At 36.6% G+C, this 72,089-nt stretch overlaps 1 long non-coding RNA gene and 1 pseudogene across 2 annotated transcripts; both read right to left on the minus strand.

Moving 5' to 3' along the window:
* Positions 1-10,980: 10,980 nt before the first annotated feature.
* On the minus strand, positions 10,981-16,405 carry LOC125163548 (uncharacterized; annotated as a pseudogene).
* A 9,067-nt stretch (positions 16,406-25,472) lies between these two features.
* Positions 25,473-45,972, minus strand: LOC125169897 (uncharacterized). 2 transcript variants are annotated; one of them, XR_007153832.1, is made up of 4 exons: positions 45,902-45,972; positions 39,069-39,127; positions 28,753-28,837; positions 25,473-26,229 (listed from the first exon to the last, which is right to left on the minus strand). It is a non-coding gene; the product is annotated as an uncharacterized LOC125169897 (long non-coding RNA). The 2 variants fall into 2 exon arrangements; XR_007153835.1 differs by lacking the exon at positions 25,473-26,229 and adding an exon at positions 26,409-26,483.
* Positions 45,973-72,089: the final 26,117 nt, after the last annotated feature.

Raw genomic sequence — 72,089 nt, forward strand, 5'->3', positions numbered from 1 at the left:
AGAAAGATGGAACAAATTTAGTAAAAGGATTAATAGGATTTTTGTTGGCCAACAAAATGGATGGTACATTCGTTCAGTCTTCCAGTTGTTCAATAAATGTATATAAAATACATCTCTTTATATCTATATATTTTTATATAGATATAGTCTGTGCCATGTCATAGACTGGGTTATTTAGCACTAATTGAGACATAATGTCTGTGGTCACATAGCTTACAGTTTTATGAAAGAGACATGAAAGACTTCCATAAGCAAGACAAAGGGCCGAAAACGTGAGATAACTCCATCTTAATATCCTTGGGAGTCTAAGTTACCTGTTAGAACCTAGAAAACCTTCAATGTCCTGGGATGATTTGTTTGTTTGGGGGGAGCATGCAATTGCTGAGTAAAAGAACCTTCATAGAAAAAGGAGATAAATAGAAAAAGTTGATAAACAAATCTTAGTTCAAGGTGAGGGTAAATAAAAGACTTGAGAAAAATGTAAACACTATATTCACATTTAAATACAGAAAGCAAAAGTCATATTTCTAAGCTAAGTTCTCTTAAGTGAAAATCTTCTTAAGTGAAGTAGAAATCAGAAAGTAGACACTAGGGCTGAGATTCTCAGTAATCCAGAATATTTGTAACATTCCATTTAAAAATAAATGTGTCATTCCCTCACTACTGCTTCATGGTGATCAGAATTTATACTAGCAGGACTTAGTAGCGGGTTAGCAATAGGTTTTCTTTAGAGCCAGCAAGAAAAATTAAGCCACTCTTGAGAAAAGGATCCTCAAAGAATATAGAAAGTAATGGTTGCTTTAAAAGGGAGTAAAAGGCAGCTTTGGCAAGGAAATAAGAAAGTATGTGTTCCCACCTTGGGGCTGAGAAGTCGCCCTTGGGTCTACTGGTATATAAATCCACAAGATTAGGAAATGCAAAGACAAATAGCTCCCTGAAGGCTATAAGGTTATAGAGAGTTGAAGGCTACAGCCAAGCTAAGAACTATTGATGAATGATTAGCAAGCCTCTTGCAAAAGATACACTAATTGACAGATAAGGAGAGAAATGGTTAATTTTTTTTTTTTTTGACACAATGGCATCTGATGAGCCAGTGAGCACAAAAACAAGATAAAGGTCAATAAAATTGCCGTGCAATCCACCAATCATACAAATGTCAGATTTGGAAGACCAATGTTGTAACTTTAAATTAAGTGCCAAAGAAAACTCTGAAATCAGCATACTTGAGTGTGATCTGTAAACTGACATAAATGTAATGCATGGATCTTAAATTATTTCAAGAGTCAATATATTTTGAAGATGTGTTATGCATATTATAAGTCATAAAAATAATCTTGAAACCCTGAAAGGTTTTATTTTAAAAAAAGCTAATCAAGTGAAAATTTTAGAAATCCCACAGAAGACCATATACTAAAATTAACTAACATAACATTTATATGCTATATAATAGCATATATTTTAATTTGATAACACCCTTTAGGATTAAATTCAATGAGTTGAGTTTCAATGAAGGAGGTTGAGTTTTAGGGGGACTTGAAAGATTATGGCTAGAACTGTATTTGGAGATAGACACATGCATAGACCTTATTCTGCAGTACTACATCAACATGACTTTTAGCTAAAAACAAGATACTCCACAAAAAGAAAATACTGCTTCCTCTTAAATAGTCAAAAAATAAATCACACACACAAAAAACAGCCCAAATCAACTGCCAAGATCTTATACTTAGAAAATGCAAAAACCACTTTCCTTTTGTTAGAAAAAAAAGTCACTCTAACACATGTTCCCTTTAGAAGAGTCTCTTTGTTATGTGATTCTTACTGTCAACCTGTTGAAAAAATGAAATAGTGTATTTTCTGTTCTCCGATTGCATCATTCATTGGTTTGGGATTTTTTCAAGATGTGGAAGATAGTAGGGCATCATTTAAGTAATCACCTTTCTCAGACATGTTTATTGATGTCCTTTGATTTGTATTAATAGCATCCAAATTGGAACTTTATTCATCATGAAAAAGCATCAACACAAACCTTTGCTACAGACCTGGTGTCTGATGTCCCTGAGTGGACCCAAATGCCTCCAACCTTTTTACTCAGCACACTGTATCTGCTCATTCCCTAAAGCAAAGGGGTTTTCTTGACGTCTAATTTATACCCCGCAGCCAACATGTATGGGGTCTTTACACCTGTGTTTGCCTTTTCAAGCTCTCTCACTTGAGAGCACAAAATTTTCCAAAGAGCTTCAAGAACTGGTTGGGTATTATTTCTACCAAAGCACATTTTCTAAAACTTTTCAACAGGTGACTATCTTTGCTATATTTAAGACTTGTATACTTTTATATATCTTTCACCAAGTGATACCTTTGGATGCTCTGATCTGGAAGACCATTCCCAAAAGAAGCCAGTCAATCCCACAACTAGGTTGATTTATCTCAGATTCAGCCTTAGTCTTCCTCAGATTATTCTATTTCCATACTGTTTTGCCTCACAGGCAAGGACACACAGGACACAATAATATGTGTCTAGGATTCAAAAACACTTGGGCCACGTTTCCATATTGAGTCTTTGTCTTGTAGTATTGTATAATTTGTCTGTTTACAAATATGTTATGTCTCTACCATGGGCTTCTCTAGGGTAGAGATATCTTTATCCCTTAGTATCCACATGATGTAAGAGACAATGCAGTGAGTATTTAATAAACTATTAAAAAGATGAATGTCTGAAGTTGCACAGTAATGAAAATAACTTGGAATAAATAAAATTAACTCTTTGTTATAAAAGTATTTAGGTAACCAGACCTATTATATCTTCGAGTAATTACTGGTTTTTGAGGGGAAATATATGTATCAAAGAGTTGTCCTTTTTCTTTCAGAGAATAGTTTTTTCTTTTTATTAAATCATTAATACATGTTTGTTTCATTTCATAACTCAGAGGAAAAAACTATCAGAATTTCATTTCTATATATTCATTCAGTCATTCTCTTTGCATGTTATATACATGTATATATATTCTGCATATTCTAATTTGTAACCTGATTTTTAACATAAAAATAAAATCTATGTTTTTCCCTGTGTCAGTATTTCCACAATGTAATTTATAACCTTTGCTTTCAAGTATTCTATATTTTATTTCACCAATAATTAACTAATCCCATATTCATGTATTTTTAGATTTCCTAATCCTTCCACTTTTGTGAATAGTGCATTGATGAATGCCGCATAACACAAGCTTTGTCCAGAGCCTTATTCTCTTATGATAAATAGCTCTAAATGTATTGGTGGGTAAATGATAGGCATTTAAAAAAACCTTAATACATATTACTAAATATATAAATATGCTATCAATTTTAAAATCTGTAACAGTAGTTTTTATATCTTGCTTTCTGTCTTTCCCTCATCTACTTGTGCTGAGATATGTACAATTTAAATTGATCGATTCTCAGATTATTGCCCACTATGATCAGTCATCAATTATAATTTGCTTTGTTTTAATTTTTCTTCTTTCCCCTCTATCCAGACTCCCCTGTCATATCTCCCTCCCTTACACAGATATGGTTTTGAATGTGTTTGATGTATGTCCTTAGATATACGCACCTCTAAAATATATCATGTTCCTTTGTCTTTGTATGTATTTTTGATTTACAGAAATGAGGTCTTGCTATGAAGCTCATTATTTTTTTAATCCAGTACTCTCAACAGTATGTTCTATGAGATCTACTGGTACGTCTGAGAGTACCTTTAAATTCATGCTTTTAACACTGCATCCTTTACATTTGATTCTCTAGTTCCCTTAATGATAGGAGGCTGGGCTGTCTCCAACCCCTTTGACCGGAAAGAGTGATGCAATAACTGTGCAAATACACTTTTTACAGACCAGTACAAATATGTTTTTAGGACAGATACCCATAATAGGGTAGTCATAGGTTTTAGTTAACTTGAATAGGTATAGTCATAGGTATAGTTAACTTGAATAATTACACAGTTCTTTCTAGATAGATGATTGTCTAAGTATGCCTCACTCATTTATTTTATTTTATTTTTTTATTTTAGTGCACAAGTTGGGGAAAGGGGCAAAGAGAGCAAAAGAAAGAATCTTAAGCAGGCTCCACAGTCAACACAGAGCCCAACATGGTTCTATCCTATGACCCTGGGATCAAGAGTGAGCTAAAATCAGGAGTGAGATGCTTAACCTACTGAGCCACCCAGGCGCCCCACTATGCTTCACTCCTCACTGCAAGATAGTCATCGTTCTTTTTCCCCCATCCTTATCAAAACTTGTTATCTGACCTTCCCTTCCTTGCCAAGTCTGTGTCCATAAAGTGGTATCCTATTGCCTTCTTATTTGCATTACTTTAATTATTAGTGGGGATGAGCACTTCTTTATAAATGTGTTAGTAATCTGATCTTCAGTGTCTGCTGACTCTTACAGCCTGACGACAGAGCATCTTGCATGGCAGCCTGGTCCTGTTACACAGCCTTGTCTTGTGCTGGGTCCCAATCAAAACGAGCAGACTTTCAGGCCACTTGCTAACTGGCTCAGAATATAACACCCAAATGAGGAATATGTTTCCTCCAATATTCAAAGAGGCCTACTAGCCACTGCCTCTTTTTTTTCTTATAGAAGGGGAACAGATGCAGCAACTTATGCTTCACCTTAGAAGAGATCTCACAATGCCCCACACCTCAGGCCTCCAGGAAATTTTACGAAGGTGAGAGTCCCCTGAATTTTTGTGGAATTTATTTCTCACCTTTTAACATGCAAATGTTGTAAGAATAAGTCTAGAGTAGTTGCTGCTTCTTGCTCATTATGCCTAATCAGCATAATATCATCAATACAACAGACTGGTATAATATCTTGGGAACGGGAAAAACAATCAGACTCCCTACAGACTAAATTATTACACAGGCCTGGAGATACCCTTGAGGGAGGACAATGGCAGTATATTGCTGGCCTTGCTACCGAAGAGCAAACTGCTTCTTGTGCTCTTCAGCACCATACATCAAGGAAAACACATTCACCAGATCAATGGCTTCATACCAGGTACCAGGGGATGTGTTAATTTGCTGAAGCAATGAAGTCACATCTGGAATAGCAGCTGCAATTGGAGTCACCATTTGGTTAATTTTATAAAACTCCACTGTCATTCTACAGGATCCACCTGTTTTCTGCACAGGACAAATAAAGTAATTGGAATAGGGATATAGTGGGTATCAGCACCTCTTCATCTTTCAAGTCCTCAATGGTGGCATTAACTTCTGAAACACTTCCATAAATGTGATATAGCTTTGGTTTACTATTTATCCCCAAAAAGAAGCAGTTCTAGTGGTTCCCACATGGCGCTACCACAGCAGTCCTCACTTTGTAGGTAAAGGAGCCAATGTGTGGATTCTGGCAGTTGTTAAGTAAGTTCATTCCAATTATACATTCTGGAACTTGAGAAATAACCATAGGATGGGCTTGAGGATCCAGTGGACCCAGCGTAAGAGGAAACTGAGTTAAAATTCCATTCATCACTTGATCTCCATAAACTTTACTCTGAATAATCAACCACAATGACATGGATCTTCTGGAATTAGTATCACTTCAGAGCCCATGTCCAGTAATTCTCAGAAAAATCTGGATATCCTTTTCCCCAGTTTGTAGTAAACCTACTAGAAGGCCATATTCCCCTTTCAAGAAGGCTGGGAGAAAGATGAAGGGTATCCATTTTGAGCAGGGTAGCTGGATTCTTTCTCAAAGGAAGCTGGCCTTCTCTTCATTTAAGTAGTTCTGGGTCTATAAACTGGTTCACATCTGGGTATTGTTTAAGGGAACATCGTTCTCTGTTTCAGTGATTCAGGTTACTCAGTTTAGACCTTTTCCATTACATTTTGTTAAGCAAGAATTTTATAGACTCCTTATCTCTCAATTATTCTGGTTACTGCTTTGACTTCACTGTCCATTCTGGTAACCAGACCCACCTTGTCTCTGGTGATTGAGTTCTGCCCCTGGTCCCCTGCCACCCTGGCATCAGTTATCCCCATTTTATATGAGGATCACTGTTCACTAGCAGTCAGATCCCACTGTAATTTCTGGCCTACAGAAAAGAGATAGCAAAAAGCTCTTCAAAGGTGCTGGGGCTCACTTCACAAATTATTTCTCAAAGTAACATGAAAGACATCAAGGTGTCAGTAGGGCCACACTCCTTCTGGTGGCTCTAGAGGATCATCCATTCCTTCCTCTTATAGCTTTCCTTGGCTCATGGCCACATCTCTCTTCAATCCATGTTTATATCACTTTCTCTTCTATGCATCTGTGTAAAATATCTCCCTCTGCCTCTCTCTCACTTGTAAGCTCCTATGCCAGTCAGTTTCACCATTTTGCTTAAAGCATGGCATTGTCGTTTTGCCTTAGTATTTGATAAGAAATGTTATCCATCTGTATTGTCTTTTCTTCTCATGAATAATATCTCATTTTCTGTTATAGTCTTAATTGACTGTTGATGGTATAGAAAAACACAGATGGCTTCGTAAGTTAGTCTTGCATATAGACTATTTGCTAAATTTTCTCATAGTTCTATAAATGTCTCTTGATCTAGTTGAATTTTATATGTAGATAATCATATCATCTGCAAATAACAGCACTTTGACTTTTTATACCAATCCTTATAACTATTATATCTTATTAAAAAGATAATTTTGCTGACTATAAGTTTTAATCCTGTGTTTATTAGTAATGGCAATAGTAAGAATTCTTACCTTGTTTCAGATGTCATGGGAAATATTTCTAGCAGGTTTCCATTAAGAATCACATTAGAAAAGGGGCTCCTGGGTGGCTTAGTCAGTTAAACATCTGACCTCGGCTCAGGTCATGGTCTCACAGTCCGTGAGTTTGAGCCCTACACCCTGCTCTGTGCTGACAGCTCAGAGCCTAGAGCCTGCTTCAGATTCTGTGTCTCCCTGTCTCTCTGTCCCTCTCCACCTCATGCTCTCTCTCTCTCGCTCTCAAAAATAAATAAACATAAACAAATTTTTTTTAAATCATGTAGACAAACACATAGAAGCAGAGAGTATGATGGTAGTTAGTAAGGGCTAGACAGAGGGGAAAATGAAATGTAGATCAAAAGATACAATGTTTCAGTTTTACAAGATAAATAAATTCTGGAGATCTGTACAAAATAGGGCCTATGGTTAATAATACTATAGTACACATACTTAAAAATTTGTCAAAGAAGTAGATCTTATGTTAAATGCTCTTCCCACAAAAGGAAAAGAAAAAAATCACGTTTGTTATTAATTTTTAATTTACACACTAGTTCAAGTTAAGAAAGTTTCCCTGTTCCTTTTTTTTTGGTTTCAAGCATATTAATCACATTATTATATTTGTATATAGATTTTCTTTTTATTATGTGATTGGCATATTTCTTTGTGAGAGGTGAATTTAAAACTATAATGGTTCTTTTTCCCCTCTCCAACTTTTTAGTTGTGTATTTATAAAATTGGGGGCTATATATTAACAATTTAAAGTTGTTGTAACTTCTTTTTTTTAATTTGTTTTAACATTTATTTATTTGTGAGAGACAGAGAGAGAGCAAGAGTGCGGGAGGGGCAGAGACAGAGAGGGAAACACAGAATCTGAAGCAGGCTCCAGGCTCTGAGCTGTCAGCACAGAGCCCGATGCTGGGCTCAAACTCACGAACTGAATCATGAGATCATGACCTGAGCTGAAGTCGGTCGCTCAACCAACTGAGCCACCCAGGTGCCCCATAAAGTTGTAATTTCTGAATCCATTTTCTATTTACATGTATTTAAAGTATTACTACTTGTGATACTTTTAACTTAAATAATATATCATTTGATATTAAAATTCCTATATTGAGTTATTTGGGGGCTTATATTTACCTGTTGTGTCTATAACAATTTAGTTTCAGAATTTTGTATCCTTTTTGGTTCAGTGAATTGTTTACAGACAACATATTGCTAGATTTTCTTCCCCTATGTAATATCTCTTCTGATTGATGGGGTCATTCCATGTAGTGGGCTGAATGATGGCCCACAAAAAGAGATTTTTTAGATTCATACCTAGGACTTGTGAATATTATTGTACATGGCAAAGATGTGATTAAGTTAAGGCTATTAAAAAGAGGTGCTTATCCTGGATTATCCAAGCAGGCCATGAATGAAATTTATAAATTATTAAATTGTTTTGTGTCTGTTTACTCATATCCTTAATAGGAAAATTAGTGCCTAACTAGTCTTCCTCACAGCCTCTTGGTTGTGACAGTTAAGTGGTTAACTGGCCCCAAGCCAGTTGTCTGCACCCCAACATGGCTCCACTTCCTCACCTAACCTTAGCTTAGGATCTTGAAAAACATAGGCTTACATATTAGATATAGAAATACTGATTACAGAAAGAAAAATCTTTAAATCTAAGGTTAATTTATATGACAATTCAGTCATGAAATACAAGAAAAAACTGGGGTAAATATGGAATGCATATATAAATACAACAATATGGTAAAATAGATACAGTAAAAGTAGTCAAAGTATAAAACACAGTATAAACATAGTAATCTAAGCAAACTAATATGAAATAAATGTACATGATAAATTATCCATTACAATTACTTGTGGTATTTCATAGAAGAAAAAGATTTGTTATAAACGCAAAAAGTAGCCATAAACCTCATTAACCAACATAGAATATGGCAACTTTATCAAAAATTATTAATAATATACTCTACATGTAACCACCACCAATTTCAGAAATGCCTTGGAGTAATTGTAGATAACAATTGTAAGTGTATTATTGAATTTTTTTTAAATAAAATTATGATATGGCACTTGGATGAAGAGTAAAAATTAAAACCTACATGGTTGAGAAGTGATAGAAAATTTTTTATTCTTGTTGGCTTTATTTCTTCTCAGTTATACAGAACAGTATAATTAAATAATAAAAACTATTAAAAGTACATTTTATGGTGCCATAAAATTTATGCATTTCTTGGAATTTGAAATAATTAAACATATGTAGAGTACATGTTTTATCCCTAAGTAGATGAAAGCTTCATGAAAATATAAGAGCTAAATTAATTGAAAACTGTTAAATTTAAATTAAAAATGTTTAATATGTCATAAAGGGATGGGAACATATGCCCACATTTATACAAGTCTGTGGAGTTCAAATCATAGTGAGATCTTAAAATGGCACACTTAAACATAATTTGGTAAGTATTCATAGATTTTTTTTATGTATATAGAAGTTTCAAATTTATAAACATAGGTAAAACTAGCCAGAAAAATTATTACTAGGAATGCATTTGCAGAAAGTACTACTACAAATAAATAAATATACATATAAAGGTTTTATGTTCTTGGCAAATTTCGGTCTAAGCAATATGTAGCTAAAGCCATGTACATATTACTAAACATCCACCATATTCACTACTTTTTGAAACTTGCTAACACTTCTTCATTAAAATGGCTGTGTACTGTTATATTTTTTTTGCTTATTAATATAGTCAATATTTAAAATAACCCTGTAAAGTATCATCCACATTTTACAAATGAGGAAACGGTAAGAAAGAATTTAAATAACAAATCCAAATTCACACAAGTAGAAACGGTTTTAGCCGAGATTCAAACCTTGGTAATTTGGTAATTTGGTCCTAGAATGAACACTTTTCATCATTTTGTGACATGGCTTTTGCAGGTTTTTAACAATTAGAGTCAGGTCTCCAGGAAAATGTTGATAGAGACAACGTTTGCAGTCCACACACTCAGCATTTCTATCAAACCCCTCTGCTCCCATAACTCTAAATTGCTCTGAGGTTGCTGCCTTTTGTAATTACTCCCAGGGTAATAATTACTAAGAGAAGTATCACAGATTGCTACATTTGTATTTTAATAATCATGCTAGAGATGTACCAATGGATTCAAAGAAATAGATCTGAAATTGTTAAATTTGAAATAACAGGCAAGTCAATAGTGATGATGGAGTCAGGGGCTGGGCAGGTACATGACCGTAAGCAGGAGATCTTATTAATTTCCCATGAAATGCACCATAGTACTATTTAATTTTTTTACCTATTTATATTATTAGGCTAGCCTTAAATGTATAATGTTCTTGCATATTTTATGAATCCGGGTTCTTCAGAGAAACAAATCTAATAGTCTAGTCCAAGGATAGGAGAAGGCTGATGTCCCAGTTCAATCAGGCAGGAAGACAAGGAGGGGGGTAAATCCTTCATCCACTTTTTGTCCTCTTCAGGCCATCATTGGATTAGATGATGCCCACTATTTGGGGGAGGATAATTTACTGAGTCTACCAATCATAATCATCATAATCATCACCAATCATAATAGAAATACCCTCACAGACACATCCAGAAATAATGTTTAATTTGGACACACTGTGGCCTAGTCACATAGACAAATAAAATTAACTATCATAAGTCCACCCCTTGTCGACCTGGAACTCATATGAATCCCCTTAAACCATACTTTTTTCCAAATAAATAAAATAACAAGGTTATAATTCTGCCTACCACATTCCAACTATCCAGTGTTAACCAACAGTGAAATAACCCCTTCCCTAGAAGAGGAGGTAAATCCTTGAGTGATGTTTACTGAATTTGATATTCCTTAAGTTAAATAATGCAATGTAAAATTAACAGCAACTAATTGCAATGATAGAAAGTTAAGGGGCACCTGGGTGGCTCAGTCGGTTGGGCATCTGACTTCAGCTCAGGTCACGATCTCACAGTCATGAGTTCCAGCTCCATGTCAGGCTCTGTGCTGGCAGCTCAGAGCCTGGAGCCTGCTGCAGATTCTGTGTCTCCCTCTCTCTCTGCCCCTCCCCTGCTCATGCTCTCTCTGTCTCAAAAAATAAAAACATTAAAAAATTTTTTTTAAAAAGTCAATACATCTCATGTATCCCATGTCACATAATAAAAAACTAAGAGAGAAGGAAAACACTTATCTAATCTTTAGTGGTCACGTGCTCAGAGCTGGTGTTGATAACTACCTTCTTCTACTACACACTCTGTATTCCCTTTGACTTCAACAAGCACCTCAGCAAGTCTTGGTTCTTCACCGGGTATGGTGACCCAAACTTTCATTCCTGAAGAGTCTGAGCCATTTAGAAGTATTGCCTTGGATTGAGTTGCTATAACTTTCCAATGAGCTTAATTGCAGGACGTGGTAATACTAAGAGATGCCCTAAGGAATCTCTTGTATTCCAAATATTCTCTTCCCTACCTCCACTGGGGAGTAGTAGTACAATTTTCCTTGGTAGTCAGAATCAGTCACCCCAGTGAGCACTGCAACTTCCTTCTTTGCCTGTTGATTCAGAGGCGTGAGAAACTCAAACTGGCTGTGTGGCAGTCTTAACTTTTAGTTGAACAGAATCATTGTGTCTCCTAGTAGAAGAATTCCTCCCTCTGGGACTAAGGATTTGGGGCCAGCAGAACATAAATTCATAGGGAAAGCAATGTTGCTCCTTCAGGATGGAGTGAAACATAGACCAACGAATTCCATGAGCTCTGTGGCAGCACATACTGTGTGGTGAAGGGACTTCTCATGGTAATGTGGTGGCCCATGCTTAAGCATTCAGTCTCTACTAAGGCCAGTAGAAGGCAAAGGCTGTTCCTCAAAAGGAGAATAGTTTTTTGCTGAGGATGACAGGGCTTTGTTTCAAAATTCTAAAGTCCTATGCTGCAGTGCACTTAAAACAGTTTGCCAAAAGCTTCAAAAACATGACTATCTTCAACTGACTTTTTTTTTCAATATGTGAAATTTATTGTCAAATTGGTTTCCATACAACACCCAGTGCTCATCCCAAAAGGTGCCCTCCTCAATACCCATCACCCACCCTCCCCTCCCTCCCACCCCCCCATCAACCCTCAGTTTGTTCTCAGTTTTTAAGAGTCTCTTATGCTTTGGCTCTCTCCCACTCTAACCTCTTTTTTTTTCCTTCCCCTCCCCCATGGGTTTCTGTTAGGTTTCTCAGGATCCACATAAGAGTAAAACCATATGGTCTCTGTCTTTCTCTGTATGGCTTATTTCACTTAGCATCACACTCTCCATTTCCATCCACATTGCTACAAAGGGCCATAGTTCGTTCTTTCTCATTGCCATGTAGTACTCCATTGTGTACATAAACCACAATTTCTTTATCCATTCATCAGTTGATGGACATTTAGGCTCTTTTAAAGCACCATGAGTGTGTTGGATCTTATGGGCTAAGCTACAGAAAATCTTGTTTTGTTTTAGTGCCTTCTCTTTGTGGGCCCCCTTCAAAACTAGCAGATGTTCAGGTCCTTAGTAAATGGGCCAGGGTAACACACCCAAATGAGGAATATGTTGCCTCCAAAATGTAGAGATCCTTTTTGGTTGTAGGAGGGACCAGGTCCAACAACTAATCCTTCATTTTAGAAGATATATCTCAATATGACCCATACCAGAGGGCTCCTGAGGTGAAAGTTCTCTGAACTTTTGTTGGATTTACTTCTCACCCTTTGGTATGCAAATATATCACTACTAAGTCTAGCATAGTTACTACTTCTCTCTCACTAAGCCCAGTGAGCAAGGTAATGGACCAGGGTGACATCCTGTGGAAGAGCAAGGTGATGAGAATCCTTGCCAACTAAAGTATGACAAAGGGCTAGTGATTTGATCTAACCCCAAGGTAAGACAGTGAAGGTATATTGCTGGCTTTGCCAGCTAAAAACAAACTGTTTCTGGCAGACCTTATAGACAGCGTGGAGAAAAAGGCACTTTTCAGATCAATAACTGCATAGTATGTACCAGGGGATGTGGTAATTTGCTTAAGCAATTAAACCACATCTGTATAGAAGCTGCAATTTGAGTCTCCACCTGGTTTAGTTTACAATAATCCAATGCCAATCTCCAAAATCCATCTGTCTTCTACACAAGCCAGTTAGGAGAGTTGAAGGAGGAAATGGTGGGAATCACCACACATGCATCTTTCAACTCCTTGATGGTGGCAGTATTCTCAGCAATGGCCCCAAGACTATCATATTACTTTTGTGGAGGCTGAGAATTCCTATAATCTGCTGTCTGCAAACTGGAGGTCCAAGAAAGCCAATAGTGTAATTCTAGAACAAAGGCCCGAGGACTATGGCAACCAAGGCTATTAATCCAAGTCCAGGAGCAGAAGATTAATGTCCCAGGCAGGGAGGAAGGAATCATGCCCACCCACGCTGGGGAAGCATTACTGAGTTCACCTGTTTGAATGTTAATCTCATCCAGAAACACCCTCACGGACACAGTCAGAAATAATCTTTTAATCTGTGCACCTGTGACCCAGTCACACCCACACACAAAAATAACTATCACAATATTTCCATGGCTATATAAATGCATAATTTAATTAGTTTCCCCAGAATTTGGGGGGAAAATATATTTAACATGTCTAAAGTGACTATACACCCTTGAGGTTGAACTATACTGGGACGTTACTTGAAATGGCCAAGTGTCATTTTGCAATTGCCTATAAAATTATATTTCTTAAGATTCTTGTTTAAATTCAGCATTTGAATATGCTACCCTCACCCTTGAAATAAGCTGTACTCTGACTAACGGAGACACAGTAGCTGTCACACAGACAGACTTCTTAAATGAGGCTCATGTACCCTCAAGTTTGAACAGTTCCAGTGTGTACAACCAAAGGCTTGTGACCTTTGCTATTGGGAAGAAAAAAAAAAAAGATGTCTGTTGACTCTTGGGCTCATTATTTCACACATACAACCAGTTGGATTAAAGTTTCCTAGAATGGCAATACCAGTTTCAAACACAAAGTTATTTTTTTTCGGTTGCAAAAAGGTGCTATTTCTCTTTCTCTGAGAGCCATTTTTTTACTTCTGTATAATAAACTTGAGAACTACAATGTATCTGCAGAAATAGGAATAGATGATTCAGCTTATCAAATAATATTTTTCTATAACTTCCAGATCAGGCAGTAATGAGGGAAATCAGTACCCCTGTAAAAATAATTTTATTTCACTTACTCTAACATAAAAAATATCTCTATAAAAATACTGCGACTCTCTTTTCAAATGTACATATATATATGTGTGTGTGTGTGTGTGTGTGTGTATTACGTTTTTCTGGTAACTCATTATTTTTAAAATATATATTTTAAAATGTATATTTTCTGTTTCTCTTTGTTTATAAAATGCATATTTTATTGATTCCCAAATGAATATTACAATTTTTTTTCATGTAGGAATCATAGAGCCTACTTCCCCTGTGGATCTCAAAACATTTTCTGAAATATTTGAGGGGAGATGTTTCATCCTAGACTATACTCATGTAGAAGAGAGAACCTGTAAATCACATTTAAGAACTGATGATAAAAAGTCATACAATTGATCGTAGAGATACCCTTAATTTCCTTCTGCATGCAGATTGAAAAAAAAAAGGCAAAAGTCACATATCAAAAAATAAAAAAATCCTAGTGTGTGGTATTATTTCCAAAATAGTGTCTGCTTGAACAGAGGTATCCAGCTTTCTTATTCCAAGATGTATGTTAAAATACCAAAAGTATTTTTCCCAGTAAAGAAGAAAAATCCCATTTCAGCCATAGAAACAGAAGAAAAGTTTGTCTCACACCCAACACCTTTAGACTAGAAATGAAAATGATACCATATTGAAACCAAAAAAACAAAACAACAACAAAAAAAAAACACTGAGAGAGGACTCACTCTCCTCTCACAGGTCCCAGTGAGAAATCATAGGAAATTAGGGGAGAAAAGAAGAGATTTATGGGCAACTTCAGAAACAGTTCTTTTGGAGGTTTACATTCTGTGTGGTGGCGATGACATTCAGGAAGCTGGTAGATTTTTGTCTGGAGCTCCTTCTTGAGGCAGTGGCCTTACTTGTATTAGCAAAATCAGGAAGGAGCCTGGACGTAGCCAAAGGTGAAGAGGCTAGGACAGAGGACAGCAGAATATTTAACATTTCCTGTCTGTGTCGCTTCACCAAGCAGAAATAAAGATTTTTGTGCCATTTGGAAAGCTCGTGGCCCTAAACCATTCTACTCAATGTTTAATTTACAACAAATAAACCATTCAGCTTAATGCTTATGTCTACATTTCTCAGAACAATTAGGTAGAAAGTGGCAGGACAGGAGAAATACGCATTCATTGTGTCAGTGAATGAGAATCAGGTCTGAGAAATGTGTTCTTTGTTTAAATATGAGTAAGTAAAAAGACTGGGGGGGCACCTGGGTGGCTCAGTCGGTTGAGCGTCCGACTTCAGCTCAGGTCACGATATCACGGATCGTGAGTTCGAGCCCCGCGTCGGGCTCTGGGCTGATGGCTCAGAGCCTGGAGCCTGTTTCAGATTCTGTGTCTCCCTTTCTCTGCCCCTCCCCCGTTCATGCTCTGTCTCTCTCTGTCTCAAAAATAAACGTTAAAAAAAAATTTTAAAAAAAAAGACTGGGTAAAGGGAAAGTGGAACCAGTGAATCATGAGAGAATAGTGTCAATGAAGCTAAGGAAAATTGTTGAAGAAGAAAATTCTTGCAAAGAGTTGGCAACTGATTCAGATGCTGGGAAGGATTTAGGACTAAAAACATTTGTGCATTTAGGGGATTCAGATCCTCGGTGCATTTATTCAGGGTGATTTTAGAGGTGTGATGTGAGCAAGAGCTAGGGTAGACAGGATTGCAGGGATAGTAGAAGGTGTGTGGAAGGTTGAAAAATGCCTCCCTCCAATGATGTCCTGAGTTTAAAGATTCCTACCATTTGGAAATGTACTGTTTCGTTAAAAGAGAATAGCTCACAATGTGTACATATCATCATGTCGTACACTTTAAATATCTTAAAATTTTGTTTATCAATTATGCCTCAATAAAGCAGTAGAAAAAGAGGAATAACTGTTGGGTGAGCAGAAATATATGTATTTATGAATACTCGAGTGCATATATGCATATAATTATGTATGAAAATAAATGCATATATAAAAATTGAAATTGTTTTAATGGACCAGTATTTCCTTAAATGTGCTTTAGTAAAAAAAAATGTTTTTTCACCTATGCTTTAGAATAACAACCGACAAAGAATAAAAGTAATCTGTTCAGTTATATATAGTCACAAAAATGAAACTAAAGCTACCAAACCCCTCTTCTACTTACTTCTCATGGTGTAAGGCTCTCAATTAGTGGAAAATCCACCATATGCTTATATCCTTCATTTGAGCTTAACTCCTATTGTGTCAAATTTATAAAATAAATTTAATTTAAAATTTACAGACCATATGTTGAGTTAAACTTGAAATCTCCTAGGACGCCTACAATAAGATAAATATTCAAATTGGTGAAGTAAATTTCCACAGCATAACCCCTACTTCTCCTTATTGCATACCCGACCATTTTTATCCAAGCCGCAGTGCATAAAATAGACATCGTATCATCCTAGGCCTGCCAATCATATTGCTCTAATTGTTGCAGAAAACTTAATGTGAATTTACCTCTGCTAAAATTGCTCCTCCACAAAGAGTTTCTCAAAGTACTTTATCAAGATTCTGTGGTGTAGAACTTCACGATGTAAAATGAAATTCTAAAATAGAGTCACTTCCTGAAGAAGCACAGCTTTCACCCTCATTGAAGTTATAGTTGAGAGAGGAAAGCAAAAGAAATAATTATCTTGCACGAATGAGCAGATTTCTCGTATTTCTCAAACTGTATTGGCGACCTCGGTTTGCCCACGTTTGGATGGAAATGAGCTGGGTCCTTTCTTGCAGGAAAGAGTTGGGAAAATAATAAGAAACAAACAACTGAGAGGGTAGAGAGGAAGAGAGGTGGACGTAAAGAAAAAAAAAACATGTTTGTTCAAAAACATCTTAAAACGATCTGATACCTTTATCTGGTGAAAATAATATATTTCCTTGAATATAGAAGCTGTTGCAGTTACTAAGAGAACACACTTAACATTGTTTTTGAAAGGGTCCAGAAAGTATCTGTATAAGGTCTTTCTTTAGCAAATCCAAGCTACAGGCAAACTGGCCTGTCACTTGAGTTTTATGTACTGGAAGTTTCTGGAATATATGGATATTACAGAACCTCTGACAAGTCTCAATATGGTAATCACAGTGCAGATGTCTCAGTCTTTGGAATAGGGCCACGTCCTTCTCAGGAGATGATATTCCATGCTTGAAAAGCAGCTGTGTGCTTACTATGGGGCCTTGACAGAGCATGAACGCCAGACCATGGGCAACTATGTGATGATGGCATCCAAACAGCCCATCGTGATCCTGGTACTATCTGATTTCGCAAATTGAAAACAGGGGCGCCTGGGTGGCTCAGCCAGTTGAGCATCCAACTTCTGCTTGGGTCACGATCTCGCTGTCCTTGGGTTCGAGCTCCATGTCGGGCTCTGTTCTGACAGCTCAGAGCCTGGAGCCTCTTTCGGATTCTGTGTCGGATTTCTCTGCCCCTCCCCCACTCATGCTCTGTGTCTCTCTCTCTCTGTCAATAATAAATAAAAAAGAAACACAAAACACAAAAAAACAAGAATGAGAGCACCAACCTTTTATTTATTAATTAATTTATTTTTGCTAAAAAGATAATCAATGTTTTCCACTGATTATTTGTATGTCCCCTCATTCTGCCTGTTTTCCCCGTTGCTATCATGTAAAAGAGTATACCGATGTCAGCCAGTATTTCAATTTAGGTTTTGGGTAGGATTGTGATTACACTGACACCAACCAGGTATAATGTAACTAATATAAGACAAAGGAATGTGTATCCTGAGGGGCAAAAGTAAGAACTACGCTTAGGTATTCTTATTTTCCATTCCAGATCCACTCTCCATGGCTCTCCACTACTCTCTTTGCTCCTGGAAGTGTCCTTCTATCTATAGATCCAAATGAGTTCCCTTACCTTTTAACCAGATGGATTCAGAACTCAGCTATAGCTGCACTCTCTGAGTTCAGAGCTGTGGTGGTCACAGATTTGCATGGCTGCTCCTTCTGGAATGTTCCAGCAGGCCAAGTCTTTCCCTTAACCCTGCTTGCATACATGTGAAAGCTCCTTCCTTAAACTCTCCTTAATTACCTTTTGAGGGTACCATCTGTTTTTTGATGGTCTCTAACAGAAGCAGCTGTTTTGATGCAGCTGTAACAAAATGGTTGGTAAAAAAAAAAAAATGTAAAGGAACTGTTCTTATGAATTACATCAGATAGAAACAGCACATCCCTAAACTTCACAGTATCTCCAAGCCTTGCCCTATTTCTTACACCCTGCTTCTTCTCAAACTCTTGGCCAGCATCTCTCCACACCATATGTAATCAAAGATTCTCATTGCATCCTTGGTCCCAGTAGTTCTGAGTTAGAGACATATTAACTTGTAGTTAGGGGAGACTCATGAATGGAGTGAAGATGTCTATTATGTATATGACAAGGCAATTAAAAAAAAGTATAGAATTCTTAATTTTTCAAGGTCTGAACAGAATAATTGCAAGGCAAAATTGTCGCTGTGTCAAAACAGTAATGTCCAAATGTCATGTGCTATACTTCGAAGTGTTCAGTCTGTTAATATCCAGGAACATGAATAGGTGGACTGACTTCTATTACACGTACTATAAAATCAACAACAGGAAAGTTCTAGCCTTTAATTATGAAATGTAAGCTTCTAGAGGAGAGTAGGATTGGGAAAGGGTCTTATTTGATGAGAATACATTTTCTTCATGGACTTTTGTTGGCATGCAAATCCACCATAACACCTTGATAGTATTAGAAATGCCTTTATTTACTTTTCAATGTTTATTTGATCCTGACTGCTTAAAAATTCATAAGCACTCAGTCAAGCATATGCAAGAAAAAAAAAACAAGTTTAGAATAGGTGAATAAACACAGAGCATGTGAACTTTTAGAAAGCTGAAGATGTGTTGAATTTAGATCAAGTCTATTTTTGTAAAAGTTTATAACTATTTGCCAGCTTCTTTAAAAGCAAATACAAGAAAACATGCATTTTCCATATTTATTATTAAACTTCACCTGTACCTTTCAGGTGAATTTATCATTTTTGTTTCTGATGGGTGTTATCTGTAGAGACATGATTTGATTGTATGCTTTTTAAACTGACAACTGGTGGGCTGAAAGTTAGGGCTTGATGATACAGAAGATCTTGCACCAAAGCTCTGAGTACCAACCTGACTTTTGTTTCTTTATATACTTTCTCTTTTACCATACAATTCCAGTTTTGAAGCATACAGCACTAACACCATTATAGGCATTTCTGCTTTCTTGGAATCTTTTTGTTAGAGTATTTGAGGCAAATTTTTTTTCCATACATGCCATTAAACTCAATTTATGTTTCTGTGTTCGGTTGAACACAGGTTGGACCTCAATTGATTCTAAATAACAGTGAAATGGAGAGCTGATCTTCATCCACCATTTTAAACCTAATCTTTTTAATGCTGTCTTTGATCTCCTTTTGATCTTAATTTTTTTTTTAGAGTTACGCATTTGCAAACCATTTTCCTCAGTTGCTTGATTTGACATATTTATAAACCTAAAAAATAAATGTTGCAATAGAGAAATAATTGCCAATAGCTTAACTTTTTTCTCCTTGAAGTTGCCATGTTTTTCCTCCCTCAATCCAAACTCACCCTCTTAGGCTTACACAAGTGCACACATGGGCTCTCTCTGTCTCTCTCTTTCTCCTTCCCTCCTGTTCTCCTTCCCTCCCTTCCTCCTTCCCTCCCTTCCTCCTTCCCTCCCTTCCTCCTTCCCTCCCTTCCTCCTTCCTGCCCTGCTCTCACTCAATCTTATTCTTACTCCCTCTGTTACTTCAGTAAAATTTCACTTGTATGGGGAACAAAATAAAAATAGTGATTGAGTCTGATGCAAAAATGAGACATGTATTTCAGATACCTGGATTACACTCCCTGTTCCATAGTGTTCCAGTTCAAATTACTAAACTGATATTCACGTATAATTCAATACATGTCTAAAATAGGTTGAATAAGGGGCACCTGCGTGGCTCAGTCAGTTAAGCCTCTGAGTCTTGATTTCAGCTCCGGTCATGGTCTTAACGGTTTGTGGGATCAAGCCCCACATTGGGTTCTGTGATGAGCATGGAGCCTGCAGCCTGCTTGGGATTCTCCCTCCCTTTTGCTCTGCCCCTCCCCTGCTCACACTTACATGCTTTCTTGCTGTCTTTAAAAAATAAATAAATAAAATTAAAAAAATAAAATAGGTTGAATAAAAACTATATGCAAATTCCTCTTTTCCTCTTACTGCAGTGGTTCTAGTTTGAAGACTAGTCCTATAGAGTTAATTGAGAATTTTACTTAGGACCCATCTTTTTGAGGAATTTTTACCTGTGATTATTTTTTTATGTAAATGTTGACTCAACATATAGGAGCCCTTCAATAAAATTATATGTTTATATATATATAATTATATTCAAACCAATATTAATTATGGCACATAATATATGCATAATAATGTATGTATCTATTATAAATGAATTACGGATTAAGCACATCATCATATCTCTAGTGATCTCACAATGAAAATTCATTTTTATTATTAAATAATTTTAGCCACATACAAGTTAACCAGCAGTGTGGCTTCTAACAATTGACAATTCTCTTAACTTATCAGAGTTTCCTTATTTGTCAACAAGGAACAATGTGTCTGGCCCTATGAATTTATTTTCTGAATTTAAATACAAAATTTATGTGGCCAATTTTTGCAAAATGTCTGCACAGCTAACCGCAAAATTAAGTGGTGGTGGTGGTGATGGTGGTGATGACGGTGATGGCAGCAGCATTTGTTGTAATTTTTTCTCTTTGTCTTTCCAGAAGTTCCCCAAGGTAATTTAGATCTAAAGAGATGGATGTTTCTTTTGCTGCTATAATAAATGACCACAAACTTACTGGCTTAAAACCATTCGATTTTATTATCTTTAAGCTCTGAATGTTAGAAACCCAAACTGGGTCTTAACTGGACTAAAATCAAGGTGTTGTCAGGATCATGTTCCTTCTGGAGGCTCAAGGGGAGAATCTGTCCCTTTGCCTTTTCCAGACCTTAAAGGTCACATGCATTGCTTTGCTCATTTCCCTATGCTCCATTTTTAGGCCAACGCACCTGTGTCCCTCTGTGCCTTTTTTCCAGATTCATACTTTCCTCTGATTCTCTCTTTTGCTTTACTCTTCCACTCTTAAGGATTCTTATTACATTGAGTACACATGAATAATCCGGAATAATGTCTGATTTCCGGATCTTTTACTTAATCACATCCGCAAAGGCCCTTTGCCATGTGAGGTAATATTTTCATAGGTTTCAGGGATTATGAATGGGTGTTTTTGAGTGATTATTCTGCCTGTTCCAAAACCTCTCCCATCTTTCAAAACTTCAATTGAATCTTACCCTGTCTTTTCTCTGAAAGATGTTTTTATGTTTTGCCTGATAGGTCTATTTTGCTTATATATTCAACAAGTTTATAAATTCTAGATACTTATCTTTTTCCAGTTACAAGTGTTTAAATGTATGTTCCTAGTTTAAAACAGATCTTTCAATTATCTTCCCTGACAGGAGATCATGAAGTCATTCTCCTGTATTTTCTTGTATTTTAAACTTTTGCCTTCAGTATTTAAGTTTTTGCTTATCACTCAAACCTTACAAAGACAAGATAAATACTACAAAATATCTCTCTAATCATACTGCCAGAGGAATCTTAGGCTTCAGGCTTGCATACAAATTTATTTTGTGGGAGATAATGAAATGAAGATCCCTGATTGGAAATGAATCTAGACATTCCACTTTTGTCTTTTCATAGGGGAGCATACAGAACTCCATGCTACAAGTGTGTTCAGTGAGTCAGGTGGCCTGAATGAGTAACAGGTGCAGAGACTCTGTCAAGGTAGCCATCAGCACACAGGTTAGCATGGCATGTGAATAGAGGAGTTCATCCAAGACAAATCCGTAAGGAGGCTGAGAAGGATCAATCAAGGAAGGGGATAGGAGAAGAACCAGAAGAGCTTCACATTCAGAAAGCTAAGGATATTTGGGGTTTCAATGAGGAGGTTATGGTTTACAATATTAAACACTCCCTGGATAACAAATGAAAATTCAGAATTCATTGCAACAAAAATTCAGTAATCATCTTTCTGAAAGCTTGTTCAGTAGAAGACTAAGACATGAGATAGATATTGCCATGATCTGAACAATAAATGGAAAAAGAGGGAGCAGATATAGGGATTTGGATGTTTTTTTCAAGAATCTTGGCAATGCCAGGGAATAGAGAGGGAAATAAAACTAGAGAAGGCTTGAAGTATAAAAACAAATAGAAAAGACATGAGGATTTCTCAAAAAACACAAGTAGATAAAGAGAGAACTTATGGGGGAAAATAGGATAATGTCTAATAACGAATGAAATTCTTGAGGTAGCATTTATGAGATCCAGAGAACAAGTGGAGGAGTTAGCTTCAGTCAAATGAGACATTTACTATCATCACGAGAGAAAGAAGTTAGTTATAATTCATCATCACTTTTGCAGATGGGGTGTCAGGAATTTGAAGGAGTTCTTATCTGAGTGTTTTCATATTTCTACGAAGTGGGAGACAAGATTTTCTGCTGAGAATGAGTGGAAAGTATTAGGGTAGGGCATTTGAGGAGGTAAGAAATGGTTTGATTAGATATTATGGAAAATGGAGAAAAACCTTATCAGAACACAGAATTGGTGAGCAGGGTAAATGGTCCTATTGAGCTCAGAGAACATTAATTTATAGAGGCAATTTTCTGAGGATTTTGTGATTTTCTCCAGTTGAATTCAACTGCCCAGGTATAGGAACAAAGAAATCAGTCTGTTGGATTGCTTCAGCTTTGGTTTGTTAGGTGGGTTCAAAAATGGAAATTGAAAATGGAATTGAAAATATTAACAAAGACGTGGCTGAAGAAATTGATCAAACTTCGTAGGCTTAAAAGGAAGAAAGTAAAGCTGACATAGAAATAAGACCTTATATATGATTGATTGTACATCACAGAAGTGAGTCCAAATTAGCCTGATTAAATAAAAAGATTACTTTTTTTGGATGCACTCACTCACCTTGGTCTACTTTGGGAACATTAGAAGATTAATAAGCACTAAAGTTACATATATACCTTTTCTATCAATGTCTTTGATTTATGTAATCATGTTCTTTCTAATGTCCTTCTGATGAGACAATATTTTGTCCACATTTAAAAAAAGCAATGTGACATATTTTCTAAACTATTAGCTCCTTTTTCATGGAACACTAATCAATGTTATATTGTCCCTGGGTCTTCCTTCTTGAGCAGGTTTCCTGTGTGACATTTTTAATCTGGTGTTTTCAAGCTCATGTAACCAAGAATACATATTAAAGGATAATATAATTTTAGAAAATCGTTACCCCTTTGATCCACAAAGTCTTATAACTTTAAATCAGATTAATGTCACTTTTGACATTTCTTTGTGAGATCAAATGTATTTTGGTCATTTATTCTGGTTCAGTATATATTCTCGCTCTTCTATAAACCTTGTCCCTTGCTGAATTTTAGTTGATTAAGGTAGTGATTCAGAACTCACTGGAAGACACAGGTAAGTGTTGGAGGCTTCACATAAGATCCTTAAATTGGCTTGCACAGCACTGGGAAGCTTGCTAGGACAGGACTCAGCTTAATGCACTGCCGAGAAACTCAGGATGCAAGAACAGAGGATTTTACCAACATTGCCCTTCAAAGTCCTTATCAGAGATGTTCCTTACTACTTCTTAGGACTGTGCTTTTACTGTTGTACACGAAACACCTTCAGGTTGTGATCCACCCTTCTGATTATTGTGATTTTATTATATACAAACTGAAACAATTGTGATTTTATTTGCATGCTCTTGCACAGATCCCCGCCACCGGTATAAACAGAGAAGCCTAATGAACACTGTATAATTTACTCAGGGGTTGAAAATATCCTCTCGCTCACATTTTGTATCTTCATCCTTCTTATAGATTATGAAATATTCAGTATTTTTATCCTGAGACACATTGCTCTTAACATATTTGGCACAGAAGGTTATCTTTAAAATCCCCTCTAAATCTCCCAAATTAATGTTCTGTGTAGTGAGCACCTGCCAGCTTTGATACAGTTATGGGATTAGACATTTTTGAATGATTTTTGACTCTGAAGGTTGTTTGCATGCTGTTACCAAATCTGGCTGTGTTTCAGCACCAGTATCTTCTGTTTCATAAAGGATTTGCTGTGAACCTAATAAATGTTTTCATCTAATTTTATAATTATCATACCTAGGAAGTGCCTTTATTAGAGCTTGGCACTTTCCTGCATATAAACTGCTGCCCCTGTAATTGACTTTAACCAAGTGAGTACTAATCCGCAGTATTTCCTTGGAGGTGGGCTTGGTGGCTGGGGAGGCTCTGTATTATACCTCTTTTTCTCTGATAAAATAAATAAAAGTTTATTTAAAGTCTCTGTATCAAATTAGATGCCATAATAAGACAAACTTAATTCAACATCCATATGCTGTAACAGGCTCCAATAGTATTATTAAATAGGGAACTAAAACTGTTCAGAAAGAAAAATGTCAAGAAATAAACACTAAGCCTAAAGACAGCAGTGCATTGTGTGTAACTTGCATATCACCCTTCAGAGACACTCAGGATGATGTATCCGTGTGGCTCATTGATCTTGTTTTGTTTCTTAAACTAAGTGAAAAAATGTATTTTCTTTTTGAGACAAATTTTATCTCAAATAATTTGTATAAATTTGTTTCATGAGTTTCTGGATCCTCTTGTAACATGGAAGAATTGTTCATCTAAAGATGAGCGCTCTCACAATCGATCTGCATAATATCTTCTTAATAAACATTGAATAAATTTAGATGAATATGTATGTTTTATGATAAGAAAAGAAAAAAACCATTTAGCTCCTTGAAAAAAAGCTAACATTAAAATATAAGTAGAAATTGAGAATGAACGTTAAAATTTTGTTTGTATATTCTATTTCTTATATCTCTAAAAAATATATTCAAGAATGTTCTCAACTCCTTTATCAAAGCAGATGGCTACATCAGAGAGATGTCTCTCTGACATCTCTATTTAACAGAGTGGGACTAATTTCCCACAATTTTCCTTCAGCAAGATTCCCATTATCTTTAACCCATGGCAACAAGATTTTAGGTTTGATTTTTAAACTACGGATACTGAGCTCTCCTCAAAATTGGTGCCTGCAATTGAAAGTACTATGCATTGAGTAGTAAAATGAGTGATTCAGATTTAATAAAACCAATGTCTTAAGCTCAAGTAGAGTATTGCTTAATGGCTGAGGCACATAAGTGAACTGGCAATTGCTTTACAATATATAATTGCAATACAATATATAATTTAGTGTAATGGGGGTAAATGATGTGATGCTATTAGAGTATAAGAGACTTTTAATCCAAGGTACAGTGATCAGGGGCAAATTACTGAAGAGGTAAAGCCTTTGCTGAATTCTGTAGTAAGAGACCAGGTGAGTGGGAGCCAATTCAGACAGACAAAACATACAGAATCATCTAAAGACAAGAAAGATCAGCTTTGTGGAAGAAGGTAGTTAGTAAATAGTTAGCTTTACCTTTCATTGAGATAGAAATCAATACACTGTAGCATGAAAAATGTGAATTTCTTTAAAGTATTTTAGCTTGTAAACATTTAGAATGTGGAATCATCCAGCTTCAAATCTCATGATGCTACATCTGAACTAGAAAAAGGAATGGCAGAAAAGCTATACTTGGTACCAACATGCCTATTTAAATTAATAAAATGTACATGTGTTGTTAACTTTTCCATCACACGAATTTCTTCCCTATTCTTTATGGAATAGTTATCTCAATCTGTATGTATTTTGTGCATGCTATTTCCTAGAAAACTGTCCCCCCTTCTGAAGTTGTATATGCACATAAAATTTTCTTTTAGACTCAAGTCTAGTTCTAATTCATCCATTAATGAGTCTTCCTGTCTTACAGGTGAGAGCTTTGTTTCCTTTCTCTCTCTTCTGTTTCTCTCTTGCCAAGCGAAAGAGGACATCATTTGCTTTCATGCTACCACCACATGGGTATCATGCTAGGCACAGATGATACCGAGGAGAAAACTAAAAAACCTTCCTCTCCCAGATGGTCCCTCTAGCCATGAGGTGTGCAGTGAGGAGTATATCCAAGTCGCTGGAGAGGTTTCCAAAATACTCATGCTTGAAGCCCGAGGCCTGGGAATGTCTGTGAAGAAATAAGTTGGAAATTTGACTTAAAAAATCTTCCAGTTATGTTAATTTATGCTTCTTTACTTAAGCCCGTCTGCATTTTGAGAGCCACTGGTTCTGAGCTGCAGAAACGTTTGGAGAGCTGTGCGTCAAGGGTCATAAACTTAGATGGTAAATAAGAAGGAGAAACGACAATTTGGAGTAAACACTCAAAGGTCATAATCTAACATTTATTTTTGGATCAAGGTGTAGTAGGCAGTCATTAGAAGTCTGCAAAGAAAGAGGCAACATGAATAACCATTTTAGGTATGTGGTATAAAACGTTGTAAGCAAAGGGAAAGCTGTAGTTTTGAGAACTTATTATAAGACAGAGACCTCACTTGGGGGAAATGCTATCAATTTGGGAACTATAAAGTGGCATAGTAGGTATATGAAAATAGCATGAACAGCATGAGATGAATTTGTTTTCCAAAAAGTTTTTAATTGGAATTTCAGTTCTTTTGTTTATGTGCTGTGTGACCATGGACAAATTACTTTGTCACTCTGAGCCTGCTTTCTAATATAGTAAACATATTAGATATAAATATACTTCATAATGTTTGGTCAGTATTAAAATCAGATCATGCATGTTCAAGAAATAAGAGTTTTTTTAATGTTTATTTTGGAGAGAGAGAGAGAATACAAACAGGGGAGGGGCAGAGAGAGAGGGGGACAGAGGATCCAAAGTGGGCTCTTTGCTGATAGCAGAGAGCCTGATGTGGGGCTTAAACTCAAGAACTGTGAGATCATGACCTGAGCTGAAGTTGGATGCTTAACTAACTGAGCCACCCAAGCGCCCCAAGAAATGGGAGTTTTTATTATTACATTATTTTCAGTATCCTGTGAAAAATGGCAACAGGGCCATACTAAGAATATTGTACAATAGAAAAGTTATAAAGGGTATGCATTATTTTGCACAACTTAAAATCTCCCTGTGGAGGGGCATCTGGGTGGCTCAGTCGGTTAAGCATCCAATTCTTGATTTCCACTCAGGTCATGGTCTCACGGTTTGTGGGTTCAAGCCCCACATCAGGCTCTGTGCTGACAGTGTGGAGCCTGCTTGGGATTCTCTCTTTCCCTCTCTCTCTGCCCTCCTCTCTCTCTTTCTCTCTCTTTCTCTTTCACTCTCTCTGTCTCTCTCTCAAAATTAAATAAATAAACTTAAAAAATTTTTTTAAGGGGCGCCTGGGTGGCGCAGTCGGTTAAGCGTCCGACTTCAGCCAGGTCACGATCTCGCGGTCCGTGAGTTCGAGCCCCGCGTCAGGCTCTGGGCTGATGGCTCAGAGCCTGGAGCCTGTTTCCGATTCTGTGTCTCCCTCTCTCTCTGCCCCTCCCCCGTTCATGCTCTGTCTCTCTCTGTCCCAAAAATAAATAAAAACATTAAAAAAAAAAAAAAATTTTTAATTTAAAAATAGTATTTAAAAAATCTCCATGTGGAGACTCCATACAGATAAACCGTCTAATCCTATTTTTAAAATATGTTGAAATATGTGGCACTGGAAGATATCACTGCTATCAACAAGGCCATACTTTAAACATTCAATATCTGTATAACTTATAGCAATTTGAAAAGGGGGCATTTTCCCTTTTCCATTGGGGAGAACATTGAGGTGCAGAGAGATGAAGCATTTTGCATATGGCCACACAACTACTAAGTTGGGAGTCTAGGATGTGAACCAAAAACCAGCCCGTCCCTTTCCAGCCTGTCCCTTTCCACTATGATCCATGCTTGAAATAACTGGAGTTAAGTGTTAATTTCTCCTGTCTACTCTGTTCCCAAGTTTTAGCCCTTAAAGTCTTTCACATTCACTATTACAAAACACTTTCTAACCAGTCTCCACACCTCTAGTTTTCTCTGCATTTGCTTCTTTCTATACCTATTTATTGAGTAACTACTACATGCCTGGCACTATTCTAGGTACTGGGAATGCATAAGTTGCTCTGTCTCTTTTTTCTTGGGACAGCCAGTCTAGTGGAGGAAACACAGCAAATACATAAACAAATGTAGAGTACATGGATGTATAATATATAGTCTAGGGTGGTAAAAGTGGTAAATACAAATTGAGCAGGGTAGGAGGATTGAAAGTTGGATGAAAGTTACCATGGAGTGGTTATTTATAATAAAGTTAAGGGAATTAGAGCAGACACTTGAGGGAAATGAGGGAGTGAGACATGCATAAATCTGAGAGATGGTGTTGCTTGGAACAGGAATAGCAGGGCAGAGTATAAGTGTGCTCTCTGTGTTAAAAGAGTAGTGTGGGTGGAGCAGAATTTTTGAGAGAAAGAGAGACAGTGAAAGAGAGAAAGAACAGGTGACAAAGATCAGTAGATAGTATAAATTAGACCTAGACCCTTAAAGGTCAGAATAAGGATGTTGGTCTACTCTGAGTTGAGAAGCCACTGCAAAGTATTAATCAGAAAAATGACACGATGCAGCCTCTATTTTAGAAAAAAAATCACCCAATCTACTCTGGTTTTTATATGAAATACTCCTGGTTACCTTTCCAAGATACAGCATCACTCAGGCTTCTTTCTTACTTGTAACCCAGCAGTGTCTCACCGTCACAGTCCACTGGATTCAGCTTCTGCTTAGGAGAGACAACCATGTTGGTGGTGGCAGTGGTCGTAGTGGTCATCATAATACTTTTTGCTCCATGTTCCCTAGCTCTGTTGATCTCTTGATCTACAGAGTATTTGATCTTTCACAATGTAATTCTTCTAGAGAATCCTCTATTTATTTGTGAGGGAATATCCATTTTCATCTCAACGGACATTGATTGTTCTTCTACACAACAGTTTTGGAAATCCTGTTCTGCAGAATTAAGATAAAACTCTTGGCATTCAAGCCCTTTTTATTCCTACCACATTTTGGTTTTCTCTTTGTGAGTGTTTTTTCTTTATCCATATCCCATAGTTAAGTTCTTTCAGTTCTTCAAATCTTGTTCAAATTCTACTCTCTCTAGGAAGCCTTGCTTGATTTTTCTTTGTGAAAATAATTGTTTTTTCTTGTGATCTTCTATGATGCCAATTCTTACTTTTTTTTTAACTAAGTACCCTACATGGGCATTGAACTCATGACCCTGAGATCAAGAGTTGCATGCTCTACTGACTGAGCTGGCTATGTGCCTCTCATACCTTTTTTATGCCACTTAGCATTGACTATATTCTATCCTATACATGATTATCCATATCCTATTTCTAATGCAAAGATCCATGGAAGAAGGCTGTCTGCCTAATTCACCTTTGTACCTAACGTAGTATCTTAAATTCAACAGGAAATTGATGAATATGTCAACAGTCGGTTAATTCTTAATATGATATCTATTCTGATTGTATGTATCATATATTTCCATGATTCAATTGTAACCTCTTTTAAATAAGAACCTACATTTTTCCCTTTAATATGCTCTCTATGTGCTCCATATGGACATCTGTTAGTTTCCCTCAAGTCTTCAAAACTTTATCGATTGAACGGTCAATTAATCCTCCAGGATGGAGAAATTTGCCAGTGGGTCAAAAGATTTAAATCATCCCTAGAGCTCCATTCTGAAAGAGAGATTTTGTAGTTTCAAAATGTTTGTGGAATGCCGTGTGCACCGAGGAGAGAGAGTGAGATAGTGAGGGCAGGTTCAAAGCCATTCTCCAGTGGCTCTCTAAAAGGCTAAGATGCCACAATTGGGGTCAGAAACCTTAATCTTTGCTATCAGAGTTTTTATTGCTCTGGCGTGTGTTGATACACTCCAGAGGGAACTGTCATCTTATCTTGCTTATTCCACAGGTTGGGAAACAGGCTTGTAGAGAGTATGTTGAAGTAAGAGAAAGAGGTGAAATGAAATTTTCATTTGATTCAGTCTTAGAATATGATATGAAGGTCTAATATCTGGATTATTAATTTAAAGAGCTATAGGTAAGTTGCAGAAGAAATCAATTAAATATGATACATAAATTTATTTTTGGCTTTGATAGTCTTATGTTTACTTATTACATAAATTAATAGTATGCAGCTGTGAGTCTGATTACAAAGTAATGTTTTCATAAAACATTACATCAAACAATAAGAAAAAAACCCCTACAATTCCATAATGAAGCTTCTGCCAATCTGCAAATAAACACAGGAAGAGGATATGGAAAATGTTAATTCATGGTTTAGATAGACTGCCCCCCCAGTCACTTTATGTTCAAATATTATCTTACTATCACAGTCGTACATTATTAAATATTATTATTTGCTCCTCTATTGCAGTACATCTCCACCTGACTCCTTAAGACTTGTCTGAGATTCCCCTGAAGGGACGCTAAATGATTTACTGTCAGGTTTCCCACATCCTAGAGAGAGTCAAAATTAGGATAGGAGGCAGATGTAAATTTAGGAAAGAATAAGGGATTTGAGAGTTCAGTCTAGGTCACAGGTAGAAGAGCACAGATGAGATAAGAACATTTATTCAGAGCTGTATAGAGCAGTGAGGATGATACAAGGTATGGTCCAAGTGGTAAAATTATAATAATAGATCCTAGTAATGTTGATCTGCCAAAATATTATAAGTACTGTATTTTTTTTCTCCTTTAGAAACATTTTAGTTTTTACAATTCCAATAAGAGAAATAAGAGTTGGTGAAAATTTGAGTAGCACAACTTAGTTCTTTTATCATCTAATAGAGGTGTCAATGATTCTTTGAAGCAGAAAGGAAGGATAGAATGCATTTAATTTAATGGAAGTAAAATTAGCAAGGAAAAATTTTATTCATGTTATACTAGAAAAGAGATTGGCTGGGACTTAGAAAATAATAGGAGTATTAAAATATTTTCTAAGGGAATGAAGGCAACAATCTTTTTGAATACTTACCTTTGGGCTTATTTATCTGATCTAGAATGAGGCTTCATCTTGAACTTGTTCCTCCTAAACTGGTGGTCTTTTTCACTTAAATTGCTGTTCTCCTGTTATCTATAATTCATTAAACTCTTGCTTTGTAAATATTAACTAACCTTTTTAAAAAGCTCTAGAAAACAGAAATAATTCTTCCTTATAATAAAATTCATTGGCTGCTGTATTTTTTAAAATTTATTCATACTGCTGTCTTTCAGCTTTAAAAAATATTAAATAAATACATAAATAAAGTGCCAGCATATCTCAGGGTAAAGTGGGAAGAATAAAAGACAACAGAATGCCCTGCTTTTTCGTGTCTCTTGTATGAAATGCAAATTTGTCCCATTTATCCTTGTAATTTTAGAAAACTAAATGTTACTTTGGTATGCCCCACTGAAACTTTTTATAAAATAGCTTTCTTCTTAATATTATGGTTTAGAGATTTACATCTGGTTCTAGAAAGGCAGAATGATATTCATCCTGCACTTCTCTCTTTAAGATTTAGCATACTCCTAATTTAAAAGGAGACTGAAATAAAGTAGAAAAAGGTAGTGGTCTTTATGAAAATTTTTCTAACTTTGCAATTATTCGATAGTGTGTATTCCTTTTTAAATAATTTCTGTAATTTTGAAATAAAAATATTAAAACAAGTTAAAATGATGCATTAATGGAAATTATTTTTTGTCAGTAATATAAACACACTCTTTACACTAAGTTAGAAGGTTTTTTTATCTGGTAAGATGGGCACCTTTTTGTCTGCAGCAGTAACGATTGTCTGGCCTTGAAATAAATTAATGGTAACTGCAGAGCATAACAGTCTGGAAGAGGGTATATTGCTGGTGTTGGACATGAGTCCTGGGCTCTGCTGGAGAAGCTTAGATTAGAAGCATTTCTCCAGAAGCACGAGAGTGCAGACTGGAAGGATTCAAGTGTTCATACCTCGTTCTGGTTTAATGTGAATGCTTTTTTATGAGTTGATGGAACTGTATACTAAGGATTGAAATTTCCTGAAACATAAAGGTGCTAGGCCAGTTATCAGATGTTGTGCCTATGGAAGGTCAAATGGATATAGAAGATAAATGTAAGCCAGCCAATAACAGGTACATACTTAATGATTAAGCTTCTCTGTATGCAAAGCCCTGTGCAGGGTACTGGGATAACCACAGATACAGAGACCATTTTCCCTGCCCTTAGAAAGCTTTAAAATTGTTGAGAGATAACACCTACACTCATAAAAGCATCAACACCCAAAACAGTGTGCCTAACAAAGATGTACTTAAAAGATTTTTGCATATAAGCAGTCTTGAACAATATAGCATACAATAGCATCTTGTGAAGTAAAAGGGATGTCAAGTGTGATTCCAAACACTTAGAATTTTCACTTTAAATTCCTTTTTGTGTGTATGGAATAAAACAGAAACTGCCCTCTAGTTTTTAACATTTCATCATTTTTTTTTGTGTGCTGTACTTCATCATTATCAATTTGTTTTCCTTTCAATTTACTAATGCTTCTCTGATTTTCAAGTCCCTAAAGGAAACATGAGTAGATGATTATGCTGTTTGGAACACTTCAACAGTGACAGGGTAACTAATGGCTTGAAAGAGTTAATTAATCGTGTTCTCTGATGTGCCTTTTGATTTCTAAAGTGTTTTGGATATGATTATTTCCCACCATGTGATTTCATTTATTTAGGAAATAATTATTTAGGAAAAAAGACTTCCAAACCTATCATATCATGGAATCTTTTCAAAAACCTATCATGTCCTCTGTGAAAATTGTATGCAGAAATTCCTTCACTTGTATCCAGAAATAAGGACAGGCTTAGGATTTGAGTACTGGAATAGAATAGAACGAGATAATTGGAGATGTAACTCTCTTACTCCTCTCTCTCACATCTTGTATGTCAAGGGACAGTGATATTCTGTCCCTTGCCATACAAGAGCTTTTAATGATCTTATAATAGATCATTTTAATTTCTCTCTCTCTCTTTCTGTATCCACCATGATGACATTTGGTGTTTTATGTGGTTCAGTTTCAAACAACCTCAATATAGGGAAAAGGCTAAAAGAACAGCATGTTATTGGAGAAGCATGGGTGGTCTTAATGCTTTCATTTGCTGACTTTTAGGGACCACTAAATTCTATTGAAAAGCTTTTACGATGAGGGGTGCTTTGAGCAGTATGTTTTTTTTGAGGGGCATAGCAAATTTAAGTATAAAATTAAGTATAGATCAAGTGTTAGGCCAACAAGGGATCTATTCTCTGCTCTTTTTTCTTGCAGTCAAGTCTTTAATTCTGTGTTTGCCAAGTGTAAACCTAGAGAGACAACACTGGGCCAGAATATCAATTATCATTTGTAGTTAGTATGAATTTAATTTTTTTTTTCAACGTTTTATTTATTTTTGGGACAGAGAGAGACAGAGCATGAACGGGGGAGGGTCAGAGAGAGAGGGAGGCACAGAATCGGAAACAGGCTCCAGGCTCTGAGCCATCAGCCCAGGGCCCGACGCGGGGCTCGAACTCACGGACCGCGAGATCGTGACCTGGCTGAAGTCGGACGCTTAACCGACTGCGCCACCCAGGCGCCCCTGTAGTTAGTATGAATTTAAAAGGGAGTCAAGAAAATCAGACTCTTTAGAGTTTACAATGTAAGTTTAGACTAAAACAATTGTACTCACCATCATCCACTTTATTAAATGTGTTAGAACACAATTAACACAATTAACTTTCAAATTCTTCAACATTTTAAATGTTTATTCAGAAGGTAAAAATAGTATGAATCATAAAGATTTATTTTACTTTGAAGGCAGAATGTTTGGCTTTAGTAGTAGTAGTAGTAGTAGTAGTATTTTACTGTTTATTTAAACTCCAGTTAGTTAACAGTGTGATGTTAGTTTCACGTGTACAATATAGTGATTCAACACTTCCATAAGATATTTGGTGCTCCCTCAGCAAGTGCACTCCCTAATCCCCATCACCTATCCCCCCCCCCCCCCCACCTCCGGACCCTCCCCTCTGGTAACCATCAGTGTGTTCTCTATAGTTAAGAGTCAGCTTCTTGGTTTGCCTCTCTCTCTCTCTCTCTCTCTCTTTCTCTTTCTTTTTCCCCTTTGCTGGTTTGTTTTGTTTCTTGAATTCCACATATAGTGAGATCATATGGTATTTGATTGGCTTTAAATACCAGCTATTCCATGTTCTGTGATCTCAGGCAGTTGCCTAAATGTCAGTGATTCAACTCTGTGACTGAAAAAAAAAAATTGGAGCGAATCATCATCATCATCATCATCATCATCATCATCATCTATCTCACACTTTCCTCTGAAGATTTAATTAATGTGTGTGTGTGTGCACGTGTATGTGTGTGTGCATGCATATGTGTGTGTATATGTTTCAGGGAGGGTGAGAATGGGAAAAAGAGAATTTATGAGAATACATACACAGAATGAGCTATAAGTTTCATTGAAACTCTGTAAAAAAGCACTGATTATAATGCAAATTAAATATCACACAACTGGCTTTGTCAATCATCCTCCAAAGGAGGTTTTTCTGGTCATTTTAGTAATCTAATAATGTAATATCTCATCCTATAAATTTATAAGAATTTTTATTCTTCTAGCAAGATGTTGGAGGACCATTATATTAGATTTATATGGATATATACATAAACATGTACTATTACTCTCTTTGCAAAAAGGAAATGTTTTTTTGGCTTAAGCCCATATTTGATATCTATATCTATGAATATCTATATTTCAGTGTCTACATACGTATTTTTTCTATTGCTGGATGGATAACAAATTACTACATGTTTTGTAGTTTAAACCTATCATATCATCCCACAACATCTGTAGATCAGGAGTCTGAGCAAGGCTTAAATGGCCCTCTGGTCTTGTTAGAATTCAAGGTGCTGATGGGGATAGGGTTTCATGTGACACTCAAGATCATCTTCCAAGCTCATGTGCTGTTAGCAGAACTTAGTCCTTGCTAATGGATATCTTATGATGGCTTTTTTCTTCAAAACTGTCAGGAGAGTCTGCATTCTGATCTCTTCACCTGATTGGGTCAGACCCACCAAGGATAATTTTTTGATTGCCTTAAAGTCAATTAGTCAGACATTACTCATATCCACAAAGATATCCACTCATATCCTGTAACCTTTTCACTTTGATGTATCATAAGCATGACACTGATAGCCCATTATCTTTGCTATATTCTATTGGTTAAAAGTAATTGAAAGTTTCTATCTATACTCAGGAAAGGAGATTATACAAGGGCATGGATTATTGGAGGTTATCTTAGAATTCTGTCTACCACAGCTTTTCTACCATCTGGATTAGTGTATTTGAACTTCTTGTTGCTTCGCTGGTTATTGAGTTTATCACTCTGTTCTGATCCAAGTTTTTTTTTTCTTTCTCAATTGCAATAGGTTTTTTGAATAAACTCATTATATAAGTAAAAATACAGTTACAACATGCATGCACCATTGTTAAATGTTAAGCAAGGCTCAGCTGTGTCTGCTTTACGTGTGCTTACCATGGAGTAAAAGTTGTGCAATAACACATAAAAGTACAGCCCATTGAATTGTGTCACTCATATTGGATAATTTTAAGAACGACTGTAAATTTTTGGTGCTTTTTGTCTGACTTTTCTGGTAAATAATGAAATCAGTTGTTCGGTATTAGTGATTTAATTACTTAGAAGCAAGTATGTGTTACTATTTTCTCAAGCATCTATACCAGTTTAATTGAAAAATATATTCAGTTTTCAATGAGTGCTGATAAAAAAAATACCATTGGAAACTACCTATCTCTATGAATCAGTTTTCTCAAAACTACAATTCAAACAAGATATAGAAATGACTGACATTATCAGCAACAATAGTCCGTGAGCCCTGTGTGGCCCTATGTGGCCATTATTCTCTAGTTGTATTATTCATTACAAGGATTAAAAATATAACCTTAAAAATAAACATATGGTCATAAGATTCATCATTTATCTATTGCAGAGGCAGTGGTTGAGGTGAATCTTTTGAATGAGATTTCACTTGATTAAAGGGTCTATTGCTTTAAAAAAAAAAAAAGTTTGAGGGGCGCCTGGGTGGCGCAGTCGGTTAAGCGTCTGACTTCAGCCAGGTCACGATCTTCCGGTCCTTGAGTTCGAGCCCCGCGTCAGGCTCTGGGCTGGCTCATGGCTCGGAGCCTGGAGCCTGTTTCCGAGTCTGTGTTTCCCTCTCTCTCTGCCCCTCCCCCGTTCATGCTCTGTCTCTCTCTGTCCCAAAAAATAAATAAACGTTGAAAAAAAAAATTAAAAAAAAATAAAAAAATAAAAAATAAATAAAAAAAAAGTTTGAAAGCCACAGAATAGTTTGATAGTATTAGAAAGACAGGATCTATAGTTAGTAAATACATCTAGGGAACTCAGGGGCCTCATCAAACAATAATCAAATTCAAATATTTCTTCGATGGGACTTATGAAGCTATTTTATAATCTAACCACATCCGCCCCATTTGATAAAAGGACTATTGACACCATCTTTTCCAGCTAAGGGCTTGCTTTCCCAAGTAAGATCCCATTCATGTTCATGCTCTCCTACAGCAATATAGGATAACCTGTCTTGTGCAGCTGAGTAAGCCATAGATCTAAATAAGTAACTCTCCTACCACCAAGATCTGACTATATGCATTTTATCAGGCAAGATCAAGCTTTGAACCATCATTTATAGTTTCTAGTTAACTAAAGGATGCATAAGGTTCATGATACGATTTTCCAAACCCAATAGATTCCTTCGTATATGCTTCCTTAGTGACAAAGACTCCTCTGCTGGAATGGAGCTGGGAAAGCATCTACAGCTAAACATCCTAAAGTGTTAGGTTTCTTAATGTGATTGTGCTTTCAGTCTTACTGAGGTTTAATTGAAGTACAATAGATCACACACATTTAGAGAGTACAATTTGATCAGTCTTAACCTATGTGCACACCACAATCAGGAAAATGAACATCTCTAGCAGCCTCAAAAGTTTTCTTGTAACCTTTACAATCCCTCAACCCCCTACTCTACAGAACTGCTGCTCTACTTTCTTTCATTATAAATGTTAACGATTAACATTTCCGTACATTTCTACAAATGAATCATGCTGTATACGCTCTTTTTGTGCCTGGTTTCTTTCACTCAGCTACTTATTTTAAGATTCCTCCACGTTGTGGTGTACATCAATAGTTCATTCCTCCTTATTGCTGAGTGGTATTCCATGGAATGGATGTAAAATATATCTTAATACATATTTTTAGGATATATCTTAGAAATATTTTATGTAAACATCCATAAATCTACCTGATTATTTTGTAATGGCTCCATAGTATTAAATAGCACGAAGGTACCATTAAAATCATATGGTGCTAAAATAAACTTATTAGTACACAAATCTTTTTTTGCATGTGAATACTTCCATAGAATAAATCTCGATAAGTGGAAGGCCTATCTCAAATGATATATCCAATTGAATTTAGATAGATATTGTAATATGACTTCCAGGGCCCCCCCCGGGTGGCTCAGTCGGTTAAGCCTCCCACTCTTGATTTTGGTTCAGGTCATGATCTCACGGTTCTGAGTTCAAGGCCCGAATCGGGCTCCATGCTGACAGTGCAGGGCCTGGTTGGGATTTTCTCCTTCTCTTTGCCCCCCCCCCCCAAAAAAAACAAGTAAACTTAAAAAAAAAAAGATATTGAAATATGACCTCCAAAAAACATCCAACAATATGCATTATAACCAATTTTGCATTGGTATTGTGTACTCTTGCCTCTAAAGGGATAACAGCCAGAGTCCTAATAGTCATGCAAATGCATTCATGACACTGTAGGGCACAGGATCAAACAAAATGCAATCCAAAGAATGAGGCAGGGGAGTGTTTTCATTCTTTTGAAAAGATTGAAATCGAAACTCTAATGAAATACAATGGAATTTTAGCACTATGATGATCAATATCAGTTATGTTTATAAAAATGTACTAAGTACATTATGTTTATAAAATGTTTATAAAATATCAAAAGTTTATTAAAATGTACTAAAGTACTGAGAAGTTCTCAAGTATCCTCTGAATATTCAAAGGCATTTAATAATAGTTTAACTTGTTAAAACAAGTAAACAATATTAAAATATTCAGTGCATTTAAAATATTTTAAAAATTCTTTTGGAAACCACATACAATTGGATTCATTTAAATTACTTGGGTTAGCCAAACTTCTTTACTTATTTGTCCATCTAGTGAAATAATTGTTTTTGACACATTCTTAATAGTTCTTCCTATGTGTTTTTTATTATGCCTTCTCTCTCTCTCTCTCTCTGTCTCTCTCTGCCCCTCTGTCTCTCTGTCTCTCCCTCTCTCTCACGTTAGGACCATGAGGAAGTACCCTGCTTTGTGGATAAGTTTTCTAAGACTTGTGTTCTGTTTAGAGTAGTCCAACAGGCTTGACAGTGTTCCACTCCCCCTTTGATAACAAAATGAGGAACTAATTAAAAGTACAGAATAAAAAAGGCATTCACTCCTTATATTGCTTTTTTCTGTTGGTACAGGAAATATGTGGTTTTCCCAGTGCACTATTCTCAGTAGCATTTGGGTGGGTCAGCAATCAGTGGTCTTTGTTTTGTGGTTTTTCACAGCAATACATTATATGGAGAGATAGACTCAGTTCTAATTCCTTACCCTTTTTCCAAGTTTTATAACTAAATAACCTTTTTAAATAAAATATTGCAACAGTCCTGCATTTTGAGGATGAAAGTGCTGTTTTCTAAAAGGTCAATTCAATCTGGGAAATGTTTTCGGTTTAGACAATACATTATACACTGTAGAAACCCATGGCAATTTTCAGCACCACTAACAACGGGAAGTAAATTTCAGTCATTCACAGTAAGATGGCAATGTGGTGACATTTGAAGCCTGGACGTGGGCTCTTACATTCATTGTAGGTGACTGACTGCTGTGTGGCAGAGGCCTTTTCCGACTGCAGATGAATTCTAGATATAAATGAAAAAGATGATCAGAACGATTTACAAAATGAGTGAGACCCCATCATCTGAGTGACAATATTCTTCTTTTACAGCAGGCATGGATTAAAATACATCAAATTAATAAATCCCTAGGAAACCAATAATCTCACATTTGCTGAACAATTGTATCTTCTGGTAGTTATTATCTTTGAATTACAGTGAGCCACTATCTTTGTTTCATTTTCCAGATATATGTCCTTGTCCATCAAAAACTATGACAGTTGTGCTACACAGTCAAGCAATAAATTTATGAAACATCTCTCTGAAGTGCATGCTTGTTTCATAATCCTGATTCCGTATCTTTATTTACTTCAAAATATATGGAACTGTCAGCATGAGGGTCAGAAGATTACAGCACTTTCTTTGTTTCTTTGCTAGCGTTTTTATTTAACTTGAAAAATAAGCTGCAGCACCAAGGGAGCGATGAAATAAAGGATATATAGATTCACAATGGCATAAGAATGGTAAACATAGAACTACAGATAAACCGTAAGAAAGATCTTTGTATCAAATCATAAAAAAAAAAAAAAATGTTTACTTCAGTAACTCACACAGGTAACCCATACAGGTAACTTACACACCATCTTTATTGAAACCTGTAGAATATATGAAATGATACCCAAGAGCTTTAACATAAACAGAAAAAGTTTCTCATCTTTCTGAAAATGTCTCATAGTGCCTGGCTTTTGACCTTAAGACATCATGTACTGTGAGTATGATTCTCTTTTATAGTTAGTGATGGACTAATTTAACATTTAATCTACCTGCGCTTAAAAACAGCAAACCTCGTGGGGTAGCACATTGCTTTAAAAGGCGTGGAAAAGTTATAAATAAGTAAGTTGGCAATTGTAAATTCAAGAGAAACACCTTATGAAGCCAACAAAACAGGCATACAAATGGGCATCAACAGCACATTTTTACTATAGAGTGCTCTGATTTGGAACTGCTTACCATTGTAGAGTTCAAAATACCCTTCAGCTTAATGCCATCAATTAAGAAAGCATATCTTTTTTTTAATTTCCTTCATATATATGATATTGCATGAATTAAATATGTTGAAATCAATTTAATGACATGATAAATTCTAGGGATGATCAAAACATATCAAATCTACATTTCTATGATTAATTTCTATAAATATTTGATGGGGTGTGGGGACCGGGGTATATTTGTTGTTTTCTGTTACTTGATTTAAAATACTGCTGTCATTATCCATATTTTAGAAATATGCAACTATGGCTTCTGATTTTTCATTTCAAATATAAATCTGTATAATATTTTTACCAATCTTTTATTCGTCTATACAATTTTCAAAAAATATTGGCTTTCAAAATTTGTCAAGGATTTCCATAACAAGAGTAAGTACATTAAATATCCTTCAGACTCCTCTCATAATGTATCAGCATTTCCCTAGGACCAAAGAGAGTTATTCAATTTCTTGGAGCCTTGGTTTGTAAAGAATCTGGTTCACAACCTTATTATCTGGCTTCACCACTTACATTATGTTCCACATCTTTGGGGAAGTTCTGTTGGGCATTCAATACACTTAGAGGTGAGTATAATTTTCATTCACAAGCAAAGCACAAATATGAAATGCCTTGAGGCTCTTTGTTCTCCACAGTTAGAACTAAGTAAAGTGTTCAGAGAGTCTTATGGGACTTTCAGGTCAAAGCTTCACTGATAATATTTTCTGAGCAAAATGCAATTGGTTCAGGAGCACTTACCACTACTCCTAATTAATCATGACCTTTTGCTCCATTTTTACTAATCAGTATATTATTCTCCATAGGTTAGTCCTACCATTTGAACATTTCTAGTATGCAATGGTCTGAATGTTTGTGTCCTCCCAAAATTTATATGTTAAAACCTAATGTCCAAGGGGCGCCGGAGTGGCTTGGTGGGTTAAAAGTCCGACTCTTGGTTTCAGCTCAGGTCATGATCTCACGGTTCATGAGATCAAGCCCAGCAGTCAGGCTCTGTGCTAACAATGTGGAGCCTGCTTGGGATTCTCTGTCTCCCTCCCTACACCCCTCCCTGCTCTCTCTCTCTCTCAAAATAAATAAATGAATTTAAAAAACAAAACAAAACAACAACTAATGCCCAAAGTGAGGATATCAGGAGGTGGAGCCTTTGGGAAGTGATTAGATCTTAAGGAAATGGGATTAGTATCCTTATTAAAAAAGCCCAAGGAAAGTCCGTTGCCCCTTCTACTGTGTGAGAACACAAGGAAAAGTCTGTAACCTGGAAGGGACCCCTCACCAGGCAATGCTGGTGCTCTGAGCTTAGACTTTCAACTTCCAAAACTGTGGGACATAAATTTATGCTATGGATAAGCTACCCTGTTGTTATTTTGGTGTAGGAGCCTGAACAGACTAAGACAGATAACTAACTAGCATTTAAGGCTTAATGAAATGCAAAGAGAGCTAATGACTCTTATTTTCCCTCTTCTAGTCCCTCTGCTCTTTCTGTAGATTGAATTTATCATGCCACCCTTCAATTTAAAACTCTCCAGCCGATCTTCATCATACTTAAAATAAAACCCAAAGTGTTATTGGTGAAGAGTATCTCTCTCACCTCTCTCCCCGGTCTCTCATTCACTGTATTCCACCCTGGCTTTTCTGTGCTTAAACACATGGAGTGGTCTCACCTTTCAGGACATTTGTAATTGTTCTTTTTAGAGCAGCTACTCAAGTCACCCTCTCTCACATTACATTTTATCTTTTATTAGCATATATCTGTACTTAGCACTATGTCTTTAAAAATTTTTTAGTGTTTATTTATTTTTGAGAGAGAGAGAGAGAGAGAGAGACAGAGTGCAAGCAGGGGAGGGTCAGAGAGAGCAGGGAGACAGAGAATCCAAAGCAGGCTCCAGGCTCTGAGCTGTCAGCACAGAGTCCAACATGGGGCTCAAACTCACGAACTGAACTGTGAGATCATGATCTGAGCCCGAAGTCATACGCTCCACAGACTGATCCACCCAGGAGCCCCAGTACTGTGTCTTAACTGATTATTTAAAAGACATATGAACTTCTTGAAATCAGCAGTTTGGTCTGTTACACTCTAAGTTGCTTTTCTAATACTTAGAAGATGGTGAGTAAATATTTGTTTACTGAATGATTAATTCACAAAATTCATCTTGGGGCCATTTGGGAAAAGAACTATTTGTCTTCGAAAGCATTGCCCGTGTTCCATTTTAGGAAACTAGTAGATTCAAGGGAAAGCCTATGGAATTGAGGAATGTACTATGTTGGCAAAGTTGCATGTACATCTCTATGGAAAAACTACTTTGTAGTAAGAGGAGCTAAAAGTGTTAAATTGTTAATTCCTTTCTCAAAATGTTATTACTGCTTGCAGTGATGAACTTGAGTTTTTAAAATAATAAACAAAGTAAAATATCTTGTTCAATGGAAAATAAGTGTTTTAAGAAATAAGTTAAATTAAGCAAAGAGGAAAAACGCCTTTATGTCTTCCATCAGAGCTAAAGAATGTATTGATACTTGTAACTTTTAGAAACTATTATTTTTAAATTTCTGATATTCTCAACAACATGATTAATTATACAATCTTAAGTTAAAGCTGTATAAACACCTATCTATTTAAAACTTGTTTCTTTTTAATAAGTAAAAATATTGCTACTGAAGGAGATATTTTCAAAGGAAAAATAAAATTATTACGTAAACATGTGAGCACAAAAAGGGTGTGCCTTGGCTCTTGGCACTCACGCAGTAAGGAGTTAGAGATTGCTCCCCAAAGTTAAAAGTGTTTTATTAAAGATAGTACAGGGCCACCTGCGTGGCTCAGTGAGCTAAGTGTGACTTCAGCTCAGGTCATGATCTCATGTTCCACAAGTTTGAGCCCCATGTCAGGCTCTGTGCTAACCACTCAGAGCTTGGAGCCTGCTTCAGATTCTGTGTCTCCCTCTCTCTATGCCCCTCCCCTGCTCATGCTCTGTCTCTCTCTCTCTCTCGCTCAAAAATAAATAAAAATATTAAAAAAAAAATTTTTCCCACAAGGTGGGAGAGCAGACAGCACCAGAGGATTCTTTCCTTTTACATGAGCAGGGTCTTGTGTCACAGACAGAGTGGTCTCTAATGGAGGCTGCTTCCAATCATTTGGGGGCACTCCTCCCACAGGTGGGGAGGGAGAGTTTTTGGCTCTACAAAGTTTATACCAGAACCATCATGGCCACCTTCCTCCATGGAGGGTGGGTAATAACCCCCATGCAAATCCATTACAATGAGTCTAGGGGTTACCCTGGGGCAAGAGGTGAAAGAGGAGACTGCGTACTCTGCCACTGTGCTCTTGGTCTGTCAGCCCTCATGTCTTAGAAGCCACAAGGATGTTGTGCTCTCAGGATTCTAAGGTGATACCCATTTATCACCATCCTTGCCTCCAGCTTATGTCTAATTTAGTGCCTACTCTACCCTTCCCCCTTCCAGGACATGGGACTCTAATTTTTCAGGTCAAGGGATGAAGTTTCCTCAGAACATTTCTTCCACTGCTCATATCTAGCATCTATCTAACAAACATATTATATACTAGATAAAATATGTTGTTAACTTTTTGTGCCTAAAATCCTCTTGTCCATCTTTCTAATAACTTCATTATGAATCTCTTTTGAAATGTAGCTGTCTTACTTATCATAGTCTATCTGCATGAAATTTTCGATGTAGCTCTAGAGCAAATCTTGTTATACTGAGACTTTTAAAAGATGGGTAGTGTGATGAGAATGTCTAATCTGTATTTATAACACTGTATGTATAATACCATATATGCATTGCATTTAGGTGGTAGTCTATCACATATTAAACAGTGTTATGTAGGTAAATAATATGTATAATCCTTTCTACATAGAAAAATAATTGAACTGACAACACATTAATCTCTGTACTGAAATGAAGCAAGTATTTCATCTTAACATAAATAAAATCATACTTAAAGTTCCAGCTAGATGAATTTAAAGTGCTGAGTATGTTCAATTCAAAAAATTATCTGTATTTGAGCCTAAAGCGTTTTCAGTAGATCCCATATTGGACAAAACTCTGTAATCTTTATACCAGTGCTTCTTGGTATTTTGTTCATTTGAAAGGACGTGACATATATTGATAGTACCAATCAAATTGTCACCGTTGACTAAATAACTAAATTCAATAGTGTTTTTGTTGTTAAAGAAGATTTCTGCTAACACATTATTATTTAGTAGCCATACAAGAAGCATTAATCATAACCTATATTATTTCTCAGTGTCAGCTCAGAATCTGTTCCTGTTATTAAATAATCCAGACATTTTCCTTTACCCAGCGAAACCTTACTCTGATCTTACCCTAAGCCTCACGTCACTTTCTGAATTTACTGCTTTTTGCTTCAAGGACTCTGTGACAATGAACTAGTGAGGGGCTTCAATTGTCCATTATAGAAACTGACATCAACCTCTACTCACCAGCTATCAGTTGTATTTTATTAGACAAGTTGAATACCAACTGTTTGGTCTTTCATCTATCTTGACCCTAGTAATACCATGATCTATTAGCCACTGCCACAGATCTGTGTGGATGTAGACACTGATTGTCATTGTGGCTTTAATGCCTATTATAGCAATCATGGATCCTTTGTCTCTGATAGTTAAGTGATAGGGATGCTAAGGTGTTTTTGTTTTTGCTTTCTACCCTCTACTATAGGTAACTCCAGGTTACCAAGGTCAGTTACCACTGTGCTGCTCAAAAATGCCAGCTCCTCCATTCCCTCCATTAGTATACTCGATACTGGATTTCTCCAGGGATATATTCTGAATCCTCACAAGAGAACATATTCATATGGTGCCTATTCAAATGGGATCTTTCATAAAAAATCAATTCTGATATGCTTTATTTTTTAACATAAGCTCTATGCCCAACATGGAGCTTGAACTCATGACCCCGAGATCAAGAGTTGCATGCTCTACCAACTGAGCCAGCCAGGCACCCTCAATTCTAATATTCTTATATTTTTTAGACTTCCTGTACACCTTATAATTTGCCAAAAATATCTGGATCTCTCTCCTAATTCACCATGGTTCATTGTCCCTCCGAGGTTTCAGAGAGCCATTCAAAAATACATTAAGACCAATTTAGGTCTCCATGCCAGACCTCTAGATTCTGAATCCTGTTTACATGCTCCCACATTCATAAAACTTCTGTCAGGCCTTAAATTCTTTGTCTCGTGGTGCAACGGCCTCATGATCCAATCCCAAATGTATTTACAGGGTTACTGATGATACATTTTAGTTAGGTCCTGAAATTCCTTCAACATGTGGGCTCTTTCTCTCAGAGCTCTGATTCTGCAAAGACCTTACCCTTGTCATGAAACCCGAAACACTAGGGGTAGAAATGTAGAATCTGAGCAGAACAAAAAATCTCCAGTGAGGTCATGCCTTTGGGAGAAGAGAGGTCACTCAAGGTGAAGTGTTCTTCCTGGCTTGAGAGGTTCAGATGATTTGAAGAGCACATGAGTTTTGGGCTCAGCCAGTCAAATAGTCCTATATGAAGGATCGAAATCTCCTGGATCTACTTTTTTCCGCCTCCATTAGAGCCCTGACTTAGACATTGGAGGTTTTTCAAGGCTATATATTAAGTTTCTTTTGAGGCTCTTTGTAGCTTTGTAAATAATGGGTTCAGTTTTAAGCAGTTTGGCCTGTGCCTGCAAGAAATGAGGCAATTTGGAAGTGTCTCCTTCCAAATTGCCCTTTTTCACAGAATATCTTACCTTAGTAGTTGGCTTTCCTGACCATCATATTCTAATGCAGTCATAAGCATAGAGCACAATTTATAAATGCCACTGTCTCCATATCATTTAATCACCACAGTTACCTTTCATGATGCTTCCTCTGTCACCTGCAAGCCATCGTAATTAACCTCAGGCAAAAGCACAGTAATTATGATGTCACTACATGTCAAAGCTTATCACAACCTCACTGACCACCAGCAATTAAGTCCTCATTGCCACTGCATTGGTGGGCAATCCAGCTTCGATATTGTACTATGTCCACTCCTATCATGAGTGCCAAGTAGAGTCTGTCATTATCATAAATAGAGAAGCCTGAGAATGGCAGGCACAGGGTGAGAGCATCATGTGAGGCACTGTGAGTTTGTGCTTTTATAAAGTTTATTAGAACCCTTACATTTGGGAAACAAGTGCAGTTGAGGCAGAAAGAATATGAAGTGGTGCAAAAGGGGTGCCTGATTCAGTTATTATTTCAAAAATAATCTTACGAATGTGTTTAAAGAGACATAATAATATGAGGGATTTTTCATCTTGTAATGTCAAGCGAGGAAAAGCAGATGTGAAATCTTACATATGCTTAATATATATTGAAAATGCTAACTGCTATTTTTGTTTCTACCCAAATGACCTCATTGTACCTTCACTATCAAAACCATTTCTTGAGCTTATTCTCTCATTGAATTAAAGCATGCAATATCTCAAAAGCTAACATAAAATAGTCTTTACAGATATAGCAGGGTCACATTTTTTTGAAAGCTGTGATTTTTGAATTGATACCATGAGTATTTTAAAAATGAAAGTAGCTAAACCCTGAAGGAAGCCAAATGTAGATTTTGTGCAATTAATAGTAAATAATGGAAAAACTCAAATTCCTCATTTCAGACTTGATCAACTTCTGGGCTGGAGAAGAAGGAGCCTTAAAGTGGTAGAAAGAAGTAAAGACATGAAACTGGGCCAAGAAGATAGATAGCTAGAAATACCAGAATGATTCCATAAAGAAGATATGTATCCCCAATGAAGTGGCCAAAATTTTAAGTTTTGTAATCAGAAAGTAGAAGGTAGCTAGCTATTCAGGCTGAAACTCTCAGGGGCAGCATACCTGAGGCTATTGTCTGTATGTAGCATGCACCATCTGAAGTTAAAGGAGGGGATCAATTACTAGCAATGTCTCCATATTACCTCCATATTACCGTCTTACCTTCCAACAAGGAAGAATACAGTGGACAAAGCTTACTAGAGTACCACTTTGTATGTATCTGGGGCCATCTTACGGAAAGTCTCTTGAACTGGGATCGAGAAGCAATGAGTTGTTTTTCCTATTCAGTTTAAAATGGAATGGGTATGATGTACTATATTATAAAATTTATAGAATCTCTCTCCCCTGGTGAAACAAGACCTAACACGGAATGGGTTATATCTTAATAGTTTTCCAGAGAGAATATGGACACCCTCCCTAGTTCTCACCAAACCAATAGTTTGGAGGGCCAAGGGAAGTTAGATGCTAGCCTATTGAAAAAGAAATTGACTTGTCTTACCCAAAAGGGACCAAGTATCAGCCTGAAATAACTATAGAAACTTTCTGTCATCAGGCAGAATAGAGGCTAGAGTTAGAAGTGAAAGTCTGTTAGAAAGAAATAAAAATATATATATATATATACAATTATTTCACACTTGAGTTCCCATGAATGTAAAATTCATATTTGCTACATTTGGTAAGATGTCAACTATGGAAAAACATGCATATTAAGATATAGGAGAAACTACAATTGAAATCAAGAGGTTGCATTTATATTCCAAATTTCCTAGTGCAAATACGTTCATCTTATTATCAGAGGAATGCTTTGTAAAGAACTTTGAATATGATTTTATTTTTTTTTTCTTTGAAATGTTAGAATGCCTGAGGAATTCAACATGGTTATAAGACTTTGTGTTAGTTATTTTGGTGCTCCATAAAAAATCTTAACATTTGAGGGCACAAGTAAGTTTAACTTTACACAATTTCAGGACATAAAAATCATGTAAAATTTACCAAGCAAGGCCATAGAAGTCCCCACTGGCATGATGGATTTTTATAATGATATAATCTTTAATGAATTGTACTCCCATTTAACAAAATTTTAATAAGGAATTTCTTTTGCTTGCGTTGTTATTAATTCTCCCATCTGAATTGCCTTGGGCATGTCTGCCATAAAATTGTTCAACATAATATTTCTTTCTGTGTCAATCATATAGTACATGTAAATCTCCCAACCATGAATAAAACAAACTTCATTTTCTTCAAAACACATACCTAGCTTTCAGAAAAATATTTGGGTTGAAAATTAAGATGTGCTGAAAGAAAACTATGACTCATGTTTAATGGACTAATAGAATTCTGACCACAAATGCATTACCTTATAGTACTTTCTGCCACTTTTAGAAAGGAAGATAGATGGAATCTATACTACACTTTTCGCATTAACTCTCCTTTTTGATCATGCATGTGTTAGCTTTAATTTAGCTCAGACTTCTATGAAAGCATTTGTATAGTTTCCATTTGCACCAATCACTAAAATAGACCACAGAAGACTGTAAAAGCCCTGCCAATAACAAAAGTGATGATGGAAGAGAAATTTAGGAATCATTTGTAATCATCTATTTTCTGAGTCCTAAACTCAGGGAATTTATTATTCCCTGTCCAAAGTTCATAATAGACAGAAACAAAACCAACGAATCACATAAGCAGCAATTAGTGCGAGTTTATTGTGTACACACCAAAATGACAGTTGGCAGACTGGGAGCATGCAAACCAAAACATGGTTGAGGCTCACAGGTATATTGTTATAAGGCAGCTTTTATAGTGTGAAGGCAGTGAGAGTTTATTTTTTACAGCAATTGGTTACAATATTAGAATTTTCTAAATTGAAAGGGAATTGGTTAGTGGTTACTTCTTATCAATTTTGGGGGACTATTTAAGTTACAACGCTTATGTTTCAGAGGCATAAGCAAGAAGAGACCCAGGTCAAGTTAACTTCATTTGTCTTGCAAAATAAGCTAAATTAAGCTTCACTTGTCTGATTAACTGGTTTTATCTGCTTAGGAAATGTTTAAGTGTGCTCTTCGTTTGTATTTAATTTTAACAATTTTCCCCTTTTGGTCAAGTTCTCAGCAGGCTGAGTGCATGATCAACCGGTAGCATTGTTCTCAGTTGCCATACTTGATGTGGTCAGGCTGAAGACTGACATATTAGCTGTTTCCATCTGATCAGTCGGAGGCCCAGGCTGGAGGGCCATGTAGTCACCATCTTCATCATTTGTGTAGTTAATGCGGACTTCATGCAGTTGCCTGGTCGTTATGGATAGATACCATCTGGTGTGGAAGTGGCTACCGACAGGCATTTAAAACCCTCCAGAGTACACAAAGCACTGGAGAGGTTAATACAGTGAGTATAAGGAGAGCACTCGCCAAGGATTAAAAAAATTTTCCAGACCAGAGATTATCAGGAACCAAGGCTTAACAAAATGAACCAGTCTTTGGAAGAGGTATCACTTATCTGATGAAAAATTTTTCTCTGGTCTTTAAGGTCCTTTAGATTTTAAGTAACAATTCCTGATTTGTCAACATAGAAACATTTTTCACCAATTATGGCACAGGTATCTCTTTGTTGAGCAGTAAGGATATCAAGGACTCTCCTGTGTCACAGTACCACTGAAGATAAACCATTTCTTTGAGTATGTACTGCTTCAAGAGTATTGAGGGTATCATTAAAGTTTTTTTTCGATAGTTAGAAAAATAATAATAGGCGTTTTTTTTTCTAATTCATTAACTCCTAAATGAAGAAAAAGCCTTCTGACAAACGTAGGGAGACCAGAGCTTTTTTGAATACCAGGATTTGGAAGCTCATGAGACTCTTCACTTGCGAGGAGTCACTGTATGTACAAGTAATCCAAAATTTAGAATCTAGCCAGCATTCAAGGAGTCATCTCTTAGTCATCTGGTGTGCAAGATAATCTAAACTACAGGGTCCATTTGGGTAGGAGAACTTGGGATATCTTACTCCCAAGGATCAATAACCCAGTATTGTTGGTTTTCTTTTTTTTTTTTTTGGTTTCTCGGTTCTATTTGTTTGTGTTTTGTTTCTTTTGTTTTTGTTTTTTAATAAACCCGTATTGTCAAGAGAGAGGGTTAGGGTGGATCCCATGACCCACCAATCCAGGAAAGGTAGACATCATGGTTATTCTTTGTCATGTAGGCATCAGCACACTCCCCTTTTAAATAGCTGTGGTTTAAATGTGAACTGGGACAAAATTAAAAAAACAGCATTTCTATCAGTTTGGTTAATCAGTCCATGTATCATATTGTTGATAAGTGATTGTTTTTTTTTTTTCTAAACATACCCTGAATATTGGTCTCTCTAGTAATTGAAACTGTTACTTACTTTATATATCAGAGGCATTATGGAGACATTCTATTTATCTACTGTTTTTGTTGTTTTTTTTTTTCACTGAACCAGTGTACAGCTTCAGTAATTTCTTAGACAGTTTTATTAAATGTTTTATCATTATCTAACTGTAAATCTGTGTCATTATATATAGGAATCTGGTCTCCTTTATCTGAGTCAAACCAAAGAGTTTGATTACAGAGTGAGTCTGGAACATGCCCCAAATCAGGTTCAGTACCATTAAGGTTCTCTACAGGGATAGGTTACCAGCAATGAAGTTGACCGTGGTTATTGTCCATGCCTTGACCTCTAAGACTTCTTTCCAGTTCCAGATTAGTCAGCCATAAAGTTGAATGGCCAGGAGAAGTACAACAGACCTTTCCAGAAAGCCATATTCCTGAATTAGTCATCCAAACATGTTTAGGAGCTGGCTATAATATTAATTGGGAGGCTTCTTGAACATTTAAATGACCAACTATCATTTTGACTGGTAAAAAAGCTATTCATTGAATGGTGGACTTCAGTGAGTGTTCAGTCTAGGTGTAAAGAATTCTTAACGAAAAGAGAAACATAAGTTTAAACATTTTGAGTTACTTGGCATAACGATAATAACACAATAATTTTTATAAAATTCAGTCCTAGAAATAAAAGAAGAATTCTGCAGAATCTTGTTCCATGATCTTAGGCAGATGCTGTCTGAATTGTGCTATTGTTTGATTCAGGGGAAAACTTTTTTTTTTTTTAATGTCAAGTCACCTGTGAGGTGGCAAGTCTAGTGTCCAAGGAAGCTCTGTTTAATTGAGAGACATGTACAAGGTCATATGACCCCTGCAATTTAACTTCTGTGTGACAAGTAAAAAACAAACAAACAAACAAACAAACAAAAACACCTGGTAGGGCCCTTCCTATCAAGGCTCAAGTGCTATTTTTCACTGATGTCTTTTCCAGAGCAGCTAGTCTCCAGGTTCCAGTGTGCAGGGTATAAAGTCCCTAACAGGTGGAGGATCTCTGAAAGCCTCCTTGACCTGTTTAAAATAAACTTTTGAATACTGTATTAGTGCTTTACAGTATTGGGTCATATCAGAATTCACAAAGGCAGGTTATGTAGGGGGTTCTATCGTCAATGGCAAGGGGTCACCCAGTGGTGATTTCATACAGTGTCAGTGCATGTTTCCCAAAAGGTGTTGACCTTAAAGTCATAAGGGGTAACAGGAGCATTTTAGGCCATGATAATTCAGTGTTTTCAGTCAGTTTTGCTAATTTCAGTTTCAAAATACCATTAGTATGTTCAGCTTTCCCTGAAGACTGAAGATGACAGGGACAATGATAGTGCCACAATGTCTGAATAACCCTGTTGAACTGTTTTATGTCCTGTTCAGTAATGTGAGTTCATTGAACACTTGAAATTTTGCCTAGAGTTCCCCATAGTGGGAAAACATTTTCTAATAATTTCTTTGCTACAGTAGCAGCATCAGCTTTCTGACAGGGAAAGCTTCTATCCATCTAGAAAACAGACACACCATTACAAGTGCATGCCGATATCTTCTATTGGGAGGCAACTGAATGAATTCCAATGGCAAATGTTCAAATGGTTCTGATGGTAAGAGAGCAACCCCTGGAGTTGCTTTCATACTTTTATTTGTGGTTTGTAGCTGACAGGCTAAACGTTGATTATAAACCTGTTGTGCCAGTTTAAAACAATCATCTCACCAATATTTTTATAATTTGAGTCATATTGTTAATTCCATGGTGGGTTGTCTTGTGAAATGTTCATAAAAGTGGCAATTCGAGAGATTCAGGAAGCAACAGACAGCCATTTGGCCTTTTTTTTTTCATTCTGCATCCTTCTTGGTGCCATTTTGTTTTTCAATATCTGGCACAATTTTTCATCTGTTACACAAGTTGTCAGAAGGAACCTGATCTATCTTATGAAGTTCAGTTGTATTTTTTAATGTTTATTTATTTTTGAGAGAGATAGAGAGAAAGAGACAGAGACAGAGCAAGGACAGAGGAGGGACAGAGGAGGGGCAGAGGGAGATGCAGAATCCCAAGCAGGTTCCAGGCTCTGAGCTGTCAGCACAGAACCTGACACGGGGCTCAAACCCATGAACCATGAGATCATGACCTGAACCAAAGTCGAATGCTTAACCAACTGAGCCACCCAGGAACCCCTTATGGAGTTCAGTTAAATTACAGAATTTTGACACATCAAGAATTTCTTGAATAGCAGCCTTCTCATGAAAGTCAGCCATAGCATTTCCCTGATATTTGGGGTCTGACCGGTGGGTACGAGCCTCAATTTTAATTGTAGCATTTGTGAAGGTAATAGCAGTGCACAGAGGAGATCGGCAACCTGAGATTCATTTTTTTTTAGAGGTGTACCATTTGGTGTTTAAAATCCTTTCTGTTTCCAGAGTGTACCAAAGTCACAGACCACTCTGAAAGCATACCTGCTGTCAGTGTAAATACTTGGAGCTTTGCCTTTTGCTAATTCACATGCTCGAGTGACGGCAAATAATTCTGCAGGCTGAGCTGTGTTAAATTTTCTCATAATTCACATTTAGTAGTTACAGCACGTGCAGCTTGATATTTCCCTTCAGAATTTTTGGCATAAGAGCCATCAATATAGATTACTAAATCTGGATTGGCTAATGGAGTTTCTTGTAAATCTAATCTAGGAGTCAGATTTTGAGAGACCAATTCAACATCTCCTAATTTAGAAAGTAGATCTCTTCCCAGGGGATTTATAAGAGCAGTGTCCCCTAAGAGAAAGGCAAGGTTTTCAGAGAAAGGACTAAGGCGAACAGTTATGGGCTCTGATAAAGGTATCTTTTGAACTTGATTGGATGGTCCCACCACTGAAACATCTGTATTACCACCAGGAAGCTCTTGATATATGGTGGCGGGGTTTAAAGTGGAAAGAGTCACTCTAGGATCTACTGGCCCAATAGAGATTTCTCCACTTATTTCAAGTTCCATCCTCATTCTCTTTCCTGTCTTGGCTATTCCAAAATTTTATCATTCTCCTTATGTTTTCCTTTCCAACTCTTAGCCAACAACAATGTTTTCTTCATAGAGAAACTGAAATTTCTGAAAAAGTAATTTTCTGTGTCCTTATTTTCAGGCAACCAATAAAAATAATGACAAAATCCTTAATTTTCCTCTAGTTTCATCAATATTTTCCTTCTTCTGTTCCTGGCCCTTCTGTCCCAGCTCTAGTTTCCTTCCCTTCTTGCCACAATTGTGATTTTCTTCATGAATTAAATCCTCTTTTTCTTGCATTTAATGTATAGTCCCCTCCAAATTGGATATCTCTCAAAATTTTGCAGAAAAAAATGTAAAGGTACCACTCCTTATTTTCAGATAGCTTTCTAGTTACTGCCCCAACTCTCTTCCTCTTGTTCAATCAATGTACTTGATAAGTATAGAGTATGCTTGCTATAAACTTCTCTTTATCCATGAAGAAGCCCATCTGCTGCTTATTAAACTACACAGCCAGTTCTCCACCCTCAAACATGTTATATTTTTGTAGTTTACTCATATTGTCATCTCTGCTTAAAATGCTCTCACTTGTTTTCTCAGCCTGGCTAATTTCTTGGTAACCTAACTATTCATCCTACAAATACTTATTTGGCATGTCTTATGGACATTCTTCTACTTTCCAGACCTGTCCTGTGTGTCTGCTGTCCTTATGACAGTCATTAAGAAGTTAACAGCACCTAGAACATATATGAGATTGATAAATATTTTTAAATGAATGGATGGAAATGCAATTCTAATACAAACTCTGGGTATCAGTGAAAACTTTTTGGGACACGTGATGTCTAAACAGACTTGAGGACTGAATAGGAATTCATAGGTGTAAGGAATAGTTTGGGCAGAAAAAGTTTTGGAGTAAAAGCATGTTTGTGGGGCCTGGAAAAAAGAATGATAACAATGATGTGTTCATGAAATTGAAAGACCAGTGAAACTAAAGGGGGAAAAAAGGTGATACTGGATAAAGCCAGTCATCAACAGCTGTTTAAAAGAAACACAAATAATAGCTGTCCTTGATGGTGTGTTGGGAGTGAAAAGAGGCATGAATCAAATGGGTTTGAGGACAGAGCAATGATTCATACAGTTCTGAACATGCTCAGTTTGTGGGAGATATGCCTTAGAGATGTAGAAGAGGCGATTGGAACTACAGACCTACAGCATTAAAAAGATGCCTGAGCTATTGATCTCAATTTGGAACCATAGGCTTATGTTAGAGGGAAAGAAGTTTCCAGTAATGAGATCAAGGGTGGTGCATAAGTGTCATGCATAGGAGAGAAGAGGAGGAAGAGGAGAAATCCTTCTGGTTTTTCAAAACCCGTTTTCCTAATGGAAGGATAAGCAGCCTTAGAGAGAGTATTCAATTTTTTACTCTTATCCAGATAGAACTCGAGAGCCATTTGTAGTTATTGAGTCATGCAGAAAGATAATGCTGGACTGAAGTTAGAACTTTCAAATACCTTATAATTATCATCATTATAATTATTATTGATAATCTTTATATTTCCTACTCTAACTTCTTCATATCACAATCAAGAGTTTTTCAAGCTTTGTATTTTTACCATCAGTCATGAAAAAGCCAAATAACTAAGAGATCCGTGAGCCAGATGGATCAGCTCCATGGATTTTGAAGTTGTTCAGCAAAAAATTTGACTCAAATATCATTTATCAAAGGAATTTTCCCCTATAATCCCTGAGGATAAATAGATATCCCTCCATAGGCACCATTATTATTCTCTGCTGGCCATTGTCGTATTTGTTACTCTTTATTCTAATTACTTCTCACTGATATTGGATCCTCCCAGACTCTGTGAAGGCAAGAGCTTTGGTTTTCTCCCTAGCATCCAGCCAAGCTGCAGGCACTAATTAATTTTAGCTTTTTATGTTCTGCATATCCTCAATGCAAATAGAATCAGCCATCACCATCCATATTTATTTATTTGCCCTCTGTATCTTTGCCCTTTAGATCTTATATTTAATTTTTTATCCAGTGCCATCACTTCCCAAGACTTCAAGAATTTTGTTTTCCATGTAATTCTTGGGTTCTTTGATTTCTTAAGCATATACTTTTATTTATTGGTTAAAATAAGTCATTTCAGGAAAAAAAAAGACAAAGTATTTTTTTTTAATTTTTTTTAACGTTTATTTATTTTTGAGACAGAGAGAGACAGAGCATGAACGGGGGAGGGGCAGAGAGAGAGGGAGACACAGAATCAGAAGCAGGCTCCAGGCTCTGAGCCATCAGCCCAGAGCCCGACACGGGGCTCGAACTTGCGGACCGCGAGATCGTGACCTGAGCTGAAGTCGAACACCCAACCGACTGAGCCACCCAGGCACCCCATGACAAAATATTTTTTTATGAAAAGGTGAGATAGTATCAGGATGAAGGAGAATGGTAAGAAGGAGGAAAAACCCAGTGGCAGAAGGGATAGTTTCCCTCCTCAGTTTTGCGGGAGGGTACAAATCTAGTGGGCAGAAGCAAATCTCTCCTGCAATTTTAGGGACGTATTCAAATAGGAGGAAGACACCAGTGGAAGGCAGAACGTACACAGGGGAGCTGGGATGGAGAGTATAAAGCAGCAGGAGAGAGTCACTTGGGAACAGTAGAGGGCCCCAAGGTCCAAAAGATCTTAACTGAAGGAAGCCAGGTAACTCGAGTTTCTCTGCCACAGAAAGAATGGATTTGAGGAGCTTTTTGAGAAGCCAGTGGCAGAAGGAGAAATTTGAAATGTAGGCGCTGTAGACCAGACACCTCTGTGTTGAGTCCCAACACCAACACCTACCAGATTGTGACATTAGGAAATGACTCTCTTGAAACCTCAGCTGAAGTTTACTGAGGTGATCCTTTTATTTTGTAATGAATAATGTTTGTATTAAGTGTGGCTACTATTAGCATCATTAATATGATTACTAACACTTACATGATGGCTAAAGAGAGCTTTCTGTTTCCTTTCTTTTTTTTCAGCCACCAAGGTTAGAATCATAAAATAATTTCAAATTCCATTTGCTAATAATGGAGAGAAGTAATGATATTCTGCTGAAATGTGTTTCCATGGAATTTTCACAGTGGAGAGTCCTGTGTTGGTGTCAGTACAATCATCACCAGGAGCTAGGAAGAGGTCATCTCTGACAGGTAACTGAGATTGCAAGGACACTACCTTCACCCTGCACCCCAAATGCCCTTGTTAATATGCACAAGGTCTGCACACACTTTTGTAGTGGCCACATTACATTAGCGGCATCTTGAGGACTTATTTTTCCTGCTGTAGAGGCACAAGTAACTAATCATACATGATTTTCAGTTTATTTTTCTTGTTTTTTACTTCCTCGTCAGCAAACATCATTTTATTCTGTTTGTTTATGGTGACTTTTCCAAATTTTTGAAGTTATTTTGATGTCTAATATGGTACTGTCTTCTGAGGTGTTACCCATTTCACCTAACTTGATCTAATCAGCACTTTGTAAAGCATATGTTTTTTATGAAATCTTGTTACAACAAAGAACAAAGTGAGAACACTGAAAAAGGTTTCTGAATATCAGACAGATCTATAATCAAAAATAAAATTCTGCAACACTGTTTCAAAAATATATTAGTTTCTTTAGTGAAACATTAAACACTCTTGTGGCATTGTGAGATATCTACTTTTGTCCAAGCAAAACAGTATATAGTCAAGTAAACACCTAGATTCAGCTGTAAATATTTTAATGGTTGATTCAAAGTAGTTATCATCATTTAAAAATCCAACATTTAATAATTTTTATCCACACATGTATGTCGATACATAAACACATACACAAACACATAGAAAAGATACGCATATATTTTCAATTCAATATTTAGAGTACGTATGTGTGTGCATATGTGTTTTACTCTAGCCTTTAAGTATCTCCAAAAGCTAAAATGCTCATCTTCATATCCTCTTCCTATCTCTCTTTGACTTAAAAGACAGAAAAAAAATTAAAAATACAGAGGCAGAAAAATATAAGAAAGCAACCCTACCAACTTTGGACTCAAAGGCACCTTCCTTTTAATATTGGCTTTGGCACTTAGCTGAATGACCTTTTTCAAATTACTTAACCTCTCTTATCTTCAGTTTTCTCATCTGCATGTGGGGATAGTAATACCTTTCTCATGGGGTTGTCTGAAAAATTAATTAGATAGTCTATCCACAGTGCCTGCCACATAATAGGTACTTACGACATGGAAACTATAATTATCATTAGAAAAAAGGCTTCTGGAGAATTTGCATAAGCGTGCCATTTGGCAACAATACAATTTCATGGTCTTGTAAAACTTATCACAACATTTATCAGTTAAAACAAAAACAAAGTCAAACCTAGTCAGTCAATTTCCTGATGTAACTCTTTATTCAAAATTAAGAAAATAGAGGACAAGTCTACAGTTCGAATACAATATTTTTTTGCTTTACTTTTTCCCCATAAATAATGATCATTATTTTGATTACATATACATACAGTAGGTTATTGTTGTTATGGCATGATTTCAGATTAAAAATGGTTCCTGCCCAAAAAGATTTTCTTCTACTTAAAATTTTCATCCATTATATCATTGTTTGGGATTAAGCATTACTTCAGATGAAATTTAGTATGTAAAATACATCTTGAAAAGCTAGAATCCTGGCTGGGATCCACAATAATGTATGCGTAGAATTAGCTGCATAGATTATTTGTAAATGTTTCCTAGGCAGACAAATCATGGTGAGGGGGTAAAGACTATTTTTATTGTTGGGGGAGGGGATAATGGAGGAGGAATTGATATTCGCAATCAATAACCACACTGAGAGAGGGTGGTTAACTTAACTATATGTTCCAAAATGATGGATTAGCCAACTGGCCTAAGGAAAGTACTAACAATGCAGACTGTATCCTTCATCTCCGTGTACATAAAACCTCCAGATGACCCTACTAATTATAATGAGATACTGATAAGACGTACACAAATTTCCAATTACACCTATAAGCTAGGTCCATATATCATAATGACAGAACCAAAGATTAGGTACTTTTGGCCATGTAAAACTTAAAAACAAACATTTTGATGTAGAACATCAGATTTCAAAATATGAAGGTGAACTTTAATATAAAAAAGGCAGCAAATCCCATGTAAGAAGGTAAAACTATTGGCTTAATGGCCAACGAACTCAGCCCAAGTAGTTTATGACCAAATGTGGCTGGAATGCCCTCTCCTGATAAAGAATGGACAGATCATCTAGATCCTATAACCTTCGCAGATATGAGATAGCTATATTTTTAACTTGAATTCCTAGGATGAGGATAAATGGGTAAAGTTATTGTGCTTTGTCAGGACAGATCTGTAAAGACATAAGTAAGAATTAAAATGAGAACAACAGGGGTGCCTGGGTGGCTCAGTCCGTTAAGCGTCCGACTTCGGCTCAGGTCATGATCTCACAGTTTGTGGGTTCGAGCCCTGCGTCAGGCTCTGTGCTGACAGCTCAGAGCCTGGAACCTGCTTCGGATTCTGTGTCTCCCTCGCTCTCTGCCCCTCCCCCACTGAAGCTCTGTCTCTCTGTCTCAAAAATAAACATTTAAAAAAATAATAAAATAAAATGACAATAACAATCAGAATTAGAGTAAGAATGAAAGGATAAAATATCTAATTTAAATCCATGATGTTAGCTCTATTTAAAACTGATTTCAGGGGGCGCCTGGGTGGCGCAGTCGGTTAAGCGTCCGACTTCAGCCAGGTCACGATCTCGCGGTCCGTGAGTTCGAGCCCCGCGTCAGGCTCTGGGCTGATGGCTCAGAGCCTGGAGCCTGTTTCCGATTCTGTGTCTCCTTCTCTGTCTGCCCCTCCCCCGTTCATGCTCTGTCTCTCTCTGTCCCAAAAATAAATAAACGTTGAAAAAAAAATACGTTTAAAACTGATTTCAGTATCAAGTTCTGAATAGTATATAATCATATTTCTAGTTTGAATATAATTGAGTATTTAAGGTATCTAAAATGTTGATTGTTTAGTACTACTTAATGCCAATAAATTGTGCATTAAACAAAGTACAAAAACACAGTTGAGTAATTCACTCTTTATCAAAAAATCACTTGGAAATTAAAGAATGTATATTCAGTTATTGTAAATTACAATGTGACAAAGTTATTTGTGCAAGAACCTCAGTCCATTGAATTACTTCTTTAGGATAAATTATCAAATAGAGGTGTGATCAATATTGGATTTTTGCTTTTTTTTTGCTAAATAGTTCTCCAAAAATCATGTTTTCATGTATAATCTCCCAGCCATGTGTGGATTCATCCAATTTACATTCAACTCATTCTTGACCTTTACTAGAGTTTTTTTTTTTAATCTTCTACATCTTGAAGCTTTTTTTTCATGTTCATTCATTTATTTTAAGAGAAAGAGAGAGTATGAACAGGGGAGGGGCAGAGAGAGAAGGAGAGAGAGAATCCCAAGCAGGCTTCAAGCTGTCATTACAGAACACAATGTGGGGCTCAATCTTACGAACTGAGAGATCATGACCTGAGCCAAAATCAAGAGCAAGCACTCCACTGACTGAGCGACCCAGGCATCGCTAAATCTTCTATGTCTAATCTTTACCTCTCTGCTGGACCCTTTTTCTGTTAATAGACATCCCTAAATCTTCCCATCTTAGAAATGAAATCCTTCTTGGACCACCTGTTTTTCCCTTTCAGACTTGGCAAATGTATTGTTCATTGTCTCTACTGCTTCACTTCCCTTAAAATCTCCATTCAGACCATTGCTATGCCATTGAAATATCCTAAATGCTCTACAACATTTTTATTGTGTTTGGTTTGACTTCTTAGTAACTGTTGGCTTCTCTTAATCACTTCTTTCTACTGGAAATGTTACCTTATTTGTGCTCTGTGATGTATTTTCTCCTGGTTTAAGAAGAAATGATTTAGGAGTGTTTTTCAAAAGTTCGAAAGTTCTATCCCTTAAAATTAGTAGTTTGAGCTTCACTTACACATAAGTAATACCAATTATCTTGTCATTTGGAACATTAAGTACCCAACTGTTTATATGGGTGATTGACAAACGTATATGCTGAAATATTACAGTACCAATATTTCTCAAACTGTGTGCTGCAGAAAATGAATAATCCATCCTATATTAAATGATGTCTTATAAAGGACACTTATCAAATAAGTTTATGGAATGCTGAGTTAAACAAGTATAAGCAGGTTTCTTTTTCTTTAGGAGTGAACTGAGCCTTTAATATGCAAACACCCAATTTACTTTTCAGCTTCCCCCCCCACCCCAAACTAATTTAAAAGTGCAACCCTTATTGCAGGAAACTCATTGTAATTATCTAGTTAGCAATGACCCAGGAAACCAAGTTTTGCAAATGTTGATCTAGAAGAAAGAAGAAATTATGTACATGTAAGCTCATATCCTAACCCAGCCTATTTTTCTGGTTTTATGATCTTTGGTAAATATATTTACTGCTTAAAGTTTCAAGTTAGTTATCTCTGAAGGAAGACTAATAAGGGATAGATTAAAAGACTATTGTGTGGGTTAAATGTGTTAATATAATGAGATTTGGATATTATTACAGTGCAAAAAATTTTAATTTCTTCTCTACATTCTATGAAATGGAAAATAATTGAAAATAGGGTTAACATTTGACAAATTTGATAAGAACATAAGTTAATTCTATACTTTTTTCTACCCTTTCTATTTCATTTATCCCTCACTCTATATATCTCCAGCCCACTCTAAGCACATCTATTCTTTTAAAAAAAATAATATATAGTGGGGCACATGTATATACTGTATTAGGCTCAGTCGGTTTCACACTCTTGCTTTCATCTCAGGTCATGATCTCACAATTCATGAGTTTGAGCCCCTCATTGGACTCTGTGCTGTCACAGAGCCTGCTTGGGATTCTCTCTTTACCTCTCTCTGCCCCTCCCTTGCTCGCTCAAATAAATAAACTTAAAACATTTAAAAAATATATAATATATAGTACTTAATCTCAGGATGAATTTATAATGATGTATTCCCTTCTCTAGGATGATAAATTTAATTTTATTCAATTTATTAAAACATCTCTGTGTAATACTTGCATAGATAGACACTCTGGTGGACATCAAGGTAAGAAAAAAAATCATAAATGACTGAGCCCTCACAAGTCTTAGGAATAATAAAAACATAAATTAAAAGATCAATTTCCTTTAAAAGAATAAGGAAGAATGTTTAGGGGAGCAGAGCCCTTGAGATTTATTTTTCCTGGTGGTCTTAGTAAAGAATTATGGAGCAAATAGTAGAAAAAGAAGAAATGGAGAAAATAGACTGCCACCATTCTCAAATTCATGCAGTGTTGGCTGTGCTCACCCCCATTAACAAGGTAATCGCTTTCACAACTGCTTTTGTAACTGCAGAATTTCTTACTGAAAACAATCTTATCACTATATGTAAAAGGCAATGCTAATCCAATTAAAACAACAATGGGGTGCCTAGAGCCAGGCCTACTTTCCTTCCCAGTTTGAAATATATGACCTAAAGAATAAAACTAAAACTCCAAAGTATTCAAGGTTCCTTCACAATCTTTCCACAGTCTACACCTTTAGGTTTATCTCCATCTTCTTTTAAAAAGAAGCTGTACTGAGGTATAAATAACATACAATAAACTGCACACATTTTAAGTATAACAATTGATGATTTTTGATTTATGTATGCACCTGCTCAGCTATTGTTATAATCAAAATAAGGAACATATCCATCACCCTCAAAAGTTTCCCTCTCCCTCTCTTTTTCCTCCACTTTTCTGTCTCTAATCACTGGCCCAATGTCAATCATTATAGATGCATTGACCTTTCCAGAATTTTATAAAACTGACATCATACACTTTGCTTGGGTTCTTTTACCAAACAATTTTAAGATTCATTGCTATTCTTGTGTGCATCAAAAATTTGTTCTTGTGGAGTGCCTGGGTGGCTCAGTTGGTTAAGCATTGAACTCTCTTGATTTCAGCTCAGGTCGTGATCTCATGGTTCATGGGATCGAGCCCTGCATCAGACACTGTGTTGACAGCACAGAGCCTGCTTGAATTTCTCTCTCTCTCTCTGTCCCTCCCCTGCTTACACATGTGCATGCTCTCTCTTTCTCTCAAAATAAATAAACATTTAAACAAAATTTGTTTCTTTGCTGAATAATATTCCATCATATGGATGTATCATATTTTGCCTCATTCATTTATTGATGGGCACTTGGGTTTCAAGTTAGGTTTTAGTTATTAATATAAACTTATAGGTACCTTTTTATTTAAAATAGATTTTTCCAGAATAACATGCAATGGAATTATGTTTTCTAGTTTTTTTATTTAAAAAAATTTTAAAACTTTTATTTATTGTTGAGAGACAGAGCATGAGCAGAGGAGGGGCAAAGAGAGAGGAAGACACAGAATCCGAAGCAGGCTCCTGTCTCTGAGCTGTCAGCACAGAGCCCACGCGGGGCTCAAACCCACAAACTGCAAGATCATGACCTGAGCCGAAGTCAGACACTTAACCGACTAAGCCACCCAGGTGCCCGTTTTCTATTTTTTGTACCTGTGGTTTATTCACTTGTTTATCTTTTTCTGCCTTTTTTTTAAACATACTTTTTAATCTCATTTTATTGCCTTTGTTGGTCTATCCATTATAATTCCCTGTTGTATTATTTTAGTAGTTGCTTTAAGACTTATAGTATACACACATACTTTATCACAATCCCCCTTCACATGATATTACACTCTTTCCTACATCAATCAATATATTTTTTGCCCTCCCAACTATGGTGCTCTTATTGTCATGTATTTTATTTCAACGTATATAGGACCCAGTATATTATAGCCATTTATACTTTACACAGCTGGTTATCTCCAGTAGATTTTAGTAATAAGAAAAAACTTCATTGGTGAATGTTGTTATAGTCTCCAGTGCTGTCTATTCCTTTGTGTCGATCTAGAACTGTGTCTGCTTTAATTTTGCTTCTGTTTGAAGGACTTGCTGGTGCATTCTTGTTGTGCAGGCATGCTAATTTTTTTCAGTTTTTGAATGTTTTAGAATGTCTATTTTTCTCCCCTGGGTAAAAATATATCCTTAGATTGACAGTTTTGTTTTGTTTTTTTAATTTTGTTTGTTAGTTTTTTTTTTTAACCTTTCCATACTTTAAACATGTTGCTCCACTATCTTCTAGCTCATAGTGTTTTTAATGAGAAATATGAAATATGTTCTCACCCTCATCTTTGTCCCTTTGTGTATAAATGTGTTTTTCCCCCTCTCTGGCTGTTTTAAAGATTTTTTATAAATATATATATATATATATATATAATTGCTGATTTAAAGCAATCTTATGATGTAACTGTATTTTTCTTCATGTATCTTGTGATCAGGATTCATACAGCTTCTTGAATCAGTGGTTTTATAGTTTTTATTAATGTGGTTTCTTTTCAGCCTTTATTTCTTAAAATGTATTTTCTGTTTGCCCTGATTCCTTTCAAGTGTGCTCCTTGAAGTTGTCCCACAGCTCACTAAAAGCTCTGTTTATTTATTAACACATTTTTCCCTCTATGCTTTATTTTGGATAGGATCTATTAATATGACCAGTTTCACTAGTTTTTCTTTCTGCTGTGTCAATTCAACTGCAAATTCTAGCCAGTATATTTTTCATTCCAGATAGTGTAGCTTTCAGACCTAGAATTTTAATTTGGAAGTTTTTATACCTTCCACATCACAACTGAACATAGTCAGTCTTTCCTCTAGCTTCTAGAACATGTGAAATAGTTACAATAACTGAGTTAATGTCCTTGTCTACTAGTCCTATCATCTATGTTGAAGGGTGCAGGATGAGACACCCCAAAATGTGCCACTCTGACACAAAGATTACTTTGAGCTAAAAGTAAAACCCAGCAGGTGTAGAGAAAGCTCTCTACCTCCCCTATAGCTGCCTAAATTTATGTTGGAAAGAAAAGCTGGTATAGGGAAGAGAGCTATTAACAGAGACTCCACTTTGCATAAGACACTTACCTGCATAATAGGACAACCTTTGTTTTTCAAAAGATTGCCTTTCATCTTCCTTCCAATGGTTCCTTCTCTTTGTATCCTCAGATCTTACCCCTCTCCTTAGCTCATAAATGCTTTTGTGTCGTAACTGTCTTTCGAATTTCATGTCTGTGTGGATTCCCATGCATACGTCTGTTAAATTTGATTTTCTCCTGTTAATCTGTCTCGTATCAATTTAATTCTAAGTCCAGCTAGAAGGACCACAGGGCACAGGAAGGTCTTCTTCCTTGTAATGTCAATTCTTCTTCTTCTTTTTTTTTAATTCAAGTTAGTTAATATGGTGTAGTATTGGTTTCAGAAGTAGAATTAAGTGATTCATCACTTACATATAACACCCAGTGCCCATCCCATCAGGTGCCCTCCTTAATGCCCATCACCCATTTAGCCCATCCCTCCACCCAACAGCCCTCCAGCAACTGTTTGTTCTCTACATTTAAGAGTCTCTTATGGTTTTCCTCTTTCTTTTTATCTTATTTTTCCTTCCCTTCCCCTATGTTCATCTGTTTTGTTTTTTAAACTCCACATATGAGTGAAATCATATGGTATTTTTCTTTCTCTGACTGACTTATTTAGCTTAGCATAGTATACTCTGGTTCCATCCACATTGCTGCAAATGGCAAGATTTCAGTCTTTTTGATCACCAAGTCAATTCTGAGTCAGTATCAATTCACTGATTTTTTTTTCCTCATTACGGATAATAATTGCCTTCTTTGCATGCCTTCTAAGTTCTGATTGGATGCTAGCAATATGGATTTTACTTTGTTTCTTTGTTTCCAAGTTACTTGGAAAAGCTTGATCCTTTTGGGTCTTTGTTTTAAGCTTTGTTACTTAAGAGAATGGGTTTTGGTCTAGGACCAATTTTCCTCACTGTTTAAGCAATATAAGTCTGATTACACATTGCCCTGAGAATTACAAGGTTTTCCATTCTGGCCAGAGGGAATAAACACTATTACACAGTCCTGTGTGAGTGCCAGAATTATGATCTCTAATCCTTACAGTATTCTCCTTGCCTCCCTCCCCACCCCCCCACCACCAACCTCAGACAATTTACTCTTATGCCTAGGGTGTTCAGTGCTGTGCTGAATCCTCAAAGGGAACTCTAAAGATCTCAGGATTTCTCTATGTATGAAGCTCTCTCCTTTGTGGTATTCCAGCCTCTTCGGTCTCACCAGACTGTCAGCTCCACCCTTGTATTCCTGGAACCAGTGGGGGCTCTGCTTGGATTGCTCCTCCTGCACTGTAGCAGGATTCTCGCGCAGAGAGATGGGACACTGAGGCTCTTCTTCCCAGGGAGCAGCTTTACTCGTTTGGTCCCGGGGTCACGGGCTAAGACCCCCCCCCAAAAGGCTGAGCCCCAAGCACAGTGGGGTGTAGCCTTTTATGCAATTTCCACCTCTTTGTTTCCCATGTATGGTGACACATATAGTCTAATTAGACACAGTCCAAGTTACAGAGTGGTGTCAGAGTTATGCATACGTGCATAGGAGTTGCTTGGGTCAGGTTGCACATTGCCTGCCTTTATTCTGAGAAGGCCTCCACCACATGCCTTAGGGGGGGTACTCCACCACAGCACCACAGTCTGGGATTATAAATTGCAACATTGAATCTCACCACATTTGTTTTAGGTCTCTCAGGCATCGGTGTACTTTGTTGCCTTATGTTTAGCGCCATAAAAATAGTGGGTTTCTTTATATATTTTGTCCTTTCTTTTAGTTTTTTCAGGCTAAAGGATAATTTCTGTCCTTTAAAACTCATTTTTGGGGCGCCTGGGTGGCGCAGTCGGTTAAGCGTCCGACTTCAGCCAGGTCACGATCTTGCGGTCCGCAAGTTCGAGCCCCGCATCAGGCTCTGGGCTGATAGCTCAGAGCCTGGAGCCTGTTTCCGATTCTGTGTCTCCCTCTCTGTCTGCCCCTCCCCCGTTCATGCTCTGTCTCTCTCTGTCCCAAAAATAAATAAACGTTGAAAAAAAATTTAAAAAAAACAAAAAACTCATTTTTTTTCCCGGAAGTATAGGTCTCCCTTGCAGCTTAAAATCTAGTCAAAACAAATGTTTAGCCCACCAAGTACACCTTGTTCCTGTGTATACCCAATGCCCCTGCCATCCCCTCTTACATGTCCTTGCTCCCTCTCCTTCTGATTAACACCAGCTGAATTTTTTTCAAACCACACTCCAATCCTCTGATTAGTTTTTCTAAATGCTCTCAGGCACAGTTATTCCTTTTTTTTCTCCCGCGCACACTGCGCTTTACCCATTACTTTATTGTAGCCCCAAGAAAAGTTTCATCATTATTTATTTAGAGTTTTTTTCCCTGTTCATTCAGTTAAGCCATGTCCTACTTCCTTGTGTATTCAGAATATAGCACAATGTTTAGCTCATTAACAGAACCTAGTAAAATTTGTTGACTGAATCATACATCCAAAGCATTGTATCTTTCTCTATAATCAGGAACACAAATAGCTGGCATAAAAAGAGGAAACTGAAGCAAGATGTTTACATTTTTCATGACTCCTTTAAGTTACAATTTGTTGTAAAATTTTCATTTGTTGGTAAATAGTAGTCAAATATATGTGCCGATTGTCTAGGAAAAATAATTGCTCACTTAGATTTTCTTTTTAAAAATTTTGTTCTATTTCCATATATTTTTTTGATTTCTGGTATAGAGAAAATTTGCATAATTTATACAACTACCAACATAATATATCCATCCTTATGATTTATTAAAGCTATCTCAAGCTGAAATATAAATGTACTATCGTGCTGTATCATACCATACACCATAAAATATTTGATTAATGATCAAAGAGGAATTGGAGAAATATGTTGGTTGTCAGATAAATAAAAGCAGTTTTTAAAAGCATGATATTCTAGTACCATGACAAAATAAAGGGGGAGGGAATATTCGATGAAGCTCTCACAAAGAAGTAAGAAATGTACCCTGGCCTATTACTCCAATCTCTCTGCTCAGTACCACAACACCAAGCTAACCATTTCACATTACTCAGACTATTACTCATGTTTAGCTATCTTCTGAACTAAAAGCTATCTGTAGGTATTTATTTTTAACCATTCTTTGGTTCTTTGATTTACATGTTTTCCCCAATATTTTCAAGTATAAAATAGAATCTTCTGGTCCTGTATCTCCTTACTGCCCATTCATACTTAATATGTTTCTTTTGGTGTCTAAGAATCTGTTTCCCAAAGCACCATAGGCAATTCTGATGCAGCTAGTCTGGAAATAAGTGTCTGGAAACACTGCCTGAGGTTGATGTTTTGGGAGTAAGTAGTGCAAAAGTCCATACAGCAACAATATTCTGGGAACTTACCCTCCAAGAAAAGTGACAATGGGTCTTGATTTACTTGTTAGATCAAAATTAAGCTGTTGTTTATTCCTGCATGCTTCCTTACCTATGTGTCCATTACTGAATATTTGGTTCTGGATGGGGTTGATTGATGTTTGTAGTAATAGAGTATTTCAGTTAGAGGACTTCTGGGTAGGAGACAACAAGAGTATGTGAGGAAGGACATTTCATCCTTAGAGGTGATACCCTATATAAGCTTTGAGTCACAATCATGGGTATACATCCAAGATTAGAAAAGAATGCATGCAACTAAAGCGTATACAATGTAATAATTTACTGATTTCACAGTGCCATAATCCCTCACTGGGATTCAGCCAGTTCTTGCCTACATGATTCGATGGCAAACATCTTCAATGAAGTAATAGAGTGGGCAGCTTTCAGGCTGGCAGATCTCTGGTTTTATCATAGACTGTTTTCTCTTCAAAGAAGTATTTTCATCTCACATTGCTGAAAATCTCCATATTCTGGCCTTGTGATGCTTCCTGTCAATGTCTGTCATCAGTAAAATTTCAGATGGCAAGGCAGACTCTGCTATCTATACCTCACTAAAGTCCCCAAATGTTAGTCAAGTATATGTCAACTTGGATTCTCAACAACTCTTAGAGAGATTTTGGTCACAAGACTAGTTTCTAAAAAAGTAAAAATACCGAGTAAAATTTGCTGTCCTTCATTCTTCCTCCTGGCTCGAATGTGGATATAGTAGCTGAAGCTCTAGTAGCTATTTTGTACTTTACAGAATTTCACCATAGCAGAATAGTGAAACCCAAAGTTGTAGTGAGTCGAGTTGCTTACAACTTTGTGAAACTCATCTAAGCCCCTGATTGCTGATCTCTGACCATAGTATACGAAATAAGAAAATGTTATGTGTTTAGGCCATGGCTAACTTGGATTTACCTTTGTACATAGCTGAACCTAATCCTGATACCTTGGAGTAAAATATCGCTTTGCCTTTTGTCAGTTCTTAGGTCTTTATGAGGAATGTGATAGTTTAGCATACAGACCCTGTCAAACAATTGGTGATTATTGTGTTGATTTTTGGCTATTACTATTACAACTACTGTTCTGTTACCATTACATAGATTGACCTCAGTCGCCTTCACTAATGCAATCATTCACATACATTCATATAGAGATTACTCTGCATTGCATTTCCAGGCAGAGATGTTCTGGGACAGGACTAAAGCCTTAGATAAACAAACAGGAAACAGAGATATGAGCTCAGCAAAAGTATTCTCAGAATACAGGGCTGGATGGAAATGGGTAATTATTCTCATTTGCTAAGAGAAAAACATGAAGCTCCCAGAAGGAAATGGAATAGTTGTAAGTCACAGAACTTTTCTGATACCTCACTGGATCCCTGATATTCCATTAATCCATCCTCCCAGGTTCAAAGCCATTTCCAGGCATGGGTGCTGGTTTGGGGACTTCCAAGCCCTTGGATGACAAAGAGGCTACACCTGGAGGTGCTGGCTTAGGTATCCAGTTTTATAGAAGCTTTTTCCAGAATCCTATGCCCTTGAATGCAGTGAAGTGTCTAGCTAGTTTTTTGTTTACATCTGGAACATGATTATTGCTACAAATATGGCTAAAGAAGCAACATTCAAGGGGCGCCTGGGTGGCGCAGTCAGTTAAGCATCCGACTTCAGCCAGGTCACGATCTCGCGGTCCGGGAGTTCGAGCCCCGCGTCGGGCTCTGGGCTGATGGCTCAGAGCCTGGAGCCTGTTTCCGATTCTGTGTCTCCCTCTCTCTCTGCCCCTCCCCCGTTCATGCTCTGTCTCTCTCTGTCCCAAAAATAAATAAACGTTGAAAAAAAAAATTAAAAAATAAATAAATAAATAAATAAATAAATAAATAAATAGAAGCAACATTCAACACTGCAGCAAGTATCATGTGGCCCAAGATGCAGATGTTATAAGTCAATGCAAAGGGGAAAGACACTTGGAGGACCAGATCGTGTTTGTGTAAATAAGGCAGAGCCTTCAGTGACTTGTGACCACATGGAGATGCCTTGACGATAGCTGTGGTCTATATAACAATACTTCAACGATGAAAAAAATTTCATGCTGGAAAGCAGAAGATACTTTTCTCATACTTTCTCTGTCATTATGTTGAGACAGAACTTTAAAATTACTTAACATCTTCAGGCATTGCTGCCCTCATCTGTGTGTCAAATGTGTCACACTACATTATAACTAATGCCTATTTTTTCTCTAAAACTATATTTCTGGTACAGTGAGTTTAGATAAGGATTTAGTTTCTGCTCTTGTGTCTACATTGAAAAACAAAAAAACAAAAAACAAGTAGTTAATTCAGTACAAACAGCCAAATCTTGTATACACAGCCGGAATGGGATGTGCATTCCAGGAACAGGTTTTGATAGGCTGGGTATGGCTATCCCATATAATAAGATAGTTCAAGGCTTCAAATTTAAGCATCTCTGGTGGGAAGATCCAAGTATCACAAATCACATACATCTTGACCTTATGAGAGGAGGAGGTGGAGGTTGAAAAACAAACTAAAGTGGCTCTACAGGTCAGGAGGCATTACTAAGTCATTTTCTGCAATGGCCATCAGAAATTGCTAGGCAGAGTTCCTGTTGTACTTGAACAGAGCTCCTAGCATAATGTCTGGAGATTTAAAATGGAAATATACCAGTCATTATGAATGAATAACAGCTATGCTAAAATCACTAACAGCACATTTTTCTTGAGCTGTCAGTAGGAACAATCATCAACATTATTTTATTTGTCTTCAGAATCTCTGCCTTACTAAATTCTTATTATTAACTAGTAAAGTACTAACAATTTGAGTTAAATGCCGTAGGCAACTCAAAGTCATTTGTATCTATTGTATATCTCAATGACAGGGATGTCAACAACCTTGATTTCTTCCCTTAACCTATGGAGTAACAAGAACAATCTATTTGATTCACTTAAAGGCACTTGCAGATTTGTCCGTTCTTCAGCAAACCACAAGCAGCATGTAAGGTCTCCTCATTTATTCACAACTTTCTTTCACATTGCATGAACGATCTCATTTAAAACCACAGAGAAGCTATTGCTAGAATAGATACTAGAATAGATGATTATTCTTAAAATACAGATTTTGGTCACCAGCAGATTTAAAGTAAATGGTGTGCATGGGCAGGAGATTGATGACAAGATTTAGGTCATGAGTTTCTACATGTGAGTTTTAATATTTAGTGCAGAATTTTCTCTCTCCAGGTAAAAGTCTGTTGCTTTTGTAATCTTCGTTTGTTTATTTATTTTAGTTCTCCTCCACAGAGTACAATGACATACTATCTTCTGTCTGGTTTCTCAAAATGAAAGTAGATTTATTTAGTCTTTTTCATTAGAATACTTCATGTTATTTATAGTTAATATTATCTTTAAGGTACAAAAGGATTTCTATCTTATTTTTGTTTTCTGGATTCAATTTTAGTGGGCTTTTCTTGAAATTCAGTCAGTAAATGCCTTGGGAATCCGAAGACAGTTGGGAGAAAATCAAAGAAATAGATATATATTTTTTTCTCAAGCAAACTTTGCAAACTTATGGAGATCTATTTATCTACATAGGGATGTAGAATGATAGACATACATGCACACATACCTATAAATTCTCTGTAATATAATATATATTATAACAACATCACAAATATACTGGCCAAAAGAGACATCATGTTCCTCAAGATTTATATTTCAGAGTCCTGACTTCACCATTCACGAGCTGTATGAGCATGAGAGAGTCGCTATATTCCTCAGTTTCCCCCTCTGTAAATGGGGACTCTGTTGCTACTTACGGGATGATAGAATTGAATAAAATAGGAGTGAAACAGCTAATGTAGTGTTTGAATATAGTAACTCTTCTCTCAGTTACAATTAGTATACATAATCTATATGTGAGATGAGAGCAACATGAGTTCAAAGTTAACACCAATTACTTTAGATTGGCCCTGGGAGAAATCAGGGAGGAAGCACATTCAGATTTTGAATTCTCAGGCACTAGAATAGGGCACATCCTTTTTTGCCAAGTGACAAGAATGAAGAAGGAAAAATAAGCAAAAGTTAAATGAGGCATGGTATAAATTACTCCACCCACATCCTAAATACCCACCTAAGGCATATGCAACAGGCCCTGAGGTGACCACTCAAAAGAGCCCTCGGGGTTACCAGAACACACCAAACTTTAATCACATTTCCAAGATCTCCTGGCTCATCCAGGGGCTGTAGGGCTCAAATGCTAATAGCTTCACAATCCTCTTCTCTGACGGTTTGTTTCAAATATACATGTCTGCTAACACC

The sequence above is a fragment of the Prionailurus viverrinus genome, chromosome A1 (genome assembly GCF_022837055.1).
Source record: "Prionailurus viverrinus isolate Anna chromosome A1, UM_Priviv_1.0, whole genome shotgun sequence".
Taxonomy (NCBI): Eukaryota; Metazoa; Chordata; class Mammalia; order Carnivora; family Felidae; genus Prionailurus; species Prionailurus viverrinus.